We start from the raw sequence: 72,089 nt of genomic DNA, 5'->3' as shown, positions 1-72,089 counted from the left end.
TATTTTTTTCCGCATTTCTTTCAATTTATACGTCGTCATTTAAGCTAACGCACAGTTTGTGAAGCATTATTCATTGTATCCAACGGTGAACAAGATACCCAAAATAATCCGAATTAAACCGAAATTAAAAATTTTTGTCGATTTTTTTTTTTGGAATTTTGGTTCAGTTAGATATGTAAAACCAAAAAAATATATATAATTTGAGCGTTCTCTACGTTACACAAATAGGGATTTTAGACAATATCTATTTTAATTCTAAATTGTAAAGTAATAGGGATAGAAAGAATAACTGATTGAAGTGGATTAAATTTATGGACTGACCAATGGAAAATAAGAGTATTTTTATTAGATAGATATCTAAAAAAATCTATTTATTTGTATTATTTATATTAAATTATGTTATGGTATTTAAATTTCTGAAGATTGTAGTAATTGTTTGGAGATACTAGCAGAGCAAATTAACCCGATATATGTTTTTATGTAAATTTTAGAAAAATAATTTTTGAATTTTCGTTTATACAAAATATTGTTGCGATATAATTTTTAGATTTAGATAAATATTTGTAATTTCAATTATAGTCTTTCTAATATTGTTTTTCCGATAATTCAGTTCAATTAAATTTTTTGCTTTTCAAAGGATTTTAATTTGTCGATTTAATACAGTCTAGCAAATAAAATTAAATCGAAAACTGAATGATAATATACCTAACTGAATATGACGGCATGGAATAAGTTATACCAAATTCTTGGCAGCCTCCTCTAGTTAAGGATATGACTAGGTCTTTTCAATAAGTAATAAGAATTGTCCCATAAAAACATTGATTACTAGAATTTAGGAGTCAAGACTCCTAGTGCTATGTTTGAATCTAGCGATTTGAATTTAGTTAGAATTATTATAACCGGAAGTTATTTAAAATTTCTATTCCAACCTCTTACAATATCTTCAAGTTTATTCTATCTTTATAAAATATCAACTTTATATTCCATTTTTCAAACTTGTATCATTCATATCTCTATATCAAATTTTCAACATTACATTGTCATAATATACTGAAATTTAAGCAACAAGCTAACGTGTCACTTTTTAGAAAAATTAAATGTTAATGAGTTTCACCATTTCATTTCATTCATTTAGGACTTTCATATAGGACTGACAATTTTTTATACCACTAATCCAACAAGAATTCGCACAACATTAATGAATTTGAGTCAAGCCTTGTAGGGTTTGGGTCCTTATCGAGTTGACACAATAAGAACCTAATGACTTTGGGTTGGTTATGGGTTGGGTTCGGTTTATCCGATAAAAAATAAAATTATTATTTTAGTAATTTTTATCAATTAAGAAAAATATTACTATTACTTTAATTTTATTATTTAGATTTAAATTGTGATAAAGTTCTAATCATGTTATAACATGTTTTAATAATGTAATATCATATTTTAAAGTGTAATATCAAGTTTAAAAATTTAATCATGTTATGATAGTTATCGTATCATGTTTTAAAAGTTTAATCATGTTATGGTAGTTATCGTAAAGAAAATATAATTTTTATATTTATGTAAGAGAGAACATTTTCTAAAAATAGAAATGTGACATCTTTTGTGGGACAAACTAAAAAGAAAAGTGTGACATTTATTATGGAACAGATGGAGTATAATAACTTCCTAACATTAACGTTGAACCCACCAATTTTCGACATGACATGATAATCCACATGAACACACACGAAGTTAATTGGTTGAGCCCCAATAAGAATCCGAGTTTTTGGTTGGTTTAGGATTTGGCCTTATTAGATTGGGTTGATCTAATAATGACTCAATCTGCACAATTTGTCAGCCCTACACAATGTCATGCCAAAAGTTGAAGTAGTGAATAATATATTTGCTAAAAGTTTGAAAATTGAATAAAAAGTAAATATTTTATAAAGGATTCGATAGATTTGAAAATAATGTAAAACATTAGAATATAAATTATAATTAACTCTAAAATAACGTAATAAGTACTTCTCATTTTTTAGGGGATAACATGGAGATATTATTGGAATTACATGTAAAAAATCCGAAACTCAAACTAAATTCAAATTATTACATATTCAAATAAAACTATAGATCAGACTAGGTTGCTTACCTCGTGAAAAACTCATTGATTAAATGAAAAAGAGGATAAAAAATTTATTAATATATAAATTTGGATAATATTTTGAAATGTCAACAAAATTATATGTTGACATTTTAATACCATCATGTTGACATTTTTAATACACTGCATTGATAAACTAGCAGAGTTAACAACTTAAGAAAGTTAGTAGATAAAACCTCTACTACATGATCTAACTATGTCGTTTTTCAATATAGTAAATATATTCGAGATAATATAGGGATGAAGGGAAACTTGAGGCAGGTTGACTTAGTCATGTTCTTGGTCTAGGTCTAACAATGACTGGTTCCAAACATATAATACAACATTTATTAGCTTAGAATTTCGAGTAATGCATTTATTATTACTATCAACTTCTTTATGTACCTATATTATTATTTATTACTATCAAGTATCAACTTCTTTACTCACTTTCTATTTTCTGATTTGTGCTTTGACATGTACCCAAATTCCACGCAGGCAAAAATTGTTAACTTCTACAAGGGAAACAATTTATAAGACGCATATGGATCTTTAAAATCAAACGAAACTTGACAAAACTATTGAGAGAAACAAGGCTTGTCTTATAATAAAAAAAATTACACTCAGACCTACAAAATTGATTATTCGGAGACATTCTCAAAAGTGGTAAAGATTAGTTCAAGTTCAACGTGAGGAATGCATTTCTGCACGGTAACTATATATAGAAACAATGTTTTAAAAATCGAACCGGTGAGTAAACCGATGCAGCTATCGGTTCACGGTTCAACTGGTCGGACCGGTTCGCGGCCAGTACTAATATATTGAGAGAAACAAGGCTTGTCTTATAACTACAGTATTCCGGCTCGACCGGTGGTTATCTTTACAGTACTAATATTATTCTCAATCCTAACTTGACATATTGTGTAATATAATTTAATTTTTAAATTAAAAATCATAATACTTTCCCTAAACCCATACGGTACATATTCATAGCCAAATATTGAAGTAAAAATATATACACATAATATACTTTTAAATTAAAATTAATTTGAGAGTTTTTAAATTAAACTTCAGTTCATTGATAAGTAGTGAACAAAATATTTTAACAAAATACTTAAACATAACAACAATATAAATTCATAATATTCAAAAAATATTTGCAGTACTAATATTATTCTCAATCCTAACTTGACATATTGTGTAATATAATCTAATTTTTAAATTAAAAATCATAATACTTTCCCTAAACCCATATCGTACATATTCACAGCAAAATATTGAAGTGAAAATATATACACATAATATACTTTTAAATTAAAATAAATTTGAGATTTTTAAAATTAAACTTCACTTATCTATACACCACCAAACGGCATACCCATATAATTAAAACACACTTCTCAACCCTACTCTTATTCCCTCAAGCGCCGCCAAGAAAATACGCCCACCTCCACTTCCACCTCCATATTTGAAACCTCTTCCCCATCTCTTAGTTTCTCTATATCTCTTCTACTTTTAAATCCTCTAAATCTTTGTTCTATTTCTCAATCCCTACTTTATATCTCAATATTTGTTGGTTAATCTCTAGATCTGCTCTGTTATTGCGCCTCACAAGTAGAATAATTTGGGCTGTGATGAAGAGAAGGGCATAAAAAGAGTCTTGACACGATGGGAATAAAAACTCAAAGTGAAAATTTTAATTTTTTTTTTAGAAAAACCGGTTCAACCGGCCAGCAATTTCCGGTCCGACCGCTCAGTTTATTCGGCCTGGAAAGGTCCAACAGCACGACGGTTTTAAGGGGCAAATCGGACCGAACACAGCAACGGTTCGCGGCCGAACCAGTCGAACCGGCCGGTTCGATCCTATTTTTAAAACAACGTATAGAAGGAAGTTTACATGGAAGTTCCTACAGGATTCGCAAGTGACATAAAAAATGGAGAATTATGTTTTTTTTAAAAAATTTATATGGTTTAAAACAATCTCCAAGAGCCTGGTTTAGAAGATATGATGATTGTAGGGATCTATCACCAAGATCACCGATGATTCACTAATTACCAATACCTCATATACTCCATCTGTTCTATAGTAGTGAGGCATTTCTTTTCGAATGGAAACTAAGAAAAAGGTGTTAATGTATTAATTAAAAAGATATTAATAAAGTAGAAGAAAGAAAAGAGTAAAGAGAATAAAAAAAAGTGAGAAAATGTATTACTTTTTACTAAAATAGAAAATGACTCTAATATTATAGAATGTCCAAAATGGAAAAATAACTATACTACTGTGGAACGGAGGGAGTAGAGTACAAGATATAAAATTAAACCTTAACACCACTTAGATATTCACCGATCTAAGTCAAAGCCATTTGATACACTCGGATTTTGCACTGTTTTAAGACCTTTATTTAGTTTGATTTTAATGGCAAAGTCACAATTAATGTCCATGTTTTGCATATTTTCTCTATTTTGGTATTTTGATGTGTTTTGTGAGATATGTGTATATTTGAGTCTAAAAAGATAGGAAAAAGTCGAAGTTAGAAATCTGGAGCGTTTCTGAAATCCAGCGGTTCGCTGCAACATGCGCAGCGACCGCTGGAGCCTAGCGACCGCCGCATCAGTAGCGGCCCGCTCTGGAGAAAGTTGTGCTTAAAGTCGAAGACGTCCAGCGACCGCTACCAGAGCTTCCGAAGCTACGGGATTAATTCCAGCGCCCGCTGCAACATAGTGCAGCGACCGCTGTCCAAGAGTCAGAAGCTACGGATCATTATGCAGCGACCACTGGCCAAGGTGCAGCTGCCCGCTGCAAAAATGCGGCGCACAGATTTGACCTACTTTCTCCCCAAGATTTACCAAACTTAGCCATTCTTACCTTGTTATGTTAGGACTCGAAATTTCCCCTATAAATACCCCCTCAAACCTCTTCATTTAGATCTTCGTTTTGCTTCATAATTCTAGAGCATAAAATTGAAAGAGTTCTTCATTGTGCAAAAGGTTGAAGACGAAATCAAGAGAAGATCAAGGCTACAAGAATTCTACCTTTGGGTTTTATTGCTTTAGTTCTCATGTTCACTTTGTTTTCCCTTCATTCTATGTTTTTAGCTTATTCAATCATGTGTAACTAAACTCATAGGATTCTAGGGATGTGTTAGTAACGATTTTGGTTATACAATTCATTTTTCTATTTAATGTCCTTTTTGTTTTTACTTCGTTTCTTCCCTAAATTGTTCCGTAATATTTCATGCTTGAGTGACACATTCGATGAAGATTTAATATAACTTGTTACATAATCGTGAGAAGAGGTTGGCGAGTTAGATCCACTTAGTAGACACTGCAATTAGCTTCTTTTAAAAAGACACTGTTAATTGAGAGTGAGAACTTTTCAAGGGTCTTAGGAGCTTTTAGGAGTTACGAATCTAGGATTGACAACCGTAGTGTTATTAATCTACACTTGTACCGCATAGGCATAACTCGTGTAACTCGTTCTATCGAAGTATAAACTGCGCTATGGTATTGTAGTTGGAACTTGTATAACCATAACTGTGAACGCACATCCTTGGAATTCTCTTATCTCTTATATTTTTACTTCTTTAATTTGTCGCAATTAGTTGTTTATTTCTTTCAAGTGTTGCTTGTTTTCCAAAACTTTTCCAAAAAGTGAAACAAGCTTAGTAGAAGGTAGACAATCTGTGATTCTATTCTCTGTATTCGATATTCGGTACTGACGTTTAGCTATACTAAATCTACTCTGTATACTTGCAGGTTTATTTAGTGCTAATAAAAAGTGCATCACCATCCAAGTATACCACATGCACACTAAGTTGAAGAGTCGGTAGATAAAAACACAATATGATGTACTCTCTCCGTTCCATAGTAATGGAGACGTTTCTTTTCGGCACAGAGATTAAGAAAAATTGTGTTAGATGAATTAAGTAAGGGCATGTTTGATTAGATGAGTAGAGTAGGAAAAGGATGGAAAATGCTGACGTGGACTAAACAACTCATTGTTTGTCTGCATGAGTTGTTTTCTATCAAGCCCATTCCAAAAAAGTCGGCCCGCTGAAAATAAATGTTACCTAACCCAATTTAATGGGTAACTCTAACCCCCAAAATAGTTGGTTTAGTAGACGGAGTTTCATTGTTTGAGCATACCAACACCTCCTCTTCCCTTTTTTACCCTCTCTCTCCATCCCCTTCGCTGCTCGAAACCCATTGCTCGCACGCAGCAAATCTGTCGTCGCCGCAAATCTGCTCAAAGTCCATTGCTTGCACGCCATAAAGGTCGTCAATTCAAACCATTTTGGTTGTTCCATAGACTTTCGAGCTCCATAGTCGTTTTCGCTGGTATCTGGTTGTTGTCTGCAACATTTATCATTTACCCCCAATTTGATCGGACATGCAAATGAGCTTAGATTTGAATTATGAGGTGGTTTAAGGGGTTTAGGTACTACAATTCGATTGTAATTCAATTTCATTATGTTATTATCCTCTTTGATGTGTTCGTGTGATTTGTCCCTACAATAATTTATTAATTTTTATTATTTTTGACCGATCTGATTCACACATTGATTGAATGGGAAAATTTGACTATCTTTAACCCATTTTGAAGGTCGAGTTACATGTATGTTTGTGACATTTATGTTCATTGTACACTCTCTGGTACCAGGTAATTTTTTTCAAACTCGTAACTTGATGGAAAATATCTACCTGGATAAAAGCCATAAGCTAGCTTTTCCAAATGAATACAAGTAGCAATATCTACCTGGATAAAAGCCATAAGCTAGCTTTTCCAAATGAATACTAGTTGTTCGCAGGCATGGATCGGGTACCAAAAAAAACGAAAGGAAATTGAAAATGTCTTGGTAATCGTTGAAGATTTGGTCCGTCGGCAGCGCCAACAATCTTTGCTACTGCTCAATTTGGCTGAGTATTTTAGTCGGCGGAGGACTAGTGAAAATGAAGACGATACAACCGTGGTTATTGATATGCTAGACAGGATACCGGAGCAAATTCGACGTATGGATAGGCTGGTGCGTTCTACTGACACGGACTGTGTGAACAATCTCCGGATGGATCGTAACTGCTTTGGACGGTTGTGCTTGCTTCTACGTGAGCACATGGGTCTGGGCGATCGGAAATATGTAAGCATGGAAGAGCAAGTGTCTATGCTCTTGAGCCTCCTCGCTCATCACAAAAAGAATCGGATAGTAGGGTATGATTTTATACGATCTGGTCAGACCGTTTCTCGATATATTCATGAGGTGTTGAGAGGGGTGATTGGACTTCATGAGGTATTCATGTCTAAACCCACGCCCGTGGGCGAGAATTGCGACGATCCCCGTTGGAAATGGTTCAAGGTATTATCAACAAAACGTTACTGTATATGTTTTACACAAATGCATATCTTAACTAAATTTAGATCGACTTGACTGTTCGTATTTTATTAGGGCTGTCTAGGGGCATTGGATGGAACATATATCGACGTCCGTGTGAGTGTTGGGGATGCACCGCGGTACAGAACACGAAAGGGCCACATCACCACCAATACTTTGGCTGTCTGTGATCGGTTTATGCGATTTGTCTACGTCCTACCTGGGTGGGAGGGATCAGCCGCTGATGCTCGTGTTCTACGTGATGCTGTCACACGAGAAGTTGACAATCTACGCGTCCCTAAAGGTACGAAAGCTAGGTTGTAGTCTGCGATCGGTTGATGCGGTTATGGATACTATGTGTTTCTAACTTACAGTTCTCATCTTTCCACACCCAGACTGCTATTACTTGTGCGATAATGAATTTGCAAACAACGAAGGATTCCTCACACCATTCAAAGGTGTGCGGTATCACTTGAAGGAGTGGGGACCTGCTGCGCATAAGCCCCAAAACCCTCAAGAATTGTTTAACATGAGGCACACCATGGCACGGAATATCATCGAACGTGCTTTTGCGGTTCTGAAGATGAGGTGGGGGATATTACGTGGTGCCAGCTTCTACCCGATCGAAACACAAACGTGCTTCATAATGGCATGCTTCATTCTGCATAATTTCATTCGAAGCCAAATGCAAGTTGATCCAGTGGAGTTGGAACTAGGTGATGCAACTGTGGACCTTGAGGACCTTGATCACGCAAATGGGGACATTTCAGCCGGGCCGGCAGGAGATGGTCGGAATATGTTGATGCAGTTGAATCTACCCCAGCATGGAACCAGACCCGGACCGAGATAGCTGAGTTTATGTGGAATAATGCGCAACTCAGGCAGTAATTTATGACATTGCATACTTGTTTAATTGTTTTTAACTTCATACTCTTTCATTTCAATATTACTTTGGTGTTTCAGTAGTTTATGACACTGCATACTCCTTCACCTTTCGAATCTAATTAATTCAGTGTTTGGTGTAATGGGGGGATGTGAAGTGAATAATGAATATTACTTTGAGTATTATATGATACAATAGAATTCTCCATTTTCCTTTCACCGCAGGAGTTATATGATGGGACTAAGTGGGGAAGTTGTGAATGACTTAAATGTAGTGGGGTTGATGATGTGTATAAAAGGTAAAATAAAATGAATTTCATGAAGCTTGATGTTTCATATATTTATTCAATTTGTTGGAGGAATATTAATACACAATGCGATATGTTTTTTAGGGAATGGGTGGAAGAATCATTTTTTTTATTTTATGGATGTATTGATTAGAGGAGAGGGGCTGAAAATGTAAAGGAATAATCAAGTGTAGAAACCCCAGAAAAGATCTTCAATTTATTCTCCAAGAATAAAATGCACACTTTCCTTCGTTGGTTTTAAAAAATCGCATACTTATTTTTTTGACAAATATCCTAGTCAATTATCCTATTATAAATAACCTTGAATTAAATCTAATGGAAGATTTGCAAATCCTATATATAACCGTAAATTGTAAACTAGTAATTGAGTGCATTCACCACTTTAAAATTATATTATGCTAATTAAATAGATTCACAGTCTTAATATAAATAATAAATATAATTTAAAATATATAATACCATAGCTAGAATCACGGTTAATCAAATAAAGTTATAAATAACATTTAACCTACAACTAAATTAAATATTATAATTGATGTACAAAACGAAATATTTGCAACCATATTTTTTTTCAAAGATTAAAACAAGTCATAAACAAACGTATGTTATATTATGGTGTTAAATGCAGAGGGTTCAAAAAAATTTGAGTTAACGGAAGAAGTATTTCAGAAATAGAGAAAACCCTCTAGATGAAGTCATTTGCATTGATGCAACCTAACAATATCCATGATAAAAAAAAATGTATATATATATATATAATAAGTGATCTTGTAGAATTCAAAACATGCCATTTTCGTTTATTATAATCGATCTTGGAATTATAAATAATAGTTGCTTCGTTCTCAAACGAACATTTCAAGTGCAACTAAAAGGAGAGAACCAAATAAAAAGTTTCAATGTCCGGCCCATCCATCGGAAGTTCGATGAAGTCTTATGATACAAATTTATCAAATCCTAATCTATTATAATTAGAGAGAGAGAGACGTGCAAGCCCAGGCAGCCCGTTCTACGGTCGTGCTCGCACTCCAAGAAAGTCGGAACATCATCAGGGATGACCGTGGATGTTATTTGTTTTCCTACACCAAAGCCACGAGCTTGAACCGGGTTTTTTGTCTACACCAAATTAAACAAATATTAGATGAATAAATGCCCAAATAACTAAACTAGTAGAATAATAAAATGCATACGAATTAAAAGGGGGGGGGGGGGGGGGGGGGATTGGGCGTATCCTAGAAGGATCAGGTGAGAAGATCATCATCTTCTGACAAAGATGATATTTTCTGACAGAGAGAATATTTGGAGGGGAGATTTGTCAGCCAAGTTGCCGTCTTCTTGCACATATATGTATACACCACCAATCATTTGCATACCCCCACCTCACATAAACAATAACTCCCACAATATTTTCTCAACGAAGCAAGAGGAGGAAGCAATCCATCAGGACCTTTTGTATATCAGCAAGCCCTTTTCACAATCACACAAAGGTGAGTATCATCAACACCTCACTTTTTTCACATATTGCATATAGTCTCTGCTCAAAATAGTTCCACATATTGTATATAGGCAAAACTTAGCCTCTGCCCAAAATACCAACTTAGCATCCGATGGATATTGCTTATAGGCAAATTTAGTATCTCAAGAACATAGTTGCTAGCATCTCAAAAACATGAAAAATAAAATGGCCGATTTTAAGGGATACTAAGAACTTAGCTTGAAATAACATAGGAATCTGTCGGAGAGACTTTCGGTAGCAAGCTCGACACTGTCTTCATTCCTTTCAAATCTGAAATTTCTAATTTGCAAAGCTTGGCATAAAAAAGGAATAAAATAAAATAATCTAATAATAAAGTTAAAAAATAAATAAATAAATAAAATCTTGGTGAATAAGCAAATGAAAGAGACAAAATAGAGGAACGAAATTTGTTGACCACCCTACCTGTCGGAGGGGCGGCGAGGCGGTGCATGCCGGCGGTGGCGGATTCATGGCGGCGGCGGTACGGTGAAGAGAGAGGGAGAGAGAGAGAAAGGGAGAGAAGAGAAAGAGAGAAGGGGAAGCCGCCGGAGGCGGGGGCGGCGCGACAGTGGCGGCTGGTCGACGGCAGCAAGGTGTGAAGGGGGGAGGCGATTGAAATTCTGATTTGGGGGAAGTGTTTTCATAATGTGCATTTGGGGAAGAAGTCAATAGTGTGATTGAGTGAGAGAGAGAGACCGATAAGTAAGTGAGTATATGGCTGATTTCATTTTAGAATTGAGGCTGCTCTTTTTCCTAATTAATTGATGGGCCAATAATTTAAATAGAGTTGGGTTAATTTCTAATTTGGTGCAAAGATTATGGGCTAGTTCGATGGAATAGACACTGGGCCAAGATTTATCAAAGAGCAAGAAGAATTGTTGGACTGGATGGAATTAATATCTAAAGGATTTAGGATGGAAGAATAAATTGTTAAGCTAAAATAATTAGTTGTGATCCAAGTTGTTATAGTTTTGCATAAATTTGTAGTAGTATATGGAATATCACTTTAGTCGAAACCCGAGAATAGTGAAAGAAGAAACATTAAATAATATATGAGTTCTAGAAATCTTCTTAAGGATAAATAATAAATAAATAAACAAAATGAAAGAGATTAATTAGGAGGCATGCATTCCTATTAAAGTTTAAGGTTTCTTGAAGTTTGATTAGTATATCATATTATATTGTTTTGTTATCAAAAAGGTTATCTCTACAAGTTAAAGTCGGAGCGAGAATTTCAAGTTAAGGAAATTAAACGAACGAGGTGAGCTTTCTTATACTAAAAACAAAAATTATATTTTATGAAAACTCGAACCCATGTTCGTGATTTGATGTTGTCTCGCCATAAATGTTTTGTGTATGATGCCTATCTGTTGGCTAAGGCCAAGTGAATTATGAATGATGATTATAAGTCGAATTCGGGTCCCAGTGAGGGTGGTGTCCCCGCTCGGACTAGTGTTCACGAGATACCTCTGACCGTGGAAGGTGGCCACCTTCCCGGCACAAGGATACCTCTGACCCGTTGGGCAGAGAAGGTGACCGTATGAGAACACCATCTCAGCGGCACAAGGATACCTCTGACCTGTTGGGCAGGGAAGGTGACCGTATGAGAATACCATCTCATCGGCACAAGATGATCAGATATGGCTAAGTACAGAATAATGGGGCTGCAGCCCAATGTGAATATTTTTAGTACGCTCAGGTCTTTTCAATAAAACCCCTAAGTGTTACTGTGATGATGGCTTGACAATATTTTGTTAAAAATGTATATGTGTATTTTTCGGCAATGTGTTCACTGAGTATTTTTGTACTCAGCCCTACATATATTTCGAAATATGCAGGTTAAGCGGTGACGACTAGGGGCGATGTTGAGCAGAGATGGCGAATGTGTTTCAGTTTGATAAATGCTTGGATGCATCGTGTCTCCATACACAGTGTCATCCTCTCTTGACTCTTCCGCTGCAATGTAAATAACGAGCTTATGCTCTTTTGTATTACGCACTTTGATGTATTTTTCCAGTTATACTAATTTAATTTCGTTCATTCCAGTATTGTCGAGATTTTCCTTTCTTCCTCGCTTCTTTAATCCTCCCCTAGTCACGATAAATCGCGTTTGCTATCCTTAGCAAAGTGCGGTCGTGACATGGAGCTACTAGGCTTTGAAGTCCACCAAAACAATGTCGTCCCTTTGGTGTATGATCACTTACCATTTTTTTCCTCAAGGATATGCATGAGGTAGTCAGCCTTCTCATCATCGTCGTAGCCCATAAAAAGGTCCAGCCTCTCGGGCTCCTTCACAAGTATGTCGCTAGCAAGGAATTTTTGCTTCCTATCCAAACCTGGGACGGTGTGCAGCAGTTTTGAAACTTCAGTTCATTTAGCACTTAGGTCGAACTCGTATCCGATACAGGTTGTTAAAGTGTCCAGGCGCTGGTTCGTTTCTTCGTTCATCTTTGACATCGCCTCCAAGATGGATTCCAATGCAGCCCCTGCCTTCCTTTTGCGATTAGGTTTGTTGGATGTAGTGTGGCTTTTGTAAGAGCTTTCACATCCGGTATCCGGATTGAGGCTTTCTTGGATCTCCTCTTGGGTGTACAAATCATCTAGATTGACATTGTACATATCAGGATGAGGCTCCGGCACGAGAGAAGGGTCACCACCAGTTGGTGAAGGGACACGACCAGTCGGAGAAGGGGCAGCACCCATTTTGGCAAAAGCTTGAGTCATGCCCTCGCATCTTATACCAGCTGCATGATCCTTCCCATATATGTGCTTCCAGTCATTGTAAAATGGCCAAAACTTATACCTCATATAGCGTGCTTTAGAATCAACCTACAAGGAAAAAACAATAACTTCAAATGAAAACTCACACTGATGATAAACAATATGCAGAACAGCAGGGGAGATGTGACTGAGTAACCTTCACGATTTGGGCCCACTGCTCGTCGTTGCATTCTATCTTCCAGTCACCATCTGAGTTGAATCCAACACCGCTACGGTCAAGCATCGAATTCAATGAATTGTAGAATTTCTTCCAAGTGTTGATCTTAGAGGAAATATAAGGTTGGGCTTTCACAGTTGTGTTAGGGATTTCTCGACGGATATATTCTTCAACACGAGTGAGGAATCCTGCTCGGAACCCATTATCGGCCTTCCAACGGTTAGTGACTAGGTCCTTCAAGGCAAGTATGAGGACTTCCTCCTCACGAGGTGACCAAGCGCGCCTAGACCTATCGGGCTTCATTCCACCAGTCTTAACGCGCATAGCACCACCTTCACAACGATAAAGTGTTCATGAATTATTTATCCTCAAAGTTCATGTTAATTGCAGTGCATAAACTAACCATTCGAGTTGTGGCTTTTCGATTCCGGTGGTATGTGAGAGTTAGGCATCATTCACACAAGCAGATTGAATTTATGACTACATGTTCTCCAAAAAAAAACAAAAATAATGACACAAAAATAAAGTAATATCAGAGAGAGAGCAAGGTAATCAGTAGTTGACAACAAAACGTAGATGCATCTGAAAGGCGTGAATAATATGAGAACATACACCGAATGATTCGACGGACGATTAAGCAACACATAGAACGAGAATTGGTAAGCAAATCACCTTGTCCGTGTGCCCTAAGAAGACGTCGGTTTGTTCTCGCCGCTAATCACTTCACCTCCGTGAGCTGTTGGCCATCTGCTTTGGGCGGGGAGTTTTCGCAGATGTAGAGAAGAAGGCGGGAGTGAAAATTTGGGGCAAATAGAAAATATATATGTTTATTTTGGTTAAAGGGAAAATTTGGAATTAATGTAATTTGTTAGGGACAAATATGTCATACAATCCAATAAAACATGCTTCCAACTAATGCAGACAAACACCGATGTAAGCCACATGTTGTAACAACTAAAGGAACCAAACACCATTTTGGAAAATATACTCTGCCACAAACTTGAAGGTAGCAACCCAAACCTTCAAAATTTTTTGAAGTCTACTCATCTAATCAAACGAACCCTAAATGGAGAGTAAAGTGGAAAATGAAAAAAGTAGAGAGATGAAAAAAGTAGAAAAAAGTGGAAAAATTTTGGATGGACTATTATTTGGGCTGTGATATTTCTTATGCCCAGATGTTATTAATTGGGCTGAGCCCAATTGCTTAAACCCTCTCACCAGATGCTGCCACGTGTCTCTCTCTTTGGATGATGGCTTCTAAGCCGTTGGATGTAGGGTTGATTGTGTTAAGTGAGAATGGGGTTGGTGCCGATTCTTAATTCAGGATTCATCTCTCTCTCTCTCTCCACTCTTGTGTGACTCAGAGCATCTCTCTCTTCTCTTCTCTCTTCTCCGGTGATCTTCCGGCCTTCTCTTGGTGATCTTCCATGGTTCTTTGAGTGTAAGATCATTTGTGGGTGCTGGTGTGCAGCAATCTCTTCGATTGCTTAGTTCTGGAGAAGTTTTAGGGTTTGTGAGAACTTGAAGGCCGTGTGTAGAGAATTTGTTCGGTGGAACTAGATCTGGTGTGAGGGGTTTCTTTAGTGGAGGTATTGGTGGTCTGAGGGTTAACTCTATCCAATCCATTGGTGCTCCCTTGGATCTAATTCTGGAAGAATAGATCAGTGTTGGTTGCGGCGGGTTCTGAGCCAAGTTTTCTTTGATCTCTTGTTCTTGCTCTCTGGCGTTTAGTTGATTACCTGTGTTTAGATCCGAGAGGATCTCTCTTAGTATTACTAACTCGTTTCTTGAGTGTGCAGGTGCAATTGAGTACTATTGAAGTTGGAGTTACAACTCCAAGACCTTGTAATAGTTAGAACTAGATTCGTAGTAATCTTAGTTTGTATTACTTGTGTAAATCAGCCGCGTGGGTGAGAGTTTGGCTGAGCTCTCTTGTACAAGAACAAATAGGTCTCGGTAATTAGTGAATCTAGACTAATCTGATCCCTACAGTGGTATCAGAGCCACGGGGGGGTTAGTCTAGCACGCCGAGTCGCTTAAGGAGGTTGGCAAGTGGAATCCTCCTTCGAGAGGGGATTCACTCTGGTAAATTGGCTTATCCTTCTTGGTTTATGTTTCTGTAGTGCCAACTATAGGTTTGGGCTTTTGTTTCTGGTAGACAGTCTCTGGCAAGGACTTAGGACTTCTGTGCTTTCTTTTCTCTGTGTTGCTTCCGCTGGTTTTAGTGCTCTATGATCTGTGATCTCAAGTTACTTGACCACCAAGCATCTTGTACTGCCCAAGTGACCCCCTGCGCCCTCTAGTAGTGAGTGATTGCGAGCTGGGATAGCCTTGGCCAGTCTTGCTCGTGACAGTCAAGGATTTGAGTCCCTTTCTGTTGTGTGAAAGCTCTTGGTCCGTTCTTGTGTTGCTGGTGTATGTCTCTGTGCTTTCAGGTGTGTAAGGCTGTGTGTTTCTGTCTTGCTTCCTGCTTTCTTGTAAATTTTTCTTGCAAAAATGGCTCAACCTGTTGGTTTGGTTCCTTATAATGGTAAAAATGATTTTGCTATTTGGAAACAGAAAATGAAATGTGTTTTGATTCAACAAAAAGTTTTTAAAGTTGTTGATGGTACTTTACCTGAGGATACTACTCAGGATAAAATTGATGAGATGAATGATCTGGCAAGGGCTACCATTGTGTTAAATCTATCTGATTCTGTGATTAGGAAAGTTGATCATGAGGAATCTGCTGCTGAAATGTGGAAATTGCTTGATACTCTGTATACTGAAACCTCTATGTCTTCCAGAATGTATTTTCTTGAAAAATTGTTCAAATTTAAGCTTGATCTTGCTAAAGACATTGATGACAATGTGGATAGGTTTCAGAAGTTAGTACAGGACATTAAGAGGTCAGGTGATAAAACCATAGATGAATACACAAGTATAGCCCTGATGAATGCCATACCTGATTCCTATAGTGATGTGAAGGCTGCCATTAAGTATGGTAGAGACTCTGCTCCTCTAGACCTGATTATTAGCTCCCTGAAATCCAAAGAACTTGAGCTTAAGGAAAGGGCTGCTGATAAGAATGCTTACAATAAGGTGTTGAATGTTAGGGGTAGATCTAAATCTAGAGGGGGCAATGAGCCCAGTAGTGGTTCTGGTAATTCCTCAAACTCTAGGAAAAAGTTTAGGTCTAGGTCTAGAAGCAAGGATCCTAAAACCTATAGGAAGTGTTTCAACTGTGGTGATGTTGGGCACTATAAGAAAGAGTGTACTAAACCTAAGAAGAATAAGTTCCCTAACAATAATTCCCAAGTTGAAACCCTGGTTAATGTTGCTGCTTATGATAATGTAAATGATTCTGTTTTCATGGTGCATGACCTGCAATTTGTTAATGCCTCTCCTGCATGTCCCTTCACTTCAAATGATTGGCTGTGTGATTCTGGATGTACTTATCATGTTAGTCCTTTTAAGGAGGTGTTTTCTGAGCTGAAACCTGTAACTAAGACTTTTGTGTCAATGGCTGATGACAAGAAGTGTGAAATTCTTGGTATTGGCACTGTGTGTTTGAAGTTTGAAAATGGTTATGTGCTTAGCCTAAAGGATGTAAGATATGTTCCTGATCTATGCTATAATTTGATGTCTTGTACTGCTCTTGAGAATGAGGGTATGGGAGGGAAGTGGGGGGAAGGATGTATGAAAATTTGCAGAGGTTCTATGTGTCTTTTCAAAGCTCAGAAAAAATGTGGCTTGTATGTGTGTAATGCTGTGCCCTTTGAATGTGACAAAGCTTATGCTAATGTAGTTAAAACTGACAGAACCATGTTGTGGCATAATAGGCTAGGTCATATGAGTGCAAAAGGTTTGAGTATCCTGAAAAAGCATGTCATTCTGTCTGATAATGATGTTCAAAGTGAGTTGCCCTTCTGTGATTCTTGTGTGCTGGGTAAACAACACAGAGTTTCTTTCCCTAGTACCCGTGCTCCTGCTAATGTGAGTAAATGTATTCTGGAATATTTGCATATGGATGTCTGGGGTCCAGCTTCAGTATCTTCTCACTCTGGATGTGTTTACTTCTTTTCTGTGATTGATGATTTCTCAAGAAAAGTCTGGTGTTTTTTGATGAGACACAAGTCTGATGTTTTTGAAAAACATAAACCTTGGAAAACCTTGATTGAGACTCAAACTGGTAAGAAGATTAAGGCTATTAGGACTGATAATGGCTTGGAGTTTTGTAATAATCAGATGGATGATTTATGTGATAGCTTTGGAATTAAAAGACATAGAACTGTGCCTTATACCCCACAGCAAAATGGGGTTGCTGAGAGAATGAACACGACTTTACTTGAAAAAGTGAGATGCATGCTTTCTAAGTCTGGATTGTCAAAAAAGTTTTGGGGTGAGGCTTTGTTAACTGCTACTTATTTGGTAAATAGGTCTCCTTCTGTGCCTCTGGTTGGTCAGTGTCCTGAGTATGTGTTCTATGGCAAGCCTCTTGTTTTTTCTCACCTAAGGGTCTTTGTCTGTACTGCTTTTGTGCATAATAAGTCTGATAAACTTGAACCTAGATCTAGGAAAGGTGTTTTTCTAGGTTATCCTGAGGGTGTCAAAGAGTATAGAGTCTGGCTAAGGGATGAACCTGGGTTCAAGGTCATAATAAGTAGGGATGTGGTCTTCAATGAAGATGAATTCCCCTGCTTAAGGCTGACATTGAGCCCAGATCCTATAGATGTGGACAATGAACCTCTCATTGAGGTGGAGTCCACAGATACACTCACTGGAGTGGAGCATCCTAGTGGTGCTCCAAGTGAGGTGGAGCAGCCAGTTTGGAACACTTATCCAGTCTATACTCCTAATGAGACACTTGATGAAGGAAACCCAAATTTGCTGCATAATAACCCTGCCCAAAATGTGGATGACAATGTGCCTAATTTGCATAATAGCCCTGTTAGAAACTCTCCTCCTGTTCCTGTTCAGAATGTGATAAATAGCCCTAGTGGCATTTAAAATGCTATTGATAATACTAACTTGCAGGATTATATTTTATCTGGAGATAGAACTAGAAGGGTAAATGTTGGTAAACCCTCTAGATATGATGGCTTTGTTGGTTTAGTTGCTCTGATTAATTTGGCTTTCAATGTTTATGAATCTGATGGTGATGAGCCTCAAACCTATAAGTAGGCTACTAAGTCTAAATTCTGGAGTCAGTGGCATAATGCCATGATGGAGGAGATGCATTCTCTGAAAGTTAATTTCACTTGGAACCTTGTACCTTTGCCTCCTGGTGCATCTGTGGTTGATTGCAGGTGGCTCTATAAACTGAAAAATGAGGTGGAGGGCCTTAGGTACAAGGCCAGATTAGTGGCAAAAGGCTTCACTCAACAAGAGGGGGTGGATTACACAGAAATTTTTGCACCTGTTGTTAAATTCACAACTGTTAGAATGATGTTGGCTTTGTGTGCTCATTTTAATTGGGAATTGAAGCAGATGGATGTTAAAACTGCTTTCTTACATGGTGATCTTGATAAGCCTATTTATATGAAACAGCCTGAGGGCTTTGTTGATCCCAAGTTTTCCAATCATGTGTGCTTGTTGAAAAAGGCTCTTTATGGTTTGAAACAGTCCCCTAGGCAGTGGATTGTCAAGTTTAATACATGTATGCAAAAGTTAGGTTTGTCAGAAGTACTTTTGATGCTTGCTTGTATGTGAAGAATCTTGATACTGTGCCTGTGTTTCTGTTATTATATGTTGATGATATGCTTTTAGTGGGTCCTTGTTTGAAAACCATTAAGGGGGTGCAAGCTGCCTTGAGGGAGAATTTTGACATGAAGGATCTAGGTGATGCTCAGAAAATCTTAGGGATTAATATATCTAGAGATAGGAGTAGCTCCACACTTGTGTTGCATCAAGAACCTTATGTGTACAAAATTCTGAAAAAGTTTAACATGTTTGATGTTAAGCCTGCTTCTGTGCCTTTAGCTGCTCATTTTATGTTGAGTAAAGATTTGTGCCCTAAGTATTGATGCTATGAAAAGAATTCCCTATGCAAATGCTATTGGATCTGTTATGTTCTTGATGGTTAGCACTAGGCCTGATATTGTCTATGCTGTATCTTGTCTTAGTAGATATATGTCTAATCCAGGTCCTGTTCATTGGGAAGCTCTGAAATGGCTTCTTAGATACTTGAAGCAAACTGCTAAGTATGGTTTGTGCTATTCTAAATGTGATGATGGTGTTTTACTAACTGGTTTTGTGGATTCCAACTATGCTAATGACAGAGATAAGAGGAAGTCAACCACCTCCTATGTATTTTCAGTGCGTAGGTCTTGCATAAGCTGGAAATCACAACTGCAGCATATTGTGGCACTGTCCACCACTGAGTCAGAGTATATTGCCATCACTGAGGCAATGAAAGAGGCTGTATGGTTAAAGGGGGTACTTTCTGAACTCAAGTTTGTGAAATCCTCTCCTGTGTTGTTCTCTGATTCTCAATCTGCTATTCACTTATGTAAAAATCCTGTTTTTCATGATAGAACAAAGCATATAGATGTAAGGTTTCATTACATTAGGGATGTTGTAGAAAAGGGTGAAGTGTTTCTTCAAAAGGTGCATACTGATAAAAACCCAGCTGACATGGGAACTAAACCCTTACCTTTGGAAAAACTTCTTTTCTGCATTAAGTACTTGCATTTTGATCTAGGATAGGTTGCATGTCCCGGGGAAAGACCTCAGCCACCTTATCAGCTGTGGTAAGGGTGGTAGGTGGCTGGAGGCATGAAGTCCTTTAGACTAATGGGTGTCAGCCCCTCTGGTGTCTAAAGGCAACCTGGTGGTTCCAAAAATGCTTGTGGACTTTTGTCCTTGGGTGCTGAGGGAACTACCTTGTAGGCTGTGATGATTATACCTTAGCCCTCAACACTTGGTTGGTTTCCCAGAATAAAAGTCCAAGGTGGAGTATGTTGGATATTTTGGATGGACTATTATTTGGGCTGTGATATTTCTTATGCCCAGACGTTATTAATTGGGCTGAGCCCAATTGCTTAAACCCTCTCACCAGATGCTGCCACGTGTCTCTCTCTTTGGATGATGGCTTCTAAGCCGTTGGATGTAGGGTTGATTGTGTTAAGTGAGAATGGGGTTGGTGCCGATTCTTAATTCAGGATTCATCTCTCTCTCTCTCTCCAATCTTGTGTGACTCAGAGCATCTCTCTCTTCTCTTCTCTCTTCTCCGGTGATCTTCCGGCCTTCTCTTGGTGATCTTCAATGGTTCTTTGAGTGTAAGATCATTTGTGGGTGCTGGTGTGCAGCAATCTCTTCGATTGCTTAGTTCTGGAGAAGTTTTAGGGTTTGTGAGAACTTGAAGGCCGTGTGTAGAGAATTTGTTCGGTGGAACTAGATCTGGTGTGAGGGGTTTCTTTAGTGGAGGTATTGGTGGTCTGAGGGTTAACTCTATCCAATCCATTGGTGCTCCCTTGGATCTAATTCTGGAAGAATAGATCAGTGTTGGTTGCGGCGGGTTCTGAGCCAAGTTTTCTTTGATCTCTTGTTCTTGCTCTCTGGCGTTTAGTTGATTACCTGTGTTTAGATCCGAGAGGATCTCTCTTAGTATTACTAACTCGTTTCTTGAGTGTGCAGGTGCAATTGAGTACTATTGAAGTTGGAGTTACAACTCCAAGACCTTGTAATAGTTAGAACTAGATTCGTAGTAATCTTAGTTTGTATTACTTGTGTAAATCAGCCGCTTGGGTGAGAGTTTGGCTGAGCTCTCTTGTACAAGAACAAAGAGGTCTCGGTAATTAGTGAATCTAGACTAATCTGATCCCTACAGATGTATTACAATATTGGGAGTGAAATTAAAAGACATTTCTAGTGAGAAAAAGATGTGAAGTAGAGAAGGATGTGGGTGTGTGAAATGAAGGAGAGGAGATTGAGGTATTTATAATAGGAGAAGAAAAATTTAAAAAATAATTTTAAAAAAATATATGTAATCGGCTCTGCCAACGGCCCGAGCCTCCGTAATGGAGGTCCATCGCAAGCCGAGCCGATGATGTATCGGCTAGGGCAATTGATCGGGCATGGGGCGGAGGTGTTGGGGGTTAGAGATGGGCATCTCCCCACAATGGTGCCAATGACAGCCGATGGGGAGGCCGATCGCTCGGCCCTTGCGATCGGCCTCCATTGCTAGTGCTCTAAGTATAAATTGCCCAATCACTACAAAATACTTATCTTTGAAGGACACAAATATCGAGATGCAATTGCTTGTGTTGGGAAAATGAAAAATAACAACAATTAGGACGCAAAAGAAAACGTGCATAAATTAAGGACAAATTAACTCAATCTTTTGCTTTTTTAGAACGCTTTCATTTACATCTCCTAATTTTAGTTGGGACATCAACAATAAGGACGTTTTTTGAAGCGTTAATGGTATATTTAAAAACACAAATTAGCGTCTTAATTGGATTAAAAATGACCTTATCGTTTTTTTGTTGTAGTAAATATGGACTCGTTTTACCTTACATTTATGAATCCTAAAATTCATTTGAGTATTCTCTTCTCCAATTTATGAGTGTAGTTATAAATTTCACTCATTTGGTAGTTATATTTATTGTTTCTATTATCAATGTAAGAATGTCTTTTACCTTAAGTGTTACAGATAGGTGGAATCAATTTAAGTAAGTAATTGGTGAAAGTAGTCATTAGGTTGCATTCAATCCCTTTGAAGGAGGTCCAAAGCTCCCCAAGTCAAAGCTTCCTTCGTCCTTTTTTGTCATCATTTTTCTTGTTGATCATTTTTGTTTGATTGAGCTTGGGTATATTTAAAGACAAGTCTCCGAGAAGCTACTATTGAACAATGGTTTATATCAATACTCATCCAAGATAAAACAATAGTGTTTGGTTTCGTGAATTTTTGTAGTGAAATTTTGGTAAGAGGACTTATTCTGCTAGTTTTGTGTCGGTTAATCTTCTTCCCCAAATATATACTCCCTCCGTTCACGAAAAATAGGACACTTTATGAATGGCACGGGTTTTCATGTAAAATTGGTAAAGTAAGAGAAAAAGGAAAAAAGTAAGAGAAAAGGGAAAAAAGTAAGAGAGAATGGAAAAAAATAAGAAAGTAGTGTTAGTGGAAGGTGGGGTCCATATTATTAGTATGTTTTTTCAAATATCTATATACTCCATCTATCCCATGTTACTCACACTTTTCTATTTTGGCTCGTCCCAAACTACTTACACTATTTCTATTTAAAGTAAGAATTAGGGTATTTAATTAATATATTAGAGTTAATTAAGTGTTCTCTTATTAATTTATTGCTCATTACAATTAAAACACAAATTTAATTACACTAAAAAATCAATCATAAATTTACGATCTAAAATGAAAAGTGCGTATGACGTGGGATAGATGAAGTACTCCATAACTTTTATGCATTTAGTTCAAACACACCATTTATTATCACTCATATTTATCAAATTACATTTATTCCTGGAGGCCGGTTATTAGCTCACACAAGAGGCCACACTTAATTACTAGAATAAGCTTTTCTAACAACGAAGATTACCCCCGGGATTAACTCCGAGTTGGCTACAATAGCTTGTGTAGTAATTAACACGAGCAGTCACAGCGGCCGGATTCGCCCCATTGCATTCGATGCTGTTAATAGCCCTAATCGTTGCTCCAAAACCTTGATCAGATGTGATAATCGCGTGCACATTATTCATCCAGAACCAAAATGCGGTTTTGAACGAGATAACGTTATCTCTGGCCACGATATCAGGATTGTTCAATCCGTCAAAGCCTATTGCTCGGCCGGCCGGGCCATAGTTGTAGTTCCATGAGAGTTGTATTGGGCCTCGGCCAAAGTAGCTCTGGCCCGGTGCACATGGCCATTGTCTATTGTTGCTATCGCAATAGCGGTTAGCTTGGTTGATCTCTCTTGTGTAGCATAGATCTGCATGATAATAAAACTTTGTTTTATACCATGTGACAAATAAAACATGATCTCTTAAAATAAACACATTGTCTTAAAATTACTTAAATAAAATAAAAACAAAAAGTAAAATAAGTTACTCCTTCCGTCCACTCATATAAATCATACTCCCTCCGTCCCAAGAAAGATGACCCCTTTCTTGGATGGCACGAGATTTTATGCAACTTTATTTTGTGTGTTAAGTGGAGAGAGTAAAGTAAGAGAGAGGGAATAAAGTAGAGATAAAGGGGTTTCCATTTTAAGCAATGGGTCATCTTGATTGGGACAAACCAAAAAGGAAAGTGGGTCATCTTCAATGAGACGGAGGGAGTATTTGATTAGGCACGAATATTAAAAAATATAGTGAAAAAATGAACAGAAAGAGTTAGTGGAATATGACGACCAGTCCTACTTTTATATAATTGGAGTATTTTATAATGAAATATTAGTGAAATAAAATAGCGTACGTCCAGTTTCATGGGTGATATGAGCGAAGAACGCGGCGATCTCCCGCTTAACAACTTCGGTGGAGCTGGTGGTGCCGAATTGTGGGTAGGACTGAGCTGCTTGGAGGAAGGCAGCGCGTGTGTAGAATCCCCTTCCAGCGCAGCCTGCCCCCCGCCTGATTAGCAATGCCATTGAAGAAACTATCGGTAACTATATCACCAAGTTTATTTCCCGAGGAGCCAAAGCATGGCCCGGAACGGCATCCAGGGCCGCAATAGTCGTTGGTGGTGCCGCAGTAGCCGAACTGGCTGCAGCAAAAGTTAGGAGCGCAGCCGCAGTTCTGGCCGGAAACAGATTTTCCGGTGGCCAGAAGGAGGGCAAGGACGGTGAAGAGAGTGAGAGAGTGTTTCATATTTGGAGATGAAGGAGAAATTGTTGTGCATATGAAGGGAAGGAAGTATGGCTATTTATAGAGTGAGTGACGATATTTTGAAGTTTGGAATATTGGAATTTTAATGCAATTGTTGAATTTTGGGGTATTTATGATTTTTTCAGAGTATATTAATTTTCCGGTGGAGGATATATCTGGTTGTCTGGCGGCTAAAAATTGGAAGAGTCAAATTTTGTACAACTATTAATTAGTTATGAACGATGAATGACTTACGTATTATTTAAATTTTATATCAAGCTGTTTGGATTACTAGGGGGAAGTCCCCATATTGAGGTATATGAATTCTTGATCGTACACGTCCATGAAATATGAACATTTAATTTGATACAGGTGTTAATACATATTCCCTCCATTCGATATTAGGAGTTTCATTGATTTTCTGCACATTTTATAAAAATAATAATAAATAGTTTAAGTAAAAAAATGATAAAATAAGAGAGAAAATAATACAGAGAAGACTTTACCAATTCTTTACTTTAACTATTTAACTTTAACTATTTATTTTTATTTTTACAAAACGAATGTAGAAAATGGGACTCCTAATGACGGACAAAGGGAGTAATTGGTAAAAAGAGAGAGATAGAAAGAAAAAGTTTTAAAGTATAACTCCTCCGTTCTATAGTAGTGGAAGCGTTTCTTTTCGGCACGCGATTTAAGAAAACTTGTGTTAAGTGAGTTAAGTAAACGAAGAATAAAGTAGGAAATGAAAAAAATAGAGAGATAAAGAGAGAATAAAGTAAAAGAGTTTAAAATAGATGAGAAGAAATGTGTTGACTTTTTACTAAAATAGGAAATAACTGCATTACTATGAAACATATTAAATTGGCAAAATGACTTCACTATTATAGTATACGTCTCACCTTATTAAAAAGAAAGAAGTTTTAAAATTAGAAAAGTTCGTACATTTTAGAAATAAACTAAAAAAAGAAAGAATTCAGAAGAGGGAAAGTATTAATTAAGAAATGCAGAGTATAAACAATACTAAGAAATCCGATTGTATGCTTAGTTTGCGAAATTTGAATTTTAAATTTCTCCCTCTATCAGTTGGATGCTCTATAAGGAATAAAAATTTCCATTTCTAATTTAATTATTTGAATTTTTCTAGTTTGTTTTTTGGAATTAGAGCTCCGATTATTCTTTCCCATTAAAAATACCGCGTTTTCCCTTTAGATATACTTCCTCCGTCCACGAATAGGAGTCTCATTTTTATCCGGCACGGGTTTTAAAAAATGTTAAGAAAAGTGGGTGGAAGAAAGTTATTGGAATAGGGGTCCAATTTGTATATATTAGTATTAAATAATATGTGAGTGGAATGAGTTGGTGGAATATGGGGTCTCTTTACCATTTATGGTAATTATGAACCGGGACTCCTATTCGTGGATGGACCAAAATGGAAAAATGAGACTCATATTCATGGACAGAGGAAGTACCTATTAAAAATGAAAATTTTCTTAACATAGAAACAACACCATCTTTTTTTTTTTCCTTTCTTATAATTTACTTTTTCTTTATTAACTCACAAAATAACATTGTATAAAATTTCATGTCGAAAACTAAATATTGCATATTTATTGAGACAGAGTAAGTATAAATTATCAATAAAGAAAACAAAATAAGACAATCAATCAATTCTACCGCGATTTTTTATTCTCTTCTCATTTCGGTGAGCAAAATTGTTGGTATGTATCATTTAGCTTCGAAGAAATTAACTTTTTTTGGTTATTTTTATTAATTATAAATAGTTTCTTCTTATTTTATCAAATTATTATAGCACTTATTGAATATTGATCATGTTTGAGAATCTTAATTTTTGTTCTTGCGTGATCACACAATTAGTTTAGGGATTTCACGAGTTTATCGTGAATTATTATTGAATTAAAAGAGAACTTATTATAGAGAAAAATTAATAATTATTTCACATGGTCATGGAGTCAAGGTCATGCCTAACAATTTTAATAATTCGAAATACTATTCAACAATGTTTTTAGTAACTAGGGGCTCATTTCACACGTATTCCATTTCCGTTTTTTTCTCAAAGTGAAAGTCCCTAGGCCAAAAAAAGTGACTTTAGGTCAGGTAGAACTAATTTTGAAATAATTAAATAATATATTTTTCTACGCATCATTTTATTTATAATGTATATTATTAATATATTGTACTACTAATAATATAATTATTAGTACACATTCTCTACTAACACTATTTTATGATATTTATATTTCTTTCTTACTTTATTAATTACTCTCTACATCCACGATTAAATGTTTCATATATGACCAGTCCGAGTTTTAAGAAATAGTTCGAATTAATATAGTAAGTGAGTAGAAAAGATTAGTGGAAAATGAGGCCTATTTTTATATATTGGTTTTGTAATAAAATGTAGGGCTGACAATTTTCGGCACAACATGATAATCTAACACGAATCCGCACGAAATTAATGGGTTTAGGTCAAAGCTTATTGGGTTCGTGTTTTTATCGGGTCGACCCGTTAAGGACATGAAAATTTTGTGCCGTGTTTGTGTTACCCGTTAAGAAATAATATTATAATACTATTATATATTTTTAGAATTTTTAAAATGATAATTTTTTTTGTTGGATTTTTTTGAATTTTGTTTCCATGAACCTATTGATATTATTGTTCATCAGATCAGATTGTATAGTCAGATTTTAGGTTTTTAATTAGATTCTTAGTGATCAGATTCAATGTTTTGTAACTTTTGTTAATCAAGAACAATTGTTATCATGTTCTTACCGTGTTATCAGGTTCTAATCATGTTATCAGGTCATGTTGTTATAGTGTCGTGTCATGTTGACCCAAGGTGGTTCGTGTCGTTAATGGGTTCGTGTCGGGTTCGTGTCGTGTTTGAGTTTGAGGGTAGTAGGTTGGGTTCGTGTTCAGGGGTTTTTCGTGTTCGTGTTTCTCCTTATTGGGTCGGGTCGTTAATAGGTTAACCCGATAACGACCCAACACTAACGATTTGCCACCCCTAATAAAATGAGAGTGGGGTGAATTAGTAGACTGTAAAGTCCACTTACCAAGTAGAGTAAAAATGAAATGAGACATTTATTAGCGGACGGATAAAAAAGGAAAAAATGAGACATTTAATAGCGGACGAAGTGAGTATACATTAAAAACCCGTATCGAACCAAATGTTCATACTTTTCAAGTACAGACGGAGTATAACATTTTTATAAAAATGATTTTGTCAATCCACAATTGAGCGAGCGCAAGGTTTTATTTTTATGTGTAAAGGTCGATTGCACAATCTAAATTCATTAAATATGCGTATCGTATCTGAAACATATATGAACCAGAAAGGTGGTCACATTCCATAACGGTCACTGGACCGACCAACTTGAAAGCTAGCTCGCGATCCTCATGTGTGTACACTAGTCTGTGCACGGTCCGAATTCGATTTGAATATAATTGGCATAACTAAGCGGATAGCTACTCCCTCCAGTCGTTATTAAATGTCCCATATTTCCTTATTTGGATGGTCCCCAATAAAAGTCTCATTTCACTTTTACCATTTTTAGTAGTAGACCTCACATTCCACTAACTCATTCTCACTCACATTTTATTATAAAACTAGTATTATGCAAAAGTAGGATCCACATTTCACTAACTTTTTCTACTCACTTTTTTTTTTTTACAAAGTCAAATAATTTCTTAAAATCCGCACCGATCAAATGTGAGATATTTAATGGGAACCGAAGGAAGTATTTCGTAAAAGCAAATCATAACATGACAAAACTAACATATTAACATTTTCACATAAGACATGCTTGAAAATAAGTTCATATTTTAGGAAGAAAGTCTATAATAATATTTAGGATAGAAAAACCTACTTCGTCAATTAAATCCTTAATTTGACTTTCTGTTCCGGTCTTAAATAGCGTTTGGGAATAACCCTCTTAAATAATACAACAACTAATCAGACCTTGAGAAATCATTGAACTAAAATATCCATCAAGACTCCTTAGGAAATTTATGAAATCTTTGCGAGTTAATTAAATCATAAGATTTGATTAAAAGCGTTAATTTATTCGTAACCCTAAGCTCTTTGAATCAATTATTTGAAAAAAGGCATAATATATGATATCCGTATGTTAATTACTCGGTCCAGCCTTAATTCGGGAATTAATTACTTATAGACATAGTCCCTCCATTGCAATATTCTTCTCCATCTTGATTTAGTCAAATCATCCCATTCCCACCTCAAAATTTCATTAATGAAATAGACACGAGTTACAGCAATAAGCTGTGGCCCAAACGCATTAGTCCAAAAAGAATCTTTTCTTTTTTTTCAAAAACTATCAGCCCAAAATTTAACCCAAATAGATTGTTTATATGTTTTGGTCCATAATTTCATTAAATTTAACGATCACAAATTGATAGAATTAGGTACTTTAATTATGAATCTAACTAACCAAGTTAACCTATTAATTTAATATTTAAATTTACAAAATATTTTTACTTATAATAAAAAATTATTAGAACTCTAATATATTTTATATACTATATAATAAGAAACTAGTTTTAAATATTCTTTTATCCATAATAAAAATTTAACTTTTACTATCGGCAAAAATATTTTTTATACATTTTAATATTATACTCCCTCCATCCCACTTAAAATGAAACATTTGGAAATCGGCACGAGATTTTATGTAATATTATTTTGTGAGTTAATGAAGAGAGAGTAAAGTAAGAAAGATAAAAAAGTAGAGATAAAGTTGTTTCCATTTTAGGAAACGTTTCATTTTTAATGGGACAACCAAATAAGGAAAACATTTCATTTTTAAGGGGATAGATAGGGGATAGATAGAGTATTAATTAAATTAATCTAATTAGTTAGATTTATATTTAAGTTATTAATTTAGTCAAAACATGTTTGACCCTGAGTTTTAACTGAAATGTTAATTATGTATCAAAATACTATTGTTTAAGAGTAAAATGTAACACTTTTAATATATAGTTCCGAATTTTTTTTTTTTAAAAGGATCAAATTTGAACTTTAGTCTAAGATAAATTGATAAAATTATGAGTAAAGATAAATTGATAAAATTTGTATATACAAAATGCCCTCAAATTTTAAACTGGTTTTTGTTTGAACCGGTTTTTTGATTAAATACTCCCTCCGTTCCATAGTAATGGAGGCGTTTCTTTTCGGCACGGAGATTAAGAAAAATTGTGTTAGGTGAGTATGTAAATGGAGAATAAAGTGAAAAGTGAAAAAAAGTAGAGAGATGAAGAGAGAGAAAAAATAAGAGAGAGTAAAGTAGGTGTGGAAAAATATGTTGACTTTTACTAAAAAGGAAAATGACGTTATTACTATGGAACGTACCAAAATGACAAAATGACTCTATTACTATGGAATAGAGGGAGTATTATTTATGCACTCAATTACCATTTGTATTATATTTGCAAAGTCAAACACTATTAAACTACAGCAATTATATATGGTATAAACAATCATAGCAATAAAAACATTCCATCACTTGGGGAAAAATTACCATTTGTATTATATTTGCAAAGTCAAACACTATTAAACTACAGCAATTATATATGGTATAAACAATCATAGCAATAAAAACATTCCATCACTTGGGGAAAAATTCATAAATTGAACTTCTTGACTTCTTAAAATTTCTACTATCTAACTAATATTATCATTTAAAAATAGAAGTAAATTTCATAAATAGAACTTCTTTTGATTTTCTAAAATTTCTATCTAATTAACATTGTCATTTAAAAATGAAGGTGATACCGTTAATTTTCTAAAATTTATTTCTAACTATTATTATTTTAATTTAGTTTTTTACTTATATTATATTTTATCTAATTTTATTCCCTGAATTTCACGAGAAAATAATACTCCACATGATACAAGAAAATCGAACTAACAATCATCACTATATTATTCCATCGTAAAGAGAAATTATATGTGTACATGTACTCATTTTTTCACAATTTTCAATTATAAGAATTATATAAAATAAAATAATTAGATTCAAATGAAAATTTTGATTTTATTTTATTTTTTATCCATATTATATATCATATCTAATTTATTTTTAAACTTTTATGTGAAGATGTTTATACAAAGAAATCGACTCAATAATCATCAATTATTTGAGTGATAGTACTAAGAAATAAAGTATATATATATATATATATTTATATATATATATATAGAGGAGTGATCAAGGTCTAACTAATTTTAAGTGTATAACTAGAGAATAAATCTCAGCCACACATCTTGTTACTCTAATTTAATCTTAAAGGTTAAACAAATTTTCAGATTTTTGTTAAAAATAATAGCCCAAGGGCATTTTTGGAAATTGAATGTCAACATCTCAAACTCAAGCAACGATTTCTCCCAAATTCAAAGTGCAATTTCTTCCAAAATTCAAGCGTAGATTCCTCCAGAATTCAAGCGCCGATTTCTTCCAATCTTCACCAAATTTGTTCGCAAAATTAACGTGAATTGTGTTGCGTTATTTCTAAACCAAATTCAGCTTCCTGTCCAAATTCGTTCACGTTTGATCGCGACGTCACTTCCCGGTCGAATCGCAACGTCTGGAGTCGGGACTGATGGCGGGCATCATCCAATGGCTGAAGCAAGAAGGACAGGATGGCGTACCGGCGGCTGGCTCAAATGCCACAGCCAAGCTTCGCCTCTGATTCGCAATGAGGCAGGAGACCAACACCATGCGCTGCCGCTCACCGACGATGGTGACGGTGTCGACTAGGCCTGCGTTGAGGTCGAGAGAGAAATAGTGATAGAGTGAGAGAGAGGGCAGTCGGGGAAAGAGGAGGGAGACGCCCGCATCGCCACATGCCGGTGACGGCGGTGGTCCTCCGCGACCAGGCGAAAGAGAAAAGAGGCGTTGCTGTTGTGAGAGAGAGAGATAAAAGTTTGGGCGCATTGTTCAGGGTTTAGGAATATACTTCACTATATGAGAATATACTTCACTATATGAACAATATACTTTACTGAAATGAGAAAACGGTACATTATAAGGCATGCAAAATATACTTCACTATAGTCATAATATACATCACTATATAAAAAATATACTTCACTGAAATGAAAAAGGGGTACATTATAAGGGATGCAGAATATACTTCACTATAAACACAATATACATCACTATATGCTCAATATACTTCACTGAAAATTGTACACTGTAAATTATATTCTTCGCTGAAATATTAAACATCATATTTTTAGTTCACTTCTTACTTATTTTTAGTTCACTGTGTACATATTTTAGTCCACTAAACGTGAGTTTTATTTCATTGTCAGCTTATTTTTAATTCACTTTTTACTGGTTTTTAGTTCAATGCGTACATGTTATGTACGTGAGTTTTATTTTGTTGCAAACTTGTTTTTTGTTCACTTCTTACATATGTATAGTTCACTGCGTACTTGTTTTAGTTCACTACTATAGTTGTTCACTTCGTACCAAAACTTATCAGATTACAATTTTAAGTTGTGAACTATATGTTGTTAAATAATTAACAAGTATTCATACGTGAACTAAATAGATTGGACATAAAGTGAAGTATATTGTGCATATAGTGAAGTATATTGAGCATAAAGTGAAGTAAATTGAACATGCCTTATAGTTTATTATTTTTTCCACTATAGTGAAGTATATTGTGCATATAGTGAACTATTATATGCTTATAGTGAAGTATAATAATTTTACAGTGAATTACAGTGAAGTAAATATGTTTTATAGTGATGCAAATATGCTCTACAGGAAGTATATAGTCTAACATAATATTGAATTTAATTGAAAATGATGAGCTTTATATTGAACTAAATGACACATATTATGAACTATATCAGTTTCAAACAAATGGTCATGAACGCTTGAAGTTTACAATCATTTTTCCACATCTATGTCCATGTTGTTGCTACATTCTCGATAATGTTTTGATGTTGTCGTCAAGATATTCAATGACTCATGGTTTGTTTCCAACAACATTAATGCGCTGCAATTCTTTACTCTTAGCCTTTAGATATTTCCTTGCTGTTTCTTTTAGACAATACATTTCCAATCTTTTTCCCGCTCACCATAGTAACAATCATCATATACTTCACTCTAAGGTCTATTCACTTCACTGAAATAAGAAAACACAAAACACTGTAAGACATACATCGTATACTTCACTCTAAGCATAAACTGAATCACTGCAAAGGTAGAACACTTCACTCTTAACATTTATTAGTTCACTTTAAGCTCTATACACTCTAATCATGAAATACTTCACTCTATGCACGTTTTTACTTCACTGAGATTAAAAAATAGTGCACAATAAGCATGGATCGCAAACACTTCACTCTAACCATGGAATACTTCACTCTATGCACGTTTTACTTCACTGAGATGAAAAAATAGTGCACTTTAAGCAAGGATCACAAACACTTCACTCTAACCATGGAATACTTCACTCTATACACGTTTTACTTCATTGAGATGAAAAAATAGTCCATTATAAGCAAAGATCATAAACACTTCACTCTAAGCATGAAATACTTCACTCTATGCACGTTTTACTTCACTGAGATGAAAAAATAGTTCACTATAAGCAAGGATCACAAACACTTCACTCTAAGCAAGTTTTACTTCACTGAAATAGAAAAACAAAGCACTATAAGCATGGATCACAAACACTTCACTCTAACACTAGAATACTTCACTCTAAGCAAGTTTTACTTCACTGAAATGGAAAAACAAAGCACTATAAGCATGGATCACAAACACTTCACTCTAACACTAGAGTACTTCACTTTAATCATGTTTTACTTCACTGAAATGGAAAAACAAAGCACTATAAGCATGGATGACAAACACTTCACTCTAACACTAGAATACTTCACTTTAATCATGTTTTACTTCACTGAAATGGAAAAACAAAGCACTATAAGCATGGATGACAAACAATTTCACTCTAACACTAGAATACTTCACTCTAAGCAAGTTTTACTTCACTGAAATGGAAAAAAAAGCACTATAAGCATGGATGACAAACATTTCACTCTAACACTAGAATACTTCACTTTAAGCAAGTTTTACTTCACTGAAATGGAAAAACAAAGCACTATAAGCATGGATCACAAACACTTCACTCTAACACTAGAATACTTCACTTTAATCATGTTTTACGTCACTGAAATGGAAAAAAGGCACTATAAGCATGGATGACAAACATTTCACTCTAACACTAGAATATTTCACTCTAAGCAAGTTTTACTTCACTGAAATGGAAAAACAAAACACTATAAGCATGGATCACAAACACTTCACTCTAACACTAGATTACTTCACTTTAATCATGTTTTACTTCACTGAAATGGAAAAACAAAGCACTATAAGAATGGATGACAAACACTTCACTCTAACATTAGAATACTTCACACTAATCATGTTCCGATCAGAAACCCTATATTCAATGATTCATCATCCGATATGTCGGTAAATAATTCAACTTAAGAATCAGAAGATGCAGTTCGATTGACGCAGACAGAAAAACCAGAGGGAAAAAAAGGAGAAATAGAATCAATGAAACAATAGTCGTTTAATTTAACGAAAAGCTTCGAAACTCAAAAATATCAGTGAATGCTTGTTAATCAGAGTTTTACTGTATTAAAGAAATGGATTGAAATCGGAATGAGAAATATAAATCAGTTGAAGAAAGCAGTTAAACAACTCACATTTTGAAAAAAAATTATGATTTGAATCCACCTGTTTGACGACAGATTGCAGCGACGGGAAGACGGCAGCGATTGCAGCGACAAAATTTCGAGAATGGAAGAGAAGACGGGAAGAGGAGTGATGGCGGGAGATGAATTCTGCAAATGAGAAATTAATTCAAATGTTAACCCTATTTTTATTTGTGAAATGTCCATTATACCCCCGCCTTCTTATAGTGAAGTAAATCCGTGATAGAGTGAACTGATTTCTCCTTCAAATTCGAAAATCACATGTGTTAAAACTAGCCCTTGATTTTCTTGATCTTGTGGCTGTGATTTGTTCTCTAGTTATATACTTAATGGGCACTTTCCCTATATCACTACTCTATATATATAGGAGTGATCAATGTTTAACTAATTTTAAGTGTATAACTAGAGAACAAATCTCAGCCACACATCTTAATCCTCTAAATTAATCTTATTGCTTAACTATTTTTACATATTTTAATTAAAAAGTAATTAACAAGGGCATTTTTGGAAACCATAATCTATGTGAGATTCACGCTTCATCCAGATTCATACAAAATCATCCAGATTTCGGCGACGCTCTCCTCCGCTCCGCCGCCAATAAACCTCCATGCTCGCGCCTCACCTTCTCGTGCTCCTCTTCCATCTCCTACAACTTCATCTCCATCTACGCATCATCAGCAACAAAACTTATGCAGATTTGCTACAATCTCCGTCGCTTACGCTCCTGTTCAACAATCACATCTTGCAAAATCTTCATTTCAAAAGCTGATTTCCTCATCTTAATTGTCGATTTCACGAACTGCTATATCACTTTTCATCGCAAGAGCTGATTTCTCCATCGTCAGTTGTTAATTTCACGATCTGCTATATCAATTTTCATAGCAGAGCTGATTTCTCCATCGCTAATAGTCGATTTCATGATATGCTAATTTAGTATTTCATCGCAAGAGTTGATTTTTCTATCTTATGAATTTATGAGACGATCAAAGATGGTGCACTGTGAGACAAAATTGGTTCACTTTACCTTCATTACAATTCACCCGTATAAATGCATATGAAGCATTTGTTGATGTTAGTATATAATGAAATATGTTTTGAGTGCTTAAACATGTAATCACAATATACTACACTATAAAGACAATACACTTCACTCTAAAGGCAATATACTTCACTATAAACCCATACAAAATCGTACACACAATATACTTCACTATAAAGTCAATACAGTTCACTATAAATACGATATACTACTTCACTATAAACATGCATCACAAACACTTCACTCTAAGCACATTTTACTTCACTAAAATGATAAAATAGTGCATTATATGCATGGATCACAAACACTTCACTCTAGCCATTGAATACTTTACTCTAGCCATTTTAGTGAAGTATATTAAACATATAGTGATATATATTGTGCATATACTGAAGTATGTTTTGAATGCCTTATATTGTACTGATTTTCCATTTTAGTGAAGTATATTGAGTATATAGTGATGTATATTATGCACATAGTGAAGTATATTCTGCATGCGTTGTAGTGTACTGTTTTTTCATTTCAATGTAGTACATTGAGCATATAGTGATGTATATTGTGCATAGTGTACTGTTTTTCCAATTTAGTAAAGTATATTTGAGCATATAGTGAAGTATATTGAGCATATAGTGATGAATATTGTGCATATAGTGAAGTATGTTCTGCATGCCTTAAAGTGTACTGTTTTTTCATTTTAGTGAAGTATATTGAGCATATAGTGATGTACTCCCTCCGTCCCACTTTAGGAGTCCCGGTTGAGTTCGGCACGAGTTTTAAGAAATATAAATGAAAGTTGGTGAAAAAAGATAGTGGAATGTGAGTCCTACTTTTATATATTAGTTTTATAATAAAATGTGAGTGGAAAAATGTGAGTGGAAAAAGGTGAGTGGAATGTGGGACCTATTACCAATTATGGAATATACCAACCGGGACTCCTAAAGTGGGACGGAGAGAGTATATTGTGCATATAGTGAAGTATATTCTGCATGTGTTTTAGTGTACTGTTTTTTCATTTCAGTGAAGTATACTGAGCATATAGTGATGTATATTGTGCATATAGTGAAGTATGTTATGTATGCCTTATAATGTACTGTTTTTCCATTTTAGTGAAGTATGTTCTGCATTCCTTATACTATGAACCAAATATTAATGTAAAATATGAACAAACTATTTAATGTAAATGAACTAAATAAATTTTACAGTGAACAAAAGAGACTCATGTTATGAATTATATCACTTTGTGCAATTGTTCATGAAACTTGTTGAAGTTTGCAATCATTTTTTCCACATCTATGTCCATATGTCTACTACAATCTTCAATCATAGAAGCCAAAGTTTCATTCATGATCTGCTTCCGCTGTTCTATGTCTTTTTCTCCGTCTTTCATTAAGTATACCTGCAATTTTTGAAAATGTTAATAACATCATTCGTTATAAAGGCAAAACAATTCATTGTAAACAATATATACATCACTATTAGCATAAAACACATCACTATAAACACAATATACTTGATTCAAATGCCAAAATGGTAAACTCACAATATACTTCACTATAAACACAATATACTTCACTCTAACACTAGAATACTTCACTCTAAGCATGTTTTAATTCACTGAAATGGAAAAACAAAGCACTTTAAGCATGGATGACAAACACTTCACTCTAACCATGAAGTACTTCACTTTAAGCACATTTTACTTCACTGAAATGATAAAATAGTACTCTATAAGCATGGATCACAAACACTTCACTCTAAGCATGAAATACTTCACTGTAAGCACGTTTCATTTCACTGAGATGAAAAAATAGTGCACTATAACCATGTATCACAAACACTTCACTCTAACCATTGAATACTTCACTCTAAACACGTTTTACTTCGCTGAAATAAAAAAAAACTGAGCAATATAAGCATGGATCGAAAACCCTTCACTCTAAGCATGAAATACTTCACTCTAAGCACGTTTTACTTCACTGAAATGAAAAAATAGTGCACTATTAGCATGTATCACAAACACTTCACTCTAAGCATGAAATACTTCACTCTAAGTACGTTTTACTTCACTGAAATGATAAAATAGTGCATTATAATCATGGATCACAAACACTTCACTCTAACCATTAAATACTTCACTTTAAACGCGTTTTACTTCACTGAAATAAAAAAACTGAGCATTATAATCATGGATCACAAACACTTCACTCTAACCATTAAATACTTCACTCTAAACGCGTTTTATTTCACTGAAATAAAAAAACTGAGCAATATAAGCATGAATCGAAAACACTTCACTCTAAGCATGAAATACTTTACTTTAAGCACGTTTTACTTCACTGAAATGATAAAATAGTGCATTATAATCATGGATCACAAACGCTTCACTCTAACCATTAAATACTTCACTATAAACACGTTTTACTTCACTGAAAAGAAAAAACAGAGCAATATAAGCATGGATCACAAACACTTCACTCTAAGCATGAAATGCTTCACTAAAATGAAAAACAGAGCAATATAAATTAATGATGCATCATATACTTTACTATAACCATAATTTGATTCAGTGTTAAGCATAATATGACTCCATGTAGAGTTAATATACTTCATTCATATGTCAAAATAGTATACTCACGTTTCTACATTTTAGTTCATTGTAAATTGAAATGAATAAGCACAATATGACTCCATCGTTAACCTGAAATGCAAATAAAATCGGTAAAATGAACCGTTCCTGTAATAAATAGGTCGACGAACATACGTTTATGAATTGAAGGCATTAGGTATGTTGAATCGAAGGCAACGACGGAATGAGCAACCAAAAGGAGGCGACAACAAAGTGAATCAAATGAACTTTAGGCGCAGCTGAAGAAGGCAACGGCGAAGACATAAAGTTGTCGTTTATGAGTGAGAATTGGTAGAGAATTCGAGCAAAAGAGAGAAATCGGTGCAGAGTCGATGGAGAATTCGAGCGAAAGCGAAGAATTGATGGAGAATTTGAGCGAAAGAGGAGGATCGGTGGATAATCGATGGAGAATTCAAGCAGAAGAGATAGCGGGCAGAAGAAAATTAATCTAAATGAGAGGAATTCAAGTTCTAACTACAACTTTGTTTGTTAAATGACTATTTTACCCCCCTTTATATAGTGAACCAATTCTTGCTTATAGTGAAGTAATTTTTTGGACCAATTTTGAAATCCTATGCTGAATTTCAGCCCTTGATTTCATAATCTTGTGATTGAAATTTGTTCTCTAGTTATACACTTAAGGAGAACTTGCCCTATATCACTACTCTATATATATATATATATATATATATATAAAATTTACATCTTAAGAATTAATTAATAATTAAATAATTAAACGTGCATGACTATTATCAATTTAGTGTAGTTTTCACCATTATATATTATCATACCTAATTTTGTTTGATGATTTTGGCACGAAGATGTTGAGTATACAATGTAATCGGCTTAATATCATCAATCGATTTAATTAAATTGGCATCGAGAAATTAAGTACTCCATGTCCTATTGACTTTCTGCCATCTTTTTATAAAAATGATAAAAAATAGTTAAAGTGGAGAAATGGTAAAATAAGAGAGACAATAATGTAGATAAGACTCTTCTCTATATTATTCTCTCTCTTAATTTACCATTTCTCCTCTTTAACTATTTTTCTATCATTTTTATAAAAAGAGGGTTGAAAAGTCAATGGAACTGCTAAAACGGGACGGAGGGAATATTATATAACACATGTAGTCCTTCTTATAATTTACAATCTGTAAGACTTTTTAAAATTAAATAATTAGACGTGAATGATTATTATTAATTTCATTTGCTTTTTACTATTATATTATATCATATCTAATTTCATTTCATTTATCTAATTTCATTTCATTATTTTTGTGCGAAGATGCAAGAGTATATGAAATCAACTTCATGATAGTCAATTAATTGGGTAATACCAATACTGTGAAATGGAGTATACGTATATGTAGTCATCTTTACAATGCACAATCATCATATTTATTTATTTTTTGCTACTATGATATATTCCCTCAGTTTCATAATAGTAGAGTTATTTTGTTGTTTTGATAAATTCTATAGTAGTGGAGTCATTTCCTATTTTAGTAAAAGTCAACATATTTCTTCTCACTTACTTTACTCTCTTTTACTTTATTCTCTTTTCATCTCACTATCTTATCATTTCTTACTTTATTCTTTTTTTACTTAACTCACTTAACACAAATTTTTCTTAATCTCCGTGCCGAAAATAAATGCTTCCTCTACTATGGAATGAAGGGAGCATTATAGAGTATATAATTTTATTTCATGATTTTTGTGTGAATATGTACAATACACAATTAAATCGACCTAATAATCATCAATTAGTTGGATGATACTACCAATGAGAAATTAAGTACTTCCTCCGTTCCACTCAAGATGGCCACATTCTTGAGTGTCACAGGATTTTAGGAATTGTTGTTAGGTGGAATAGAGTAGAGAGGAAAAAGGTAGTTGAATATTATAATGAGGAGAGAGAAGAAAGGTGGTTATTTCCAAAATTGGAAAGTGGTCATCTTGATTTGGACAAACAAAAAAAATGGAAGGTGGTCATCTTGAATGGGACGGATGAAGTACATATACAAGTAGTCATTTTTATAATTTACAATCTAAAGATTTATTTGAATATAAAATGATTGAACACGAATGACTATTGTCAATTTAATTTACTTTTTTCACTCTCATGGAGTATATCATATTTAAGTTCATTTCATGGTGTATGTGTGAATAAGATGTAGAGTATAAAATGAAATCGAATTAGTAATAATACATTAGTGAGTGATACTATCACTCTGAAATTAAATATACATGCATGCATGTAGTCATTTTTATAATTTACAGTCTTAAGATTTACTTAAAAATAAAATATTTGGACGAGAATGATTGTTATCAATTTAATTTATTTTTCACTATTATATTTCATATTTAATTTTGTTTCATGATTTTTACGTGAAGATGTAGTGTTTACAATGAAATTGACTTAATGATCATCAATTAATATGTGATACTAATAATGAGAAATTAAATATACGTGTATTCATTTTTATAATTTACAATCATAAAATTTATTTAAAAATAAAATAATTAGAAGTGAATAACTATTAAGATTTTAACTTATTTTTAACTATTTATGTACTCTCTATTTAGTGATGTCTCATAATTTTTTAGTAAAGATATAGAGATACAAGTAAATTGAATTTAATGATTATATAATTAGTTGGGGATAGCACTGATTAAAACAATAATTTCATCCGAACAGTATAAAATTTCATAAAATCCCAACAAAGTATCTTTCCCAAAAATACATACGTACACGTTATAAATTTGAAAATTTTGGTAAGTACTACTACCAGTACCACACAGTCACACATAGTATAAACACAGTGATGGTGAGAGAGATAGTGAAGTTAAAGAGTAGTAAAATATGTGAATGACACTGATCTCTTTTAGGTTTTAAGTTTTAACACAAAATCACACACAGTGGGCGAGCCAATGGCGACGTTGACGAAAATTCCGTTGACTTCTCTGTATTCCGCCGATAGGTCGGAGCTCTGCTCGCTGAAATTCTCCGCCGCCAGGCGATCTCTCAGAGCTAGAACGCTAGCTAGTGAGAATGCTGTTCGAATCGGCTACGGCAGTAATGGTGGAATTGTGTGTAAAGCGGCGACTGAAGGCCTTAACATTGCTGAAGATGTTAGCCAGGTTTCAATTTCATCTCTCTGTCTCTCTCTATCGCCTTTTAAAATTTATCCAGTGAATTTAAAGCTGGAGAATATTGATTATTGCCTCAAATTGAGATCGTATGATTGCAACTGTGACACTCAATTTTCACTCTTCAACTATGTCTCCGTGTTAATTCTTTTTTCTGTAATTTAATGCTAGAAATATAGGCTCAAACAGTTGGATTTGCCTGCGATCGGGAGGGATACACTAGGGGCGTTTGTTTGAGTTAAGTAAATGGATAATAAAGTAGTAAAGAAAAAGGTAGAGAGACGAAGAGAGAATTCAGAGAGTAAAGTAAGAGAGAAGAAAGTTATTGCTTTATGCCTAAAAAGGAAACAACTCAGCTACAGTGGGATAACCCCAAAAGGAATATGACTCAGCTACGGAGGGACGAAGAGAGTACAATACTGGGATTAGAGATGGTCACGGTTCCGGAACTAGCGGTTACGGTCCAAAACCGGCGATTATGGTTTCTGTTCGAAACCTCTGGTTTTCTAGTGGTTTTTTACAGTTCTGAACCACCGGTTTCCGGCTGTTCCGGCATGGTTTCGGTTTTAGAATTTTGGAACCTGAACCGAACCACGGTTCCAAAAGTGACGGTTTCGGTTCCATTTAGTCTCACGGTTCCGGTTTGGAACCGTAACCGCCAGTTACGGTTTCGCGGTTAACCGCCGAACCGTAAACCTTGGGCATCTCTAACTTGGATGTTATTAAAGTTTTATTTCTTACTTTCCCATTTGTGTTTGTTCACTTTCTTTCAATGCTTATGCTCTCTCTATACAGCTTATTGGGAAGACACCAATGGTTTACCTAAACAACATTGTAAAAGGTTGTGTCGCAAATGTTTCTGCAAAGCTTGAGGTTATGGAGCCATGTTGCAGTGTCAAGGATAGGTCAGCAATTTCACTCTTCACATTCAAATTTTGAATTGCGTGCCTTTTTTAAAATCACTGTCTTTGATCTATAACTGTTAGCTGCTTTTTCTTCCATGACCAACACATTTATTTAGGAATCTCTTGTTCGAGAGTAGGTCGCTGTATACACATGAACATCTGTAGTGGTGTCTTGCTTCCAGGATAGGATACAGTATGATAGCTGATGCTGAGAAAAGAGGCCTTATAACTCCGGGAAAGGTATAATGCGAATTATATTTTCCACTCTTTGATTTGTTCTTTTGATTGGTTTTGTCACGTTGCTTCTTTATTTTATACTTTGTTCTTATATGGGAACTCGACTACATTCTAGAGTGTTCTGGTTGAAGCTACGAGTGGAAATACTGGAATCGGCCTTGCTTTTATAGCTGCCTCTAAAGGATACAAGCTCATCTTGACAATGCCGACGTCCATGAGTCTTGAGAGGAAGGTTCTCTTGAAAGCTTTTGGAGCTAAGCTTGTTTTAACTGATGCAGCCAAAGGCGTGAATGGGGCTCTTCAAAAAGCTGAAGAGATATTGAAAAGCACCCCTAATGCCTATATGCTTGGACAGTTCGATAACCCTGCAAACCCCCAGGTTTCTTCTTAACCGTCTTACTTTTCTTTTGTCAAGTATTTCGTTCATTCAGTTTGTTAGAATTCATGGGTTCAACTATCTCATAGATACTTCTTTAACTTCTTTCATTGTACCGTATGTTTCTCCTTCTGAGTTTTGGAACGCCGCCTTTTGCTTTACTCAAGCTAGTGTTTGTTCAAAAAAAGTGACTGCATTAGATCATTTAGAGAGGCTGTGTATGCTTTTTTGTCAGATTCACTATGAAACCACTGGCCCAGAGATATGGGAAGATACAAAAGGCAAGGTGGATATACTTGTTGCAGGCATTGGCACCGGTGGAACTATTTCGGGCACTGGTCGTTACCTCAAAAAACTCAATCCAAATGTCAAGGTAGCTTATTTTCCCTTTTTTCTATCAAACGGTGTATTCTTGAAGATATTGTTCACTTGGCATTGTTTTAATTCTCGATTGTATCAATAAATTGCTTGCCCCTGCTGAATTAGGTTATTGGCGTGGAACCAACAGAAAGTAATATACTAACTGGCGGCAATCCCGGTAAGCTTATGGTCTCCATACTTAGCTTTGTCGATTCACAAGGTTACAGTAGTCCTTTCTCTAAATCTGAAATTTGAAACTGCAGGTCCTCACAAAATTCAAGGGATTGGAGCTGGTTTTATCCCAAAGAATTTAGATCTAGAAGTCGTCGATGAAGTTATAGCTGTTTGTTTCTTACCTCTACTATTTTCCGTAGCTCCTAAACTGCGTGTGTGCATGATATATGGATACCAAGTAGCCGTGCAGTTTTGTTCGTTTCTCTAAGATGCATAAGCATAATAAGCTGTCCATATGACTTAAAACACTAATGAATCAGATCTCATTTTGCATATTAATTTGTAAGTACTAGTTTAAAAATTAAATATTCCTCATATTTTGTTAATTGACTACTTTTGCCTTTTCTAGATATCCAGCGATGAAGCAGTAGAAATTGCAAAGCAACTGGCTCTTCAAGAAGGACTATTGGTTGGTGTTTGCTTCTTACATTAGCGTGACTTTAACTTTGTTTAATTCTACTTTATAGTATAATGGTGGCGAATCACTACAAGTGAAATCACAAGACTACTATTTAGACGAAAAGTTTTCATATTGAAGCATTTATTCTAAGTTGTAATATTTGATTTTAACCAGGTGGGTATTTCTTCTGGAGCAGCAGCTGCTGCTGCTATAAGGGTTGCAACGAGACCTGAAAATGCTGGCAAACTTGTCACGGTATGTTGGTTTTGGGCAAGCTGGTGATAAATTGTAGATTTCATAAACACAATGGGAAAAATGCAAGGTTCATGTATGCACTTATATATCAAGATTGGAATATTTGAATAATTTCACCAATCAAACGCATTAGCTTGGTGTTGGTGTTGAGGTTCTATTTTCTGTTACATGACTGATAAACTTGCAGGTTGTGTTTCCCAGCTTTGGGGAAAGGTACTTGTCCACAGTTCTTTTCGAGTCCATACGGGAAGAATGCTTGACGATGCAACCCGAAGAATGAATCTCATCCGCAGCATTTTCTTCACCCGCAACAAGTCATACAAGATTTTGATTTGCTGCATGTCTTCCAAGTGGAGCAGGTCAGATTATTTCTTCATCGCTGCAACTGAATGCAGTAAATTTGTGTTAAGATTTGATGGATTTTTTTACATCCCAAACAAATGGGATGTTGTATGTGTGTTGTAACAAGAAATAAAATGGAGATTTATCCAAAATAGTCAGAAATGCCTATGTATGCAACAGCACATCTGGAGGACTGTAAGTGCCTATGAGTCCAGATTCCATCACACTGTCTTAAAATATTTTAATCAATATAGTTCGGTATTTTTTGATAAAGAATACCAACAAAATTTCATACGGATGGAGCATTACTTATATTAATATTACTCCAAAATTAGTGAACAAAATCTCAACTGTTTGAAATAATGTTTGGCTTAATCTTTATTCTCCAAATTATACTCCATTACTTTAGGAACTGTTTAAAGTAATTCCCATTCTCCAAATTGGATGAAATTTTGAAAGGAACTTTAACAACAAGTCAAGATTATGGATAAAATAATCCCACATACTCTGAATTTTCTAATAGGTACAATTTGATGATTCCCCATATATACAAAAACAGGGCAACAAATTTCGACTAATCAAATTAGTGTATTACTTTCTCTATTGTTTCAAAGAGATAGCTAATTAACACATCATAAATCATGCATACCAAAGTTTAGCTCTTACAACAATAAATGATCAATCCGATCGAAAACAATACATAACAAAAAAAAGTTGAGCTAACCACTTACTTGAAGAACTTGTGGCTCTTGATTCAAGTGCCCAAGCTCAATTGTGTGCCCAAAAAATTGTGTGCCCAAAACTTGTTCAAGTGCCCAAGCTCATTTAAGACAAAAATGGATAGGATCTAATCTAATCCATAAAAAGTTGATCTGACAGAAATGATGTCACAAAAGAAAGGAAGAAGGTGTGTGAAGCTAGATAAAACTCTTAATAAGTAGGAAAGTAAACACATAAATTACTTGGATTAGTTATATAAATCAGCAAGTTTTAACGGTATTCAAAATGGTTTATAGAAAGTAAATCTACCATAACACGCAAGAAAAGAAGTATGTCATGAGAAAATAAAATTACCTAACCTGCCTAACCCTTGCATGTGTGCAGATGTTTAACCTAAACCATAGAGCAAATACAGAACGGACAATGAGTTTACTATTCCTAACAATAAAAACCTGCTGGAAATGAAGTGGTGCTTGTACCATCAAAATAAATTGCACGCCCAACTCATTGCACCTAATGCCTTGAGTTTTGGACAGTCTCGCTTCTAAGACATCTCCAAGGATAAAACTAAAACTTAAAAATGAGCTAGGTATTTAGCTCTAATAGTACTAAAAAACCAATCCAATTTTTGGGTTTTGAGAAAAAAATACCTATCTTTGGTTTGCACAAAACCAAAACCTAAATTTTTTCAAATTTTGTGAGTAAAAAAGACATAATATAGAGATATTCTTTTAAGTTTGAGTTTAGTGTAGATGGTTGGAGTAAAATCATATTTGATATGACATTTGAATATTCTCATGACAGAAAAGATATTCATCCTCTGATAATGCGGGCTTCTTCGTAACCCCTCCATCTTTAGGCTTTAGAACAACCTCCTTAGATGCATTCTTCTTCTCTGGTTGCTTATTCTTCCATTTTGAAAATTTTCTAGAAGAGATCATCATGAGGACAGATTTGCCTTTTAACAGTTGAAGACTCATAAGTCTTAAGCATGTTGTGCAATTCTGGCGGGTCAACACTCGTATTCATGTAAAAATTCATAATGAAATTCTGCAGAATTAGATTTGTTGAGACATTTGCTGGAAGTACCGTTCCAATCGATGTTAGCCTCTCAATCAAACCAAACATTTTCAGCATATGCTAAGAAACTTTGCATCCATCATGCAGCTTGCACTTGAAGAGGTAGTGAAGTATCTCATGCTCCATAGTTGAGTTGTGAATCATGCAAACTCTAAAGTGTTTAAGCATTTCATATGGAAGCATATGTTCATGTTGTCGTTGGAGTTCCAAACTCATTGATGACAATATGACGTTGAGCATCATATGCATTATCCATGTGTTACTCATGAGCTTCGCTGTCAAATATAGCAAACTGCAGAGGATCCTTGGCAGGGATGACACAGATTGGTTTTTCCAAGACATAATCAACCTTGTTATGCCTTAGCACCAAACGCAAACTGTAGAGCCAATCCGTGAAATTTGACCCGATCAACTTGTTTGTTTCCATCAAACAGTTATGAGTCAAGTTTGACATTTTATCTGAAAGAAAATAAAATGAAAATCACATGAGAAAAGACATATAAAGATCACATTTGTATCACTAATCAAACACGGGTTTATTATATTGATTAACTCCCACTCGTTTTTAACATATATTTTTTCCCTGAAACTTTAAATACGAATTTTTATCAAATACTCCATCCGTCCCAACTAAGTTGAGTCATTTTCTTTTTTGACAAAAAACAAAACATCCAATCACCCGTACTTTATTTCATCACCTACTTTACTATTTCTTTATCTTTCCTAATTTTTTCTCATCTCTTACTTTTCAACACAATTTCTTAATCTATGTGCCAAAAAGTTTTGACTAAACTTAGTGGGAGGGAATGAATAAAAATTTTAGTGGTCCAAGATTCAATTCTATATTATTGTCCCTACTTTGGTTGATCACTATAATAATATCTTAAGGTGGGCCTCCAAGCCAATTGCAACAACTATTTTGCAAATGCATGCATACACTAGTAGGTCGTTTTGGCATCTCTAAATAATATAAGTCAGTCAACCCTATAACACGATCCCAACCATGGATCTATGAATAAGCCTAGGCCTTGTAGATTTAGAGTAAACAGTGACGGACGCAGAAATTCTTGTCAGTAGATGTTTTACTATATGTACTCTCATTATCTACGAAAAATAGTCTTGTGGATGAAACGAGTTTTAATACTTGTTGGTACCGTAAAAAGATAGAGAAAAACAATGGTAAAGTACAATAAGAGAGGAGAAATTTTAGTGGTAATCTTTCTATAAATAAGAACGATACGACTAAAAATACAAGAAGTTTTTGCATAATTAAGTTGAAAAGAAAAAAGTCTAAAAATTTAACTTATGGGTTAGAGTTAATAAGAGAATAAAATTTGAGTTTGCATCGATTATATGGAAAGAAAAATGAAATAATGCTTTGTTAATTATGATTCTGGAAAAAGATATAGAGAAGATGATAATTTAGAAGTCATTAATTGAAAATTAAGTTATCAAATTGAAATTAGTTTACAGAGTCGAAAGAAAATTTAACAATTAGTTTACAGAGTCAGAAAGAAAATTTAACGAAACGCATTTTTATAGAAATCCATATATTTCTATCAAAACGAATAGTTTTTTAAGAGTAGTTATCCTATAATTTAATTTAGTAGCCAATAAATGAACTGGCATTTTTAAAAAGCACAACAACTTGGCACATTTTACTAGGAAGTTTATAATATTATTTGTAATAAAGTCATCTTCTTCCTCAAACTCATCTCGTCAGCTATTATTCTTCATTTTATCCTCTGTAATTTTTTATTTCTTATTCATTTCAGCCCCTATTACTACTGAACTTTTGATGATTAGTCTTCAATAACAATAATTCAGTGAGGGCTGGAGGTAAATTTTAGAATTTTTAATCATTTTGAAATAGAAAAAATTCAAAAATATATTTTTGGCATAAAACTTGTGGTAAAAAAGGATAGGAGCATCAAACAGTTATGATGGACAATGCTTTTTTTACAAAACAAGACATATTTTGTACTAATTATGTGCACTGCATACCCACACATAATATAATACTGGCTAAACATATTGGACGCCGCTTACCCAAGCATAATAACACAGACAACACATATTAGAGCACTCCCAATGGGGGTGGCGAAAATCCGGCGAAAAATCACCGAACATCGCCGGATTATCGCCGGCCGTTGTGGTGAAATCGGCGATAATTCGGCGATAATCTTACCGTTATTTCGCCAAGCGGCGTTTTTTCGCCGGATTATCGCCGAGCGATCGCCGGCCACTGTGGGCGACGCTCGGCGATAAATCGGCGATATTTAAATATTTTTTTTTTTTCGGCCCAACGGCTATTTTTACATCCCACCCCTATAAATATTTCCTCCACTTCCTCCATTCATCACCCACAATCTTCATTCTCTCCATTTTCAATCTCTTCTCCCAATCTTCAATCTTCATCAATCTTCCAAAAATTATGAGCTTTTGGAAGAAAAATTCCCGCTCGGGTAAGGGTAAGGGTAAGGGTAAGGGGAAAGAGTCGAGTTCACAAATTCCCAACACGGATGAAGCAAACGAGCAGTGGATGCACTCGTTGTTGGCGATGGGTTCTCCTCCCGGCCAACTTCCATACGCGGGTCCGTCTCCTTTGCAGACTCCTCCGGCGCGGAGACTTTCTCCGTACTTCAACTCTGCCGGCAGAATGCCCTCTCCAGTCGACGATGTGTATCGGCCCCAGTTCGACACCCCCGGATCAACCCCAGGCGACCAAGAATCTCAGGCCGCGACACTGAGCGCGGAGGACTTCGAGGTGGAAGAAACGCCCACCGAGCCGCCTTCTAGGAGTGGGAGGGGGAAGGCGCCGGCGTCGTCGGCTGCGACTGATACGGGTTCCGATGAGAGGCCGAAGCGGGTAAGGACTACTTACACTCTGCAAGAGTCCGAGTTGATAGCCACCTGCTGGGCGGACACGTCACAGAACGCGGAGCGCAGCAACTACCAGACTGAGATCATATTCTGGGAGCGGGTTGCCGCGAAGTACAGGAGCCACAAGACTGCCTCAATGAAGGACCATGGCAGCGAGGCGATCCGTCGGCATTGGGAGCGCCTCATGAGGGACTGCGGCCACTTCAACGGTATTTATTCTAACTTGTTGGCGAACATGCCCAGTGGCCAGAACGAGCATATGGTCCGAGATGAGGCCATGCAGAGGTATTGTGGCAAGTACTTGTCGAAGGGGTTCAAGTATTGGAACATCTACGATAAGCTGAAGGATCTCCCCAAATTCCGGACGGGGATGCACAGCGCGCTGCACGGGAAATCGGTGCGCTCGCGACTTAGCGTTTTGGAGAGCGAGGGGAGCGCGACCCACATCGACTTGAGTGGGGATGGTCCGCACGAGCGCCCGGAGGGAGCGAAGAAGGCGAAGGGGAGGCGGAAGGGGAAGGGCACAACGTCGGAAGTCGAGTCGGAACCCCACATCGACTTAGAAAAAGCCACTTATTCGAGCAATGTCGCCAATCTGACGCAGATGTACACGCTGTACTTCACCGGCGGCGGGACCCCTGAAGAAAAGGCGGCCCTCTGGAAATGCATCCAAAGCCTGCAGATTACGATGGGCCTCGAGCCCGACGCCCCTCCGGCCCCTGCGTCTTAGTTTTTTTTTTTTTTAAATCTTTGTTTATTTGCGTTTTTTATTTGTAGTTTTTTTTTCTCGTTGTATTATATTTTCCAATGATTAATACAACGATGAATTGTTCATTATTAGTCTATTTATTAAATACATTTGTAGGGAAAATTAAATAATATAAAAAATAATGATGTAAAAATGAAATGTTGAGTTAGGGAGAAATAAGGGAGAAACCAATGTAGCAGTTGGCTAAAAATTGGGGATAAAATGTGATGCTGATGTGGCGCTGATGTGGCAGGAGTTAGGGAGAAATAAGGGAGTGCCATTGGGAGTGCTCTTAGGCGCCGTCTACCAACACTAAAATGGTCTCTAACTAGCTAACCAAATAAGCTTAAAATCAAATAGTAGCATGCTTATCACATAAAAACAAATTAACCTTAATGAATAAAATCAAACTTATTCTCTAATTACACTCATATTCTACAATAATTTTCAATTTCTTTTCTTCACATTTCTTAAAATATGCATTGAATCAAATGTGGATAATGTTTGGTAGACGGATGGAGTACATTAATTTTAAATTAGTTAAGTTATACCTCCTCTGTTCTCAAAAAGTACGAACAATGAGTTCGGCACGAATTTTAATAAATAAGGAGAAAAGAAGGAGAGAGAGTGGGCCTCGTTCCCTCGTGGACCTAGTAATAGATTGTTCCCTAATCTAATTAGTTCTAAACTTCTAATAATCAAACATTAGCGTTTTTGTAATATTTAATGTGGCACGCCCTATCGTAACTAGCTATAGTAATGTATATTGTCTTGTTCCATAAAAATAAATTATTTTTTCATTTTCTATTATCACATAAAAAAAGCAATTTCAATATTAGAAATTTTTTATCTCTCTAATAATAAGATGGCCAATATTCTTAACTAACGATCATCCATTATTTTTATATGATAAATGGAGTATTATTTTTATTAATTTTACGCCCATGAATAAAACATGATACGGAAAAGGATATGTTATTATATATTGAAACAATACGTAGCTAATTTATTTTTCTGAGAGTCATGAGGAGGACCACAGTTTTTTTTATACTAGTAACAACACTTGGAAGAATCATTGTACTACTATTTTTTTCACATTAACTTAAGAAATCAGACTATTTACATAACTCAACATTCAGAGAAATTCAAAGTTATTTTTGAATTGTGCAGATATCACAGAAATTATTACACGTAGTTGGACCATATAGTATTCAAGACACGAACCTAACTTACACTACCTCAATAAATTTTTAGTAGAGTGCTCCCTATTTATATTTATATATTGTTATAATTCCAGCAACATGTTGCATTAAATGAAAAATTGTTATCTATATGTACATGTAAAAACATTGAAATTTTTGTATAGTACTATCGATCATTTCAATAGTCTTGAAAAATGTCAACTAAAGAGGACGCAAACACCATTTTTGTTGCTCCTATTTTCCATCCTATTCCTATAACAAGGTACGTGATCACTTTCAATTCAAATCACATTTCACCAACATATATTGTAACTTAATTTGAAATAAAACTCTATCGAAACCAATAGTATATATATTTCGAAAAGAAAAATATTTTACATGCATTTAGAAATTAAAAGAATTTGTTGAACATCCTGAATCTATTAGTATATGTTATGTTTATGTATTTGCAGGTGGTGGTCGAAGGAGACGGTGGTGATAGTGACTGGAGCAAACAAGGGCATCGGCTTTGCCCTAGTTAGGCAGCTGGCGGAACTTGGGCTCACGGTTGTTCTGACGGCCAGAGACCGTGGCCGCGGCCTTGCAGCCGTTGAATCATTGAAGAATGAAGGCCTTCTCGTTCACTTTTGCAGCCTTGATATTTCTGACCAAAATTCTATCCATGATTTTGTGGAATGGTTTCAACGTGCTTTTGGTGTTTTGGATATACTGGTGAGTTCTTAATTAGATTATGGTTTTAGTAAATTTTATCTTTTTGGATTATTGTTCCTACAAATTCACGTGCATTCATACATACATTTCATTTATTTTAAGACATGCTCCTATTAAAAGTGGCGTCTTATTTGTCATGTTCTTCTTAATTTCAAGGTGAACTAACCTTTGTGTGCAAGTAATTAAGGAGTGCCCTACCAATTCTTTTTTGTTGGATATATAGATAATGATGCGAAAATTAAATCATTAAAAGTTTAATGTTAAAAAGGACTGTATTTGATAGGGAGGGAAGAAGAAGACTAACTAAAAAAATAAAAATTAAATAGTTAGTCAACTATAAACGTGTGTGGAGATATGTTCCACTTTATTTGGCCTATGTGCTACTACTACCCTTAGTAATAGAGACATTTCATTTTGCACACTTATTTTGAAAAAATAATTATAAATAGTTAAAGTGGAGAAAAAGGTAAAATAAGAAAGAGAATATTGTAGATAAGACTCTTCTCTACACTATTCTCTCTCTTACTTTACTCTCTCTCCACTTTAACTATTTAATATCATATTTTCAAAACGAATGCAGAAAATGAAATGTCTCTATTACTATGGAACAGAGGGAGTATTTTATTCCATATCACGATTCACAAGGACAATTATGCCTTTTAAAAAAAGTTACAAAATGCAAATGATGCGATTTCCTTTAAATTAAAAATCTCTAACAGGCTAAACCAAAATTGAAGAATTCATTAATTCTTGGTGACTAATTTTCATATAGCTAATTTCACATTTATTCTTTTTTATATTCTTTTCATTATTATGTCAGAACTTGTTTTTTTATGATACATATTCTATTATGAGAAATTAAGATTTAAATATGCATTAGATTTCTAGTTTAGTTTATATGGGATTCTTATCTAGAAGATGGATCATTATCATGCAAAACTTGTTTTTGAAAAATATTTTATTATGAGAGATTAAGATTTAAATAAGCATTAGATTTCTATAGTTTTTAATTTATATGGGATTCTTATTCAAAAGATGGTGCCGATTTTTCAAAAAATACATAAAGGTGATCTAGCTTAGCTAGGAGAATCAATATGACTAAATCCTTCAACTAAAATTATGCAGTGTTCACTTTTCAGCAGGTTGTTTTCATTCATTTTGACATATCATAGAGGAGAGTTATCCACACTTATATAAATTAGATGGAATTTTTACCAAGATCATGTGAGACAGAATTTAAGACATGTTAAAAATTTCAGTTTTAGCATAATTTAATGTTCGCAGCATAAAATTAAATTATTTATTAATATGTTTTCAGATAAATAATGCAGCAGTGTCGTTCAACAAGCTATACACTAATTCGGTGGAGCAGGCGGTGACGGTGGTGCGAACCAATTTCTATGGCCCAAAATTACTGACCGAGGCCCTTCTACCGCTCTTCTGCCACCAGTCCACGACAGCCAGGATTCTCAATATCAGCTCAAGGCTTGGGTCATTAAATGTGAGTATAAATTTATTAGGCTACAATTACTAAGAGAGGATTGATATGCTCAAAGCATCACTCTCGTTTCACGCATGTTTAGTATTGTTCGTTACGATTTATATATTTAGTTTGATTCTAATACATTAAAAATTTTATTGAATTTTAATTTCACAAAATTTATTAAAATCAAAGCTCGATTTGCTCGTTTTCTCAAATTTTCAATAACGTTTTTAAATGTATTAGAATCAAACGAAATATATAAATCAAAACGAACAACGTTAAACGGGAGTCAAACGAGAGTGATGCTCTGATACGATCATCCTCTACATATTCTTAGGGAATATCCATATGATATTATTCTATTTAGTTAATTGTGATTCACCCTATCCTTCTCATATTAGTTTAGATATTATTAGATTTGAATATCTTTTCATATATTTGTTTCTTGTTCATTAAGTTAGGGTAGTAGTTCTATTATTATAAATAGGGATAGGTTGTTATCATTTTATGCATTCAATTAATTCAATTAATCAATGAAATACTTTTCCTAAACTTGTCTTGAGCAACAAGAAGATTATCTTTCGTTCCTAATTGTTGTTCGTCGGAGAACGTCCGAAAATCAGCAATTCGTGGTCTATCTTTCGAGAACGTCGAAGGTTCGATCACCTTATCCCTCTGAGAAGTTAGTTAACCGGCCTCGTTACGGAGCACATCTGTAACAACTGGTGCTTTCATCCCGTACTCACCCTCTATCTTCGTTCATCTATATTTCAAAAAACAAAAAAAAAAATATTCCAGCCAACCGCAGCGCCATTATCACAGCCACGCCTAATCTTCCATATTTCCCCTTACAAAAAAATCCACCGAAGAGAAGCTACAAATCTCTATTTTATACCTTTCACCTTATTTCATCCATATCCATTTTTCACCAATCAACAAAAGAAAGAGACCTTCTTCACCAAAACAATAACACCAAACCCCTTCTTCGCATAGAAGGCACTCCAACTTCACTCTTTTTTCCTATTATTAGTTATGGCTATTTACCACCAATATCAGCCCCCGCACCAGATACACTCAATGTTTGCAAAATTTGATCGCCTATTGGACATGATGGAATCCCGTATGGACGTAGTAGATCGGCGCGTGGAAAATCTTCGTCGGAAACAATACCCCAGGCCACACCAACCTAGTCAGTCGCGCAACAACCCCGACGGCTTTTTCAGCCGCCATCCGGAGGATGCAGCCAATCGCTGCGTTGGCTACCCTCATGCACCTCCGCTGCCGGAGCCACCGCCACATCCGACTCCATCCCCGCCGTACGCGCAGCGAACCCGCCGCAGCTATCTGCCCCACAGTCAGCCGCCGCCCGCGCGTTCTAGTTCCAGCGGGTATACCGCCCGACAGAATGCCTCCACCTCTGGGGACCGGTTCGTGGAGCAGGAACAGCCACCCCGACAGCCGCATTGCGTGCGCAAAAGCCCTAACCCGAGTTGGTTTTTGCAAGAATCATACCAGCAGCAGCAGTTTCTGCCTCCAAAAAAGCAGACTTGCTGGGACCTGCCAGTCCCAAGACAGTATGTGGGGTCTCCGGTCTCTAACACTCCACTGGCGCACCCAACCAGGCGTTGGGATCAGCCTGAAACGCGCGTTCGGCAGCGAGTGTCGGATTACGAACCACCGCCCCCGACCGGCTGGTCTCCACGACCACAACCGTTGTCCGTGCATCAGCTCACCTGCTGGGACCCACCGGAACAGCAGGGATATCCACCATGTGAACCGCCAACACTGGTGGAGCCCCTTGATCGTGAGTGTGCAAAATTCCGACGTTTGCCGCAGCAACTGCAACCACATCGCTACCGGAGGGAGGTTGATAAGGACAGATGTTATGGAGAGGTCATTACCCACACACATTCCCCAACACTTGACATGAGTTTGGGTAGCTATGATGCAAATGAATTGACGGACCAAAAAGAAGTCGATGCTTATTCATCGAGTTTAGATGTTCAGATTGCATATTCATGTTCAGATTGCATTGTTGATCGTGGTAAGGGAGTAGAGGAGCTATGTGATTCAAAGGACTCCATATTAGAGACAGGAGTAAAAGAAGCCATGGATCGTGGCTTGCCTAGTGAGAATAGGGGATCTAGGGAAAGTGGAGATGACATACCCGAAGACCAACAAGTTTCATCTTTTGTGGAAATCTACCTGCTGCACAGCCACGATAGGAGCGAAGTGAAGGAGGAAGTGGCATTGCTAGACGATGTAGAGAAGGACGATTCCACTGATGTAGTGAAGAAGGTCGTCGCCTCACTCAATGTTGTTCAAGTGCCACCCAAAAGTGTTGTTGAAATTTGTTGGGGCAAGAAAGGAGATGGTGCTTACACCGGGTTGCCCGTAATTGTTTGTGTCTATGTGGATGTGAATGGATGTGTGGCAGAGCTTCCCATTTTAGCATTTAATTTGGACGACCACATCAGTCCACCTTTGTTGATTTCTTACGGAAGTGGTGAAGGGAGACGCTCAGTTGTTCGGTGTGTGTTTGATCCAGGAGGAGATGCCTCGCCAAAGTCGGCTTTCAACTCTCTTAGTTGCTTCGTTGTTCCCACCTTGAGGACAAGGTGGATTTTAACCGTGGGGGAGTTGATACGATCATCCTCTGCATATTCTTAGGGAATATCCATAAGATATTATTCTATTTAGTTAATTGTGATTCACCCTATCCTTCTCATATTAGTTTAGATATTATTAGATTTGAATATCTTTTCATATATTTGTTTCTTGTTCATTAAGTTAGGGTAGTAGTTCTATTATTATAAATAGGGATGGGTTGTTATCATTTTATGCATTCAATTAATTCAATTAATCAATGAAATACTTTTCCTAAACTTGTCTTGAGCAACAAGAAGATTATCTTTCGTTCCTAATTGTTGTTCGTCGGAGAACGTCCGAAAATCAGCAATTCGTGGTCTATCTTTCGAGAACGTCGAAGGTTCGATCACCTTATCCCTCTGAGAAGTTAGTTAACCGGCCTCGTTAGGGAGCACGTCTGTAACATGCTCACATACATAGCTCACATAAGAGCAACTCCAAGGATAGAAGGTAAATGAAAAGGGTATATCATGTTTATACCTTCTAAAAAAGTGCAATATACCATTCCAAAAATCAATCAACTCCAAGGATAAAAGGTATATAGAAAGATATATCATTTAAAAAAAATAAAATAATAGTACAAACATTAAAAAAACATAAAGTGTAATACCTTCTCAAATACATTCCCCTTTGGAGAATGATTTTTTATGAAAAGAAGGTAAATATGGTGGTTATATGATTTTACCTCTCCATCAATGGAGAGGTAAAGATACCTCTTCAAAATGGAAAAAAGGTATAATACCTTCTCAAATACCTCTCCTCTTGGAGAATGTTTTTTCATAAAGAAAAGGTAAATATGGTAGTTATATTAGTTTACCTCTCCATTTACCTCTCCCCTTAGAGATGCTCTAAGGTATATAGCATATTGTTCCTCTAAGATATGTAGCATATCATTCATCTAAGTATATATGTCAAATACTGTAATAAAGTAGGATGTAGACTTTGGAGTTTGGATGATAAAAGCTTGGATGACCAAAGTTTTTGACATTCACAAATAAATCTAAGTTGATAATTAGATAAAATTTTCAAATCGACCAATCTTATTTCAATAGCGTTGGGTTTTAAAATGTCATTATTTGTTGCATCAACAACAAAATCATAGAACGAGTATTTGTTTCCCCTGCAGAAGTTGAAGAATCCCAAATTAAAAGCAATGCTTGTCGATGAAGAAAATCTATCGGAATCCCAATTAGATGGAATGATGAATTTATTTCTGGAAGATGTGAAAAATGGGACATGGAAAGGCAATGGATGGCCTCAAATTTGGACTGATTATGCAATTTCAAAATTGGCTCTTAATTCATACTCCAAAATTTTGGCTAGACGTTACAAAGGGAAAGACCTAATTAGTGTGAATTGTTTCTGCCCCGGCTTCACTCAGACCTCTATGACCGGCGGCAAGGGCTTGCACACAGCCGACACCGTGGCAGTGATTGGCGCTCGTCTAGCCTTGCTCCCGCCGGAAGAGCTGCCCACGGGGAAGTTTTTTGTTATAGGGTCGAGTGACCCTATTTATTCTAAGTTTTGATGGATATTTATTAGCACTACATGATAACATGAAGTTTCAAAGGTGTCAATTTGGTTTGTTTTTGTGTATTCCCATGTTGCGACTTGAAATGTTAATAATGGGTGACAAGGTTAATTATCTCAAATAATGCTCGCTCCGTCCCTTATAATTTGTCACCATTTGATTCGGTACAGAATTTAAGAAATGTAATAAAAAGTGAGTTGAAAAAGTCAATGGCACGTGTGAGTGCTACTTTTATATATTAGTTTTATAATAAATGTGAGTAAGAATGAGTTAATGGAACGTGGAGTCCACTACTAAAGATGTAAAAATGAAAAGTAATAAATTTTTAGGGACATGTCTAAAAGAAAATAATGACACATTTTCAGGGACAAAGAGAGTAGTATCTAGTGAAGTGATCGAATTTATTCTCAAAGTAACTTAGTCTTGTTATTAATCAATAATTTGAAATCGACCTAGTAAATCCCGTTTCGTATGAGTTATGGAGTATTACTTAAATTTTTACACAATTTATTGATTGGATGATCCTAATTAATTTATGAGGGACAAGTAAAAAACATATGTGCACAGCATAAATTCCAGTTAAAATTGTAATTTTCTTTCAATGGCTCAAAATCTACAAAACAATGGAATATTACAATGTTCTATAAGTTTGCATATGAATGTTCATATGAAAGATGCATGTCACAAAACTTGATCAGATTCAACTTTTAGACTTAATAAGTGAAGGGAAGAGCGCATCTTACACAGCAACATCGAGACGTAGCTATTGAGCAGAGGTCAACTTTTCACGCTCCCGAAGAATCTGGAAAGGGGCAGAGGGCCGTCAACTTCTTCATTTTCACTGCTCGAGTGCTTTGATCTTGAGCGCCGCTTCTTCTCTTTCTTGCTCCGCCTCGACTTCGACTTTGATCGCTTTGACTCTCTCTCGTCATCATCACAGCTAGATATTTCTGATGAGGAGCTACAACTAGAATCTGAAGATCTCTTCGAACGCTAAAATTGAATGACGTGTGTACTTAATTAGAATTGGTATCCACAATGAAGCAGTAAACAATATTACTTTTTAAAAAATTATTGTCCAGTAACGTTGAGAGGACAATTGAGATGGCAGTGTCTAAAGTGCAGAACGAAACTAAACAAAAAGGGCGTTGAGAGAAGGATAATTATGATGCAATTCAGTCGGAAAAGCATATTGTTGCTCTAAGTCTAGGCCTAGGAAGCGGAATGAGTAGTTCGAAGAGTAGTAGAATTGCACATGTCCCTGTCCTATATATTTGTAATTTATAAACAACATTTAGTCATTTCCTATAACTTGCTCGACTAAAATAAGATGAAGACTTCCAATATGCAGAACAGTTCGGAATAAGATTCGTGCATTCATGAAAAAGAGAGGGTGATAAAAATTAAAGACTAGCTAGAGAACTTATACTGCACAAGAAATTGGGAAATATCAATTCTACACTTCGTTTACCCATCTGTTATTGTTATAAGTTATTGTGCATTAGTTTCGTAACAATTATAAGCCACAGAAACATCATTGAGAATCATAACGAGTAGAATATTTAAATTGGAAGTGTGGTATGCACCTTCCGTTTCTTGCTGCTATGTTTCTTTGAGTCTCTGTCCTTATCTGTAAAAACAGTTCTGATAACATAAGAAGCTAGTAGTTTTATTTATCGGCCAAGAAAAACACTAGTCACTCAAACAATTACCCCTTTTGCGCTTGGATTTGCTGCTGGAGTGGTTTTTCCCTTGTGCAAGTTTACGTGATCTTTCAGCATCTAGCTGAGCCCTATACTCTCTCATCATCTTGTCTTTATCCGCTTCCAACTCGCCCCTTCTCATTTCTTCCTCCTAGGAAATGCGCCGTTAGACTCTTACATATTTAAGCTAACAAGCCGCATTTTAAGCTTAAACCAAGTAAACATACAGAACATGGTCGACTAACTGAGAATTTGCAAGGAAGCATTGAGCCAGAAGATGTTCGGCACAAGGAGAATTAGGATTATGAAGACACAAGAAACGCAAGCCTAAGAGAACCGATCCCATAAATCACCTTTTGCTTCTTTTTGTACTCCTCCCACGTAATTGTATGAGAAGTTTTGAGACTTGCCAAACGAGCAGCATGCCATTCTGGTGAATGAAATGAACCATCCACCTGCGACAGTCCTCATCAGAAAAAATGCACAGACAAAAATGCATTGAAGTAGCAGCAGCAAAATGACGAATAGCAAATAACTCAACCAATAGATAAGTCAGGCCAGTCTACCGAGGTATACTAACTAACATTGCAAAAGTAAAATTTTCTTCGGAATGTCCGTACATGTTTAAAACTGAAGAATCAGCAGCCTAAAAAATAGCATAGCACAGGCAATATTAAGTCAAATTACCCCCTTGGTTTCGAGAATAAATTGCAGATTCGACAAATTGGTACTTATAGCATTCAACTCCAATCACGTCAACCTATGCTCATTACCAATACTAAGTACTACTATCTAGTGTTTTTCTTCGCTTTCAACTCAGTCAAGCTTATCACACAGATGGATTTTAACCATTTACACTCACGGAGAATTACCAAAAAATAAAGAAAACTGAACTAACTAAAACCACATCGGAATCAGATTTACCCTAATTTTTTCTTCAACAAAACCTCAAACATATCAAGAGCATTGATCATAGGCTAATAGCTTTATGATTATAAAACCCTAACAATCTACTCAAAATAAGCCCCAATTCAGTAACAGACAAAAGGAAGAAAAACACTAAATACTTACTAATTTGTTCAGCTGATATCAATTCTCCAACAAGTTTAAGACTACACATTTTCATCATAAATCCTCTAATGTCAATTTAATCAATTCATTTACAGTACAATTCAATTTAGGTATTAACATCACAAATTATCATGAAGTGGAGCATCTCCATCAACTAACTTCATCAAATTAAACATCTAATTTGAATAAAAAAAACAGAATAAGCTCTAGAGTATACGGTATGGAAGGGTACGAACCATGCCATCTTCAACCTCGTCCGGCGCAGCGGAGCTCGAGCCAAGCCGAGATCTTTGCATCGCTTTGTACGCTTGATTTTTTCCCATTTTTGGTTACAGTAAATTTTACAATTTAATCATATAATTCTAGAGAAGAATTTTCATATGGGAATCATGAACAAACAAAGAATCCGAAAATTTAATTTATTCCATGAATTTATGGAGAATTATTGACGATGGCAAAGGTGATTTTGTTGTTTGTGCCGCACTTGTGACTTGTGAGGTAGAAGAAGGGTTGGAATTTGGGGGATGATTTAATTTTAGAGTAAAGCTCAATTTTGGTTCTAAATATATGACCACTTTTTTTAAAACAGTTTCATAACATATGAAATTCGTTTCATTTATGTTCATTTTTTACGGTGTCGTAAATTTTTTACGGTCAACCGTCAATTAACACAACTTTGACCCGATTAAGCTTAATTTCAGATTATTAGTCATCTAATTATTTTGCTAATTATTTTTCTTATTAAATTGTTTTTTAAGAATTTTTTTTAATTTCTAATCTGTTTCTACTTCAAAAATTCTTGTAAATGTTCATGACCGATTTGATCTTGATTATGAATATCATGGACTACTTTGACGTTTATGAAGTTGTATGTTTTCTGATTCAGATTCACAATCAGAAATCCGTCCAGGTTTGCTAGTATAATTTCAAAAATCCATCCCATAATGGTATGTAGCATATTCAAAATCAATTCAGATTCAAAATACATCGAAAATCCAAAATTCATCATTCAAAATAAGGATTTTGCATTCAAATACATCAAATTACTTGAATACAAAAACAATTGTTACAACAACAACAAACCATAGACAAACAATAAGACACAACATTCACCAATTTCTCAATTTTATCCTTTATTTCGGAAAATTCAGTGCTAAACCCTCAAAATCGAAACCACCCACTGAGGTTGATGAAGAACAACCTTCGACTTCATGAATTGGCTCGCACCACTTGAAGAAATAACATTCTTTGCTCTCATATACAAAGTAAAGCTTCCCCCAAGTCGATTTTGCTTGGTTGATGACTATACGAAGTGACGCCACCTTCTTGCAATTGCAGAAAACATAACTAAATCGAAGATCTCGTGAGCCGCCGCCATCGCCGGAACCCCTACTGCACCTTGACTCGGCCATATCGATGGGTCAGACAACGGATGGTGGTGTTGCAGAGAAAGAGCTGAATTAGGGTTCTTGAGAAAGAAAGAGAAGAAAGAAAGGGAAAAATTACGATACTTGTTTTTATTTTACGTTTTCATATTCAATATTGAATTTTCAAGTTTTAAAAAAAAATTAATAATAATAATAATAATAATAATAATAATAATCTTAATCGGGTCAAAATTAGTTTAATCGGGTAAAAATTGTGTTAATCGACGGGTGACCGTAAAAAATTGACGGCACCGTAAAAAATGGACGTAAATGACACGAATTTCATATGTTATGGACCCCTTTTTCAAAAAGTGAATGTTTTGGACCAAATTGGTATTTCGGTTATATGTTTAGGACCAAAATTGACCTTTACTCTTAATTTTATTATCTGAAAATAAACCTTCCCTTTTTTTTGTCACATTTAAATTATTTTTATTTTGTATTTAGAAATAAATTCTTTCTCCTCTTTCTTCATTAAAATACTATTTATTTAATTATACTTATTCTATTTAACAATTCTTTCTAAAATCTCGTCTCATTTATGAATATAAATATTTTGAATGAGACGGAAGGAGTACTCACTTGCAATTTTGTCTTTAAAGTCAAAATATTAAGTTTGATACCTACATATACCTAGTAGTGATAAAGTGCAAACTTATATATTGTACAAACTCAAAACTCTTCAACACAGCTTCTACACAGTTTCAATACAATATCAATTCACAGTGTAAAATTTCAAGATTTTAATGTCAACACAATATCAACAAAACATCAATCATTGACTACCATTGAAATTCTGTTGACATTTTCCTGTTGATGCTATTTTGTGATCTGTTGACATTTTTCAATGGTCTAGATCATAGTTTTAAGTTTGTACAATATGTAGAGTTTTCATTTGATCACATCCCTACATATATACCTGTCATTTGTCTTTTTACTATTCTTAGTAATAAACCCTATATTCCACAACTCAGTCTAATTCAAATTTTATTATTCCTTTCGTCTCAGAAAAGTATGAACTATTTCCTCAATAGTTTATCCCTGAAAAATATGAACTTTCTAATTTTAAAATAGTTAAATACTTACCCGTTACACCTACACATAATTTAATTTAAAATTTATATTTAGACCATTACACTGCACTATTACATTGTTAGTTTCATACAAAATGATGAACGAGAAAGAATTTTCCCACCAAAAATCATCTCCATGTAACAAACATCCACGACAGAAACAACAAACAGATGATAGAAATAGCAAAATGAGAAATGTGTACATGTATTCTTTATATTATCCTAATATATCACCGCATTCACAACTACCGCAGAAATGTTCATGTGATGTCGTTGATGATTGGATGAGATAAGCTGACCGAGAAGAATGCGACAAATGTATGCGATTGAATTGTTGGGATTTGAATCCCTTGGGATTTGAATCCCCTTTACAGCGGGAAGATTTGTATAAAACAAATAAATCAGACATGGGATTTATTTGATAGATTATAAGATTAATAAATTTACATGTTAACACAGAATTGCATGCTAGAACGCAAATAACTCGTGCTTAAAGAAAATAAATCGTAAACATGAATACTACGGTTTAGAGTTACCGATTTGATTCTCCAAAGATCGTTGATTGCTCGCGCCTTCTCCACGATGATCTTCAATACTAGACCACAGATCCAATCTGTTGCCGAACTCAAGTTATGACCTTTGGATGGGCAAAGCTTGTCAAAACCGAAAGGACTCGACTAGAAAGAAGACAAAAATCTCAAAAGAAAGAGAGAAATTCAAAATTCTCTATGAGATTTTCGAAAAATATGAATAATTATTATTATGTCTTCTGTCTAGTCTCCTTTATGTAGAGTTATGATGGGCCAAATTAGGGATCTATGGAGGTTTGGATGCAGGCCACACCCAATTAGCTTTTATCTAATTAAATTGAACCCCAATTTAATATAAGTTTGAATTGAAATATTACTATCAGCCACTACAATAATAATATTGATTTACCCATTCAAATCCAAAATTACAAGTAATTCCAGTTTTCTCGTTTAAATGATTATTTCTCGCGCTTAAGATATAAATGTTCATTAATTAATTAAAGTCTGCTATGTACTTAATTAATTAACATCTTATTTACTCCAAGAGTGGACTCATCAAGAAACACTTATTTATTATTCATGGAATAATTAAATTTCAACTGGTCAGTTTCTGAATAATAAAACCTTGTTCGAGCTTCTCTTAAGGACATTATCAAACCAGACTCACCAGGTGCACGATTCAACATAATAGCAATCCTAGCACCGCTAGATATTAATTAACACTACCCAAGATATCATGATTATTGGGTTGCGAAAAGCCCGCACCATTTGATAAGTCAAAGTAATGCATAATCAATAATCTATGTTCAATGCTAACGTATGTTGATTAAGAAATAGTTGTTTATCAAGACCTCTTCTTTTCGTAGATAGCATAAAGACACGTCTTGTTGTTAGATCCATCCAGTGCTATACAACACCAATGCCATTCCGATTATTTCTAACCAATGTCATCATATTTCAGTAAGGCTTAGAAATAATCGGAATGACATTGCAACCTTTCACGATAGGTAACCAAAACCTATCTAGGTTGTGAAATTCTTCTTTCTCTTTTGCAAAGCATTACATAGAACCGGTTGTAGTTACCTTAAAGTGGACGACGCCCACAACCAGTCTACTAAGCAAAAGACTTAGGCTTTTTTGCTTCTTATGCATTTAAATGTTTGAAAAATATCTTATAAATGCACAAGCAAAAAAACACAAGGTAATAATAATACTGATTCTATTCGTGCGAAACTGCTCGAATAATACTGAATCAGGTTAAAAGTGCATTGTAGAGTTTTTGTATACAAGCAAGATTCTATTCGTGCTCGAAACATGTTTTTTAGTATATCAAACCTAACATGAATACGCTAGAAGAGCTTTGGCAACCCTAATTTGATTTGACTGAAGAATTGTTATGTGAAAATTATCCATCATCCGTCCATAATAATTTGTCACCATTTGATCCGACACTGCTTTTAAGAAATGTAATACTCCTAGGAAGTGGGTTAAAAAAGTAGTTGTGGGTCTACTTTTATATATACATTATATAATAAAATGTGAGTGAGAATAAGTTAGTGGAATGTGGAGTCCAATATCAAAATGATAAAGTGAAAGGTTATAAATTTTTAGGGACGGATGAAAACGTAAATAAATGATAAATTTTTAGGAGGGGAAGAGTATATAAACCGGGGTAAATGTGAGATTTGTAAATAAAACAATTTAAAAGGAAAAAATCGCTATCCTCTCATATTTGACCCTTTACTTTCATATCTGTCGAATACAAACATTAGTATTCTACTCCCTACGTCTGATAATCGTTCCATTTTACTATTTTTGTCCACCACCAATAAATCTCTCATTCATATTAGTTAGATAATGAATCTCATATTTTATTAATTTTATTCAGTCAGATATCATTATAAAATCCATGACTAATTAAAATATGCATTGTATTAGTGGACAGAACTCAGAAGGAATATTAATTATGTCATTGTTATCAAACATTATCATTATTTTAGGTATAATTAATAACTAAGATAGCATATCTATTTTTCTATCATGGCCACTTACGGACATAAATAAATTTGGATACATTTATATCCAACTTTATCACAATTGACACAGTAGTACTTTTATCAACCGACGGCCGATATATAATTACACCAATAGCAAACCAACACCTCTTATGAAGTTGGAGCCAAAAATACTAGTAGTAAAAAATTAGTACATTTTGGACCCTAGCAAATAAATTTCCAAGTAGGATCATTATATATCTTACTCTTCCCCTCTCAAATTGGATCAAAATTGGCAGTAATAAATCACATCTCTCTCTCGTACTATATAATTGTATACGCATCATCGAAGGAGCTTTGAGAAAAAAAAATGGAGAGAGAAAGAAATACACAAAAACCACACATCTTAGCAATTCCTTACCCAAGCCAAGGCCATGTTAACCCTATGCACCAATTTTGCAAGCGCCTAGTCTTCAAAGGTGCTAAAACAACTTTTGCTCTCACCAAATTCATCATCAAATCCTTCAATCCAGAGTCCGACTCCGTCGCCATCGAAGCCATCTCAGATGGCTTCGATGAAGGCGGTTTCGGACAAGCATCCGATGTGTCAGACTATCTGACACATATGGAAAAGGCCGGCTCGAAAACCCTGGAGGATCTCATCCAATCATACCAAAGCTCTAATAGCCCCATTGATTGCATAGTTTATGATGCCTTTTTGCCATGGGCTTTGGCAGTGGCCCAAAAATATGATATCAAAGGAGCTGCTTTTTTCACTCAAGCTTGTGTTGTGAATTATGTGTACTATTATGCCCACCATGGCCTGCTGGAGCTTCCGGTGACGGCCGCCTCGACGCCAGTGGAGCTGCCGGGCTGCCGCCGCTCGAGCTTCCGGACCTCCCGTCGTTCATATACAAGCATGGGACTTATCCGGCTTACTTTGAGATGGTGTTGAGTCAATTTTCGAATTTGGAGAAGGCTGATTTTGTGGTCGTCAATACGTTTTACAAGCTGGAAGAAAAGGTGATTTTTTATTGTTTTAGTTTTATTCAATATTGATTTGCATGATTATTTATCGGTCCCACCATAAGTGAGACTTAGTATTTCTTTTTGGGCTATCCCACTATAAGTGAGACATTTTTTTATGGAAAAAACAAACATTCTAATACTTTCTCCTATTTTTTCTCTCTACTTTTATTTTCACTTACTTTATTATTTCTCACTTTATTTTTCATGGCAAAAAACAAACATTCTATCCATCTTTTACTTTATTATTTCTTCTATTTCTTCTCTCAACTTTTTTTTTTCACTCGTACTTTATTCTCTCTTTGTTTAACCATTAAATATCACTATCTAAAAACTTGTGTTCAAAATAAATACGTACGCTACATGTAACATGGAACAGGCGGAGTGTCTAAATTGTACTAATACATTAAACATTGTTTCAAATTCAAGAGAAGAATACATTAAGTACAACCAAATCGATTGGTATTGCGTACATTTTCAAAACTGATTTTTTTATATTATCTTAATATATATTGACATATTCAAAACGGCATGATAAAGGTCGACAGCCAAGACAAAAGGTTATAAAATATCAATTATTTTTGGAATCACTCGGTTGACGTGATAATCTTTTCTTTGTTTCTAAATTCTCGTTCACAAAATAGCATTTGCATACCTTAAAGTAAATCACTACCTATTGCCTTTTTCACGAATTATATATAATAAATGTCAAGCTTAGTTTCTATGAGTGGAAAAAGGTGATATCTTTAATTATTTACTTTAGAAGTTGTATTCAATTATAATATAGATAATATAAGGAGTGGTTGTGGAATAGTTATTAAAAATGGAATGCAAATTATGATCACAAAAATGGAAATAATTCGAATAATTTGGTTTATTTGATCATCAATTTAACAGATTGTGGATTCAATGACAAAAGTGTGCCCACTTCTAACAATTGGGCCGACACTGCCATCATCCTATTTGGATGGTAGGATTGAAAACGACAACAAATATGACATAAACCTCTTCCACCACGAAGATTGTACAAGAATAATGCAATGGCTAGAGAAGAAGCCAGCAAGGTCAGTTGTATACATAGCCTTTGGCAGCATGGACAATCTCCCTAAGCCACAAATGGAAGAGATCGCATGGGGTTTGTGCAGCTCGAATTTCGACTTTATTTGGGTGGTGAGGTCTCAAGATCGACAGGAGAAGATACCGGGTGATTTTGTACGTGCATCGGTTGACAATGACAAGGCCTTGTTTGTGCATTGGAGCCCTCAGCTGGAGGTGTTGTCGAGCGAGGCGGTGGGGTGCTTCTTCTCTCACGGTGGGTGGAATTCCACGACCGAGGCGTTGAGTTTGGGGGTGCCGATGGTGGTGATGCCACAGTGGACGGACCAGACGACAGATGCGAAGCTTGTGCAAGATGTTTGGGGGGTTGGGGTTAGGGTTAGGGTTGGGGAGGATGGTTTGGTTGGGAGAGAGGAGGTGGAGGGATGTTTGAGGGAAGTGATGGAGGGGGAGAGAGGGAAGGAGATGAAAAGGAATGCTAGGAAATGGAGGGATTTGGCTAAGGAGGCTGTGGCTGAGGGTGGCACTTCTGATCTTGATATTCTTAACTTTGTCTCTAAGTTGACTACTTCTTCATGATTGTATTTTATTTGTAAGTATCAATTCCTGCACTTTGTGTTTATGTAAGTGTGCTAGTGTTTGAAGTTTTGTATATGAATGAACTACTTGTTGCTAATTAGTGTGTTCATGAATTTGTTTCAAGTGTTTTGTGAAGGTATAAGACTGAAATAGAACAATATGCATGAAAATGGAGTGGATCTTGTGACACCCTACTCCTCTCGAATTTACATTTATAATAAACTATTATGAATTTAATCATAATTAAACACACAATAGTACTATATAGTTTCAAAAATCAACATTTGTTAGGTACATTGAAAATATTTTAAATTGTAGTACGACATTCTCAGCAATTTATGCATGAGAATAAGGCTTGTCTTACAAGAATTTCAGTTCAAGCAGAAAAAATTAGTAATTAAATCACAAATAAAGTACACGTGAATGGAGTAAACGGTGGATGTCACATCTAAAGATTTACCTGAAGAGTTGAACGGTGGCTGGCGCACGTAAGGTGGCCTGAGGAGAGTCGACGACATATATGTGATGAGGAGATGAACGACGTGAATCGGAGCGAGTCGACATGATGCAGAGCATAGGAAGCGAGATTGGTGAATGACGTGTAAGTCTCTTCAAGATCCTACTGATATGATTTAATTTTAGACTTAAATAATATTTTACTGTTGTATCGATTTTTTAGAATACTATGTGGTATATAAATATCCATAGTGTTGTCGTACCAAATCATTTGATATGATGTCATACTGTATCGAAAATCATGATATACCGAAAGATCAGTATTTTTTGGTATGATATGTTCAGTATGTCAGTATTTCGGTATTTTTTTCACACGGGGACATAAACATATAGTTAAAAAAGCTTTGTGTTAGTTTGTGAGAATAATTGCCAATTTGTAAGCTGGATCGACATCACAGAAACATTGAAATAATAACGTCCTCCTATAAGTACCTAAATTTGTTTAAACCGTGCTGCATCATTATAAATCAAACAAAATTCAAAGATGTCAACATAAGTTACATAACTGAAAAAGAAACACAGAATTGAAAGTTACTACTATTACTACTAACTTCGTCCTCCAATTTTGCCATTTAGTCCATCCCACAATAAGAGTCAAATTTTGTCATTTTAGTCCATCCCACAAATAGATGCACATTTCACTTTTATCATAATTGACAAAGAGAATCCACATTCCATTAACTCACTTCACTTACATTTTATTATAAAACAAATTCAAAAATGTCGGCCTCATATTCCACTAGCTATTCCAACTCACTATTCTTTACATTTCCTAAAACTCGTGCCTATATCTAATGTGACTCCTATTATGGGATGGAGATAGTAACGTTTAACAAATTTTCAGTTCCTTTAATCCTTCCAAAAAAATTATCGCAAACGTAAATCACCAAACAATCATGCACCTTTCAAAGTAAGACTAAAGTTATTCGTTGAAAAGCTGGTACTCCATTTTCTCTATAGATGCCATCTCCTTTTCTCCCTCCAAAACACATTCCACAAATCACATTTTCTTTTAAAATTAAAATTTTTAACGTCATTTATAACACTCACCAAACACAATTCCAGAAAGAAAAACAGTAAAAATCATGCTCTCTGAGGTTGCTCTTCTCCCCCTGTTTCTCTTAACCATTTTCTTGATAAAAAAATGGCTTATCACCCCTCCAAAACCCTTGAAAAATCTCCCACCATCGCCCCCAAAGCTCCCAATAATCGGGAATCTGCACCAAATCGGCTCGAGCCCGCATAAGAAAATCTTATCTTTGGCCCAAAAACACAGGCCCCTGATGCTGCTCCATCTCGGCAAGGTGCCCCTTCTCGTCGCATCTTCAGCTGGCGCAGCTAGAGATATATTGAAAACCCACGATCAAATCTTCTCAAATAGACCCAATTCCTACGTAGCAAACGCGATTTACGAATGCAAAGACATCGCCTTTTGCGCCTATGGAGATTATTGGAGGCAGATGAAGGGCATTTGCGTCAATCACCTCTTGAGCAGTAAAAAGGTCCAGTCTTTTAGAGATGTGAGGGAAGAGGAGGTGTTTTTGGTGATGGAGAGGATTAGGGAGGCGAAATCGGTGGTTAATTTGAGTGAGTTGTTTGCTAATTTTGCTAATGATGTGATTTGCAGAGTGGCTCTAGGGAGGAAGTATGGTGATGGTGGGAAGTTCAAGAAGGTTCTGGAAGAATTGGGTGTTTTGTTGGGTAGTTTTGATGTGGGAGAGTTTGTGCCTTGGCTTTGGTGGATCAAGTTTGTGAATGGGATGAGTGGGAGAGTTAGGGGAATTGCTAGAGATATTGATGAGTTTTTGGAGTTTGTGGTGAGAGAACATGTTGGTGAGAGAGGGGAAGGAGAGAAGGATTTTGTGGATGTTTTGCTTGAGGTGCAGAGGAATGAGAGAGGTGGTTTTGTTCTTGATGATATCTCTATTAAAGCTCTCATTTTGGTGAGTTGTTCCATTTCTTTCTTTCTTTTTTGCTTTGCTATATCAAATCTTCGATGTTGGAAAGTAGAGATTGGATTGCAATAGTTTGTGTTCTTGTGGAATGAGAAATGAGTATTAGAAATAGCCTTGTTCTATAGGTGATGTTCATGGTTTTATCTTATACTGCCTTCGTCAATATTAAATGTACCAGATCTGATTGGCACGAGTTTTAAGAAATTGTTTGACTTTATAAAGTAGAGTGAGTAAGAAAAAGTTAGTGGAATGTGGGCTTATTTTTATATACTGGTTTTATAATAAAATGTGAGTGAGATGGGTTAGTGGAATGTAGAATACACTTACTAAATATAATAAAAGTGAAATGAGACATTGGCGGACGAATGAAAAAGGAAAAATGAGACATTTAATGACGGAGAGTATGAGTAACGCATTATTTTTTTTATATCACATTAAAATTATATCTGTTTCAGGACATGTTTGCGGCTGGAAGTGATACGTCGTTCACACTAATGGAGTGGACGTTGTCCGAGCTCATACGACACAAGAAAGTCATGGCGAAATTGAAAGCCGAGCTAAAAAGAATTGCAGGCCGCAATTCAGCCATAGCCGAAGCAGATTTAGAAAAATGCCAGTATTTGAAAGCTGCGATCAAGGAAACCTTAAGGCTGCACCCTCCCCTCCCTCTACTCGTGCCACGAGAATCAACACGTGACATTAAGCTACTAGGCTACGACATTGCAGCTAGGACACGGGTGGTGATCAACGCGTGGGCTATTGGGAGGGATCCGCTGCTATGGGAAGATGCAGAGGAGTTTATGCCCGAGAGATTCTTGAATACTTGCATTGATTTCAAAGGGCAGTTTCAGTTCCTCCCCTTTGGCGCTGGCCGGAGGGGATGCCCTGGGGGTGCATTCGCCCTCGGATCTGTAGAGCTTCTGCTGGCGAATTTGGTGCTTGGATTCGAGTTTGCATTACCGGGCGGAGTGAGAGGGGAAGATTTGGACATGGTTGAAGGTGATGGAATAACTATTCATAGAAAGTTCCCACTTTGTGTCATTCCTATTTGTGAGTCTTGAAAATTTAAAATATTTTGTGGGATTTCTGCCTATGTATATTTGGAAAATAAATCGGAAGCAAGTTGTGTACTCCATCACTAACTGCAATCCTTCCATTTCAAAACATTCCTTCTCAACTCACCACCCTTCTCCATAATTTCATCCAAACAAGATGCAACTTCATCTCTCGTCACAGTCCCATTTCCATCAACCCTAACACGAACAACGATTCGCCACACGTCGACTATCATAAGCATATTTAGCCTCGTTCACGAAAATACCCGAAAGAGTATAAGTGACTTCAAGATCCAAAAAATAACTATGTTTTCCAAGTTTATTGATAGCAAATTCTTGATCAAGACGAGAGAGAGAGATTTCAAGTCATTATAAGAATTTTCTATCAAAATTATATCATCAACGTATTACATATACTAAGAATATATTAGAAATTTGCCGATATAATTGAGCATAGTTCATTTTATTTCTCTTTGCATTATAATTTCAAAATAATAAAATTTGGAGAAGTTGGAATTTTTTTTAGTATTATTGGAGCATATGCAAGGAAGGAGGTAAATAGAAAGATAAAGAAAAATAACGTACTCTCTCCGTCTCATGTTAGTTGAGACATTTCTTTTAAACACGGGATTTATGAAATTGATGTGTTAAAGATAAAGTAAGAGAGAGTAGAGTATAAGAGAAGATAAAGTTTCTGGAAAAAAAAAAAAAAAAAAAAAAACCAACTACTTTGGATCAATCCAAAAAGACGACTCAACTACCTCTAGAGTTGGGAAGAAAGGACTATCATATTTAAATCTTCTTCATAAAAACTTACTCTTTAATGAGAATGGTATTTGAGAATGTATTATACATTCTTTCATTTTGAAGAGATGTTTTTACCTCTTTTTTCCACAAAAAGTAAATATAGTTATCTCTCCGTTCCATAGTGCTGAATGCATTTCTTTCCGGTACAGAGATTAAGAAAAATGTGTGTAATGGTTAAATAAAAAGATACTCCCTTCGTCCACCAAAAATAGACATAGTTGTTTATGACATAGATTTTAATGTGAAATTGTGAAAGTAAGAGATAAGTAGTCTTATCTGCATTATTATCTCTCTCATTTTTTAAAAACGAGTGCTCAAAACGAAATGCCTCTACTACAGTAGGATGAAGGGTACTTTTTACTAAAACGAAATGACTCTACCACTATGGAATGCCTATAATGAAAAAATAACTCTCTTACTATGGAACAAAGAGAGTAGTTATTTTTGTATACTTTTTTCAATTTATTACAAGAAAATGTATATATCTTTTTGAAGAGGTAAATAAAAATATACTCTACTCGTAAATTTTTTTGAAGAGGTAAATAAAAATGTATATTTCTTAATTTACTTATTTTCTTTGGAGATAGCTTTCAGTATAGTAGGAATGTATAATGAAAGATAAAATTTAAATCATCTTTTTATTATTATAAAT

At 35.5% G+C, this 72,089-nt stretch overlaps 4 protein-coding genes, 2 long non-coding RNA genes and 2 pseudogenes across 10 annotated transcripts; 5 read left to right on the top strand and 3 right to left on the bottom strand.

Annotated features, from left to right (window-relative positions):
• Positions 1–9,443: 9,443 nt before the first annotated feature.
• On the bottom strand, positions 9,444–11,084 carry LOC125222488 (uncharacterized). Of its 3 annotated transcripts, none has more exons than XR_007176568.2 (2): positions 10,612–11,084; positions 9,444–10,480 (listed from the first exon to the last, which is right to left on the bottom strand). It is a non-coding gene; the product is annotated as an uncharacterized LOC125222488 (long non-coding RNA). The 3 variants fall into 3 exon arrangements; XR_007176567.2 differs by having other exon boundaries at positions 9,444–10,467; XR_007176566.2 differs by having other exon boundaries at positions 9,536–10,458.
• Positions 9,888–12,233, top strand: LOC148933326 (uncharacterized). Its single transcript, XR_016136370.1, has 3 exons — positions 9,888–10,159; positions 11,389–11,449; positions 12,027–12,233. It is a non-coding gene; the product is annotated as an uncharacterized LOC148933326 (long non-coding RNA).
• Positions 12,234–22,537: 10,304 nt separating this feature from the next.
• On the bottom strand, positions 22,538–23,946 carry LOC148933325 (chitinase 4-like; annotated as a pseudogene). The gene is made up of 2 exons (XR_016136600.1): positions 23,544–23,946; positions 22,538–23,058 (listed from the first exon to the last, which is right to left on the bottom strand). The product of XR_016136600.1 is annotated as a chitinase 4-like (transcript).
• A 16,265-nt stretch (positions 23,947–40,211) lies between these two features.
• LOC125222839 (cysteine synthase-like) lies at positions 40,212–43,932 on the top strand. The gene is made up of 10 exons (XM_048125676.2): positions 40,212–40,520; positions 41,325–41,434; positions 41,617–41,674; positions 41,787–42,050; positions 42,283–42,420; positions 42,534–42,585; positions 42,671–42,750; positions 42,991–43,050; positions 43,216–43,296; positions 43,484–43,932. The coding sequence occupies exons 1-10, from the start codon at positions 40,311–40,313 to the stop codon at positions 43,574–43,576; spliced, it is 1,146 nt and encodes a 381-aa protein (XP_047981633.1). The 5' UTR covers positions 40,212–40,310; the 3' UTR covers positions 43,577–43,932.
• A 6,514-nt stretch (positions 43,933–50,446) lies between these two features.
• On the top strand, positions 50,447–56,775 carry LOC125221168 ((+)-neomenthol dehydrogenase-like). The gene is made up of 4 exons (XM_048123292.2): positions 50,447–50,533; positions 50,724–50,982; positions 52,301–52,483; positions 56,241–56,775. The coding sequence occupies exons 1-4, from the start codon at positions 50,466–50,468 to the stop codon at positions 56,640–56,642; spliced, it is 912 nt and encodes a 303-aa protein (XP_047979249.1). The 5' UTR covers positions 50,447–50,465; the 3' UTR covers positions 56,643–56,775.
• A 443-nt stretch (positions 56,776–57,218) lies between these two features.
• LOC125219367 (uncharacterized) lies at positions 57,219–59,943 on the bottom strand. Its single transcript, XM_048121331.2, has 5 exons — positions 59,656–59,943; positions 58,702–58,803; positions 58,358–58,499; positions 58,232–58,275; positions 57,219–57,638 (listed from the first exon to the last, which is right to left on the bottom strand). The coding sequence occupies exons 1-5, from the start codon at positions 59,740–59,742 to the stop codon at positions 57,423–57,425; spliced, it is 591 nt and encodes a 196-aa protein (XP_047977288.1). The 5' UTR covers positions 59,743–59,943; the 3' UTR covers positions 57,219–57,422.
• A 4,788-nt stretch (positions 59,944–64,731) lies between these two features.
• Positions 64,732–67,201, top strand: LOC125219267 (UDP-glycosyltransferase 74F2-like; annotated as a pseudogene). The gene is made up of 2 exons (XR_016135555.1): positions 64,732–65,466; positions 66,367–67,201. The product of XR_016135555.1 is annotated as a UDP-glycosyltransferase 74F2-like (transcript).
• Positions 67,202–68,551: 1,350 nt separating this feature from the next.
• LOC125219320 (cytochrome P450 736A117-like) lies at positions 68,552–70,710 on the top strand. Its single transcript, XM_048121268.2, has 2 exons — positions 68,552–69,563; positions 70,031–70,710. The coding sequence occupies exons 1-2, from the start codon at positions 68,706–68,708 to the stop codon at positions 70,634–70,636; spliced, it is 1,464 nt and encodes a 487-aa protein (XP_047977225.2). The 5' UTR covers positions 68,552–68,705; the 3' UTR covers positions 70,637–70,710.
• Positions 70,711–72,089: the final 1,379 nt, after the last annotated feature.

The sequence above is a fragment of the Salvia hispanica genome, chromosome 1, assembly GCF_029641045.1.
Source record: "Salvia hispanica isolate PSC_SH4W2 chromosome 1, Shi_PSC_v1, whole genome shotgun sequence".
Lineage (NCBI taxonomy): Eukaryota > Viridiplantae > Streptophyta > Magnoliopsida > Lamiales > Lamiaceae > Salvia > Salvia hispanica.
The sequence above is the reverse complement of the archived record's forward strand: the minus strand, read 5'-3'. Positions and strand labels throughout refer to the sequence as shown.

Coding starts and splice junctions, on each gene's coding strand:
- LOC125222839 (XM_048125676.2), top strand. CDS start 40,311: ATGGCGACGTTGACGAAAATTCCGTTGACTTCTCTGTATTCCGCCGAT. Junction 41,675..41,786: donor GCCTTATAACTCCGGGAAAG/GTATAATGCGAA, acceptor ACTACATTCTAG/AGTGTTCTGGTTGAAGCTAC. Junction 43,051..43,215: donor CTCTTCAAGAAGGACTATTG/GTTGGTGTTTGC, acceptor GATTTTAACCAG/GTGGGTATTTCTTCTGGAGC.
- LOC125221168 (XM_048123292.2), top strand. CDS start 50,466: ATGTCAACTAAAGAGGACGCAAACACCATTTTTGTTGCTCCTATTTTC. Junction 50,983..52,300: donor TTGGTGTTTTGGATATACTG/GTGAGTTCTTAA, acceptor ATATGTTTTCAG/ATAAATAATGCAGCAGTGTC. Junction 52,484..56,240: donor CAAGGCTTGGGTCATTAAAT/GTGAGTATAAAT, acceptor TTTCCCCTGCAG/AAGTTGAAGAATCCCAAATT.
- LOC125219367 (XM_048121331.2), bottom strand. CDS start 59,742: ATGGGAAAAAATCAAGCGTACAAAGCGATGCAAAGATCTCGGCTTGGC. Junction 58,276..58,357: donor CAAATCCAAGCGCAAAAGGG/GTAATTGTTTGA, acceptor CTGTTTTTACAG/ATAAGGACAGAGACTCAAAG. Junction 57,639..58,231: donor ATAGCAGCAAGAAACGGAAG/GTGCATACCACA, acceptor ATTCAATTTTAG/CGTTCGAAGAGATCTTCAGA.
- LOC125219320 (XM_048121268.2), top strand. CDS start 68,706: ATGCTCTCTGAGGTTGCTCTTCTCCCCCTGTTTCTCTTAACCATTTTC. Junction 69,564..70,030: donor CTATTAAAGCTCTCATTTTG/GTGAGTTGTTCC, acceptor TATCTGTTTCAG/GACATGTTTGCGGCTGGAAG.